Source organism: Ascaphus truei, chromosome 2, assembly GCF_040206685.1.
Source record: "Ascaphus truei isolate aAscTru1 chromosome 2, aAscTru1.hap1, whole genome shotgun sequence".
NCBI lineage: Eukaryota > Metazoa > Chordata > Amphibia > Anura > Ascaphidae > Ascaphus > Ascaphus truei.
Window position 1 is genome coordinate 148,491,310 of NC_134484.1, and position 72,089 is coordinate 148,563,398.

The 72,089-nt window shown below is 42.2% G+C and overlaps 1 protein-coding gene across 2 annotated transcripts; it reads left to right on the top strand.

Annotated features, from left to right (window-relative positions):
• The first annotated feature begins 12,145 nt into the window (after nt 1-12,145).
• MC2R (melanocortin 2 receptor) lies at nt 12,146-44,526 on the top strand. Of its 2 annotated transcripts, XM_075589044.1 has the most exons (4): nt 12,146-12,246; nt 33,263-33,332; nt 41,558-41,629; nt 42,985-44,526. In XM_075589044.1, exon 4 carries the CDS (start codon nt 43,051-43,053, stop codon nt 44,035-44,037), a length of 987 nt encoding a protein of 328 aa, XP_075445159.1. In that variant the 5' UTR covers nt 12,146-12,246; nt 33,263-33,332; nt 41,558-41,629; nt 42,985-43,050; the 3' UTR covers nt 44,038-44,526. The 2 variants fall into 2 exon arrangements, with proteins under 2 accessions (XP_075445159.1, XP_075445160.1); XM_075589045.1 differs by lacking the exon at nt 33,263-33,332 and having other exon boundaries at nt 12,157-12,246.
• The last annotated feature ends 27,563 nt before the right edge of the window (nt 44,527-72,089 follow it).

Consider the following 72,089-nt stretch of genomic DNA (forward strand, 5'->3'; position numbering starts at 1 on the left):
CCCCAAAAAATAAACAATATTTGTAAATAAATACACCCCCTCCCCCCTGCCTCCTAACACATACACTAAAGTAATGGTCAAAATTACTATTATCCACATATGGATAATAATGCATTTGTCCATTTAAAATACATTAATCACACTAAATACAGTAAATACATATTGCAGCTACCTTTTCCAGGCACCCACGATAAAGGCCGTCTTCATCCTCATCCTGCCCATGTCCCTGCTACAAAACATACACAAGAATAAAATGAGCCAACGTAATGTCCCCTAACCCCTTAATCACCTTAGTGGTCATTAACCTCTATAGTCATTAAGGGGTTAGCCCACCCTCACCCATCACTCTTGGGAGACCTAAACACCCTACCCCACTACCCACCCCGTGAGGCCTAACCACCCTCACCCACTACCACCGGGAGGCCTACCCACCCTGGCTTGGGGACAATACCCCCTTCCCCCACCCCCGCTACCCACAATAAACATGACTATTATTATATTTTATAAACTATACATAACCCACCCACCCCCTGTGCCCCCCCATAAATACACGATTTATTATTTTACATACAGGGTTAATACACCAGGCCCACGGGAGTCCCCGGTGGTCCTGGCGGGTGTCCGCAGGCTCCACAGTGTATCAGAGGGGGGAGCCCACAGGGTCTGGAGCCTACGGGTGGTCCCCGCCAGGTGCCGTGGGCATCCAGGTGGTCTCCGCGTGTCACCTCGGGCCCCAAATGGGGTCTCCACAGGTTTGCCCGGGTCAGCCCCACAGGTGTATGAGGGTCCTCGGGTGGTTCTCACAGGTGTTTGGGGGCCCTCGGGTAGTCCCTACGGGTCTGCAAGGCCCCCACAGCTGTGGGGCCCCCGGTTCTTCCCCGCAGATGTCCCCCGTGGGTCCGCAGCCTGGTACCCGTGGGTGTCCGGGGAGTCCTCAGGTGGTCTCCAGAGGTCCCCGCAGACCTAAGGAACCAACCCTGTATGTAAAAAAAATAAACCTGTCCTATACATTTAAAGCAATAAATACCGCCTCTCCCCTCCCCTCCACCACCACCACCAAATACACATACAGTAATGGGCAAAATAACTATTATCCAGATATGGATAATAGATTATTTGTCCATTATTAAACACATTAACTAGCATAATAAAATTAATAGAGTTCTACTTACCTCATCAATATGAATCCCCTCTGCCTGCAAGTTCCCTCTGTCCTCCGTTGCCAACAGAATACATTGCAAATACATTCTGGTGTCACTTAACCCCTTAATCACCTTATCGGTTAATAACCACAAATGTAATTAAGGGGTTAAGCCACCCTGCCCCGATACCCACCCTTCACCCATTCATTTGTACAGTGGCTTCTTCATGCAAAAAATAAATTAATTAAAAAAAAAAAACAATAATAAAAAAAATAATAATAAATAAATAAAAAATAAAAAAAATGTAAGTTAATACTGTAAGTGTACATTTACCTATGTCTTTAATAAAGTGTTTATGGTTTTAACTTTCCACCTGTATTATCTTTGGTGGGACGACACGCGGGACCAAGGGTCCACGTGTGGGACTGACGACAGCTTTCTGTATACAGAAGAACACAGTAAAGATACCATTTGCCAGGAGAGGACTCAAACATGGTCGTGTGAGTAATAGTTCCTTTTTAGATTTCCATTCCCATTATCCCCTATCCCTGAGTGAGGTCCACTCACTGCGGGGTTGTCATTTGTCATATACTGTGTGTTATCTGAAGTTGTGTTTTTTCCACTGTTAAATTATTGTATTACTCATCATATTTTCTATATATTTCTTATGCACTCACCATCCTTTCCATTTCTACCATCATCTGAGGATCAAGGGATGATTCTCTTCAGGTTGAGCAGCAAGAGTCATTAAGGGCCAGTATAACCACTATTATTATTTGTCTTTATTGTCTATCAGAGCCCGTGATCTATGTAAGAAGGACATCTCATACAGTATGTTTTTAAATTATATTCATTTATATTCTAGTCCTGTGGTCTTGTGAGGGAGTGTTGTAGTACCCTCCTCTCTCTAACAATACACATACCACACAGGAATCTGGAGTACAAAATCACAGGAAGGTTCACCTGTTCCTCCAATGTTGTGTACCTCATCATGTGCATGTGCACTGTTTTAAAGTAAAAACCCTTTTTTGGCTTCATTCATTGTAACACCTTGGGAAGAAGAGATCAATGTATCTCGAAAGCTCGCAACACATAGAAGCATTTCGTTAGCTACAGAACGGTATCGTCTAATATATATATATATATATATATATATATATATATATATATATATATGTATAAAACTAAACACAAAAGAATACCGCAATAAAACCACTGAATACACGGTACGGAAGAAAACCAGAAATAAAACAAATAAATAATGTTACTGGCAGTCCTATAGGGAAAATTAATATAAAAAACCCCACAAAGAACAAGGTCCCAGAGCAAGCACTCAGAATATACCAAAATAGAAACAAATTTATTGAAGACGATAAAGTCAAAAAGACAGTTTAAAAACACAGGACCCCTAAAGAACCTCAGGCTATATGTTGTGGCTGAAAACACCAGCTGCTTAAATAAGTGCAAAGCTGCAAAAGAGAGGAACAAGGATATGACCCCTCATAAACAGTACAAAGGAAAATTCCTCTAAAGTTCTGACTGGCCTGTCTGAAAAACTGAATGTAATAGCATGTGTAGAACACAAATAGAACAGAAGCTGCCACAAATTGAAGTAACACAGATGAGTATGTAGCACTTGTACCCCCGGGGTACAACAACTACGCGTGCTGCTGTCACCTGTGAGGCTAACAGGAGGCCCAAGCCTCCGCCACTGGGAGCCTGGGGTATACTTATACACGGCGCAGCGCCTCCACTGATGAGGGATCCCAATGTGGTGGCAGTGTTCCCTTACCAGAACCAACATACACAGTAAATACACACAGTTGGATTAGAACAGTATTTACACTGGCGACACACTTTATTCGAGCTCGGCTAGTCCCACGAATTCGGGTATACCCGGGTGTATTGAGGTTTGTGACTGTTTTCTGCCCGAGTGCATTGAGTTATTTTCCGGCAGGGATTGAAGCATTTTATTCCCGCTGGCTGCAATACTGCACAGTACATATATATATACTGCATTACAATTCATGAATTTATGCCATCTGGTAGACACGCGAAGCATTGCAGCCTATTAAATCCTAATCATTATCATTTAACAGATCAGCCGCCCATCAGCCAGGCATGAACCCAGGCTGGGAAGGCAAATGCAACGGGGCTTGCCAGAGGTGAGGAGCGGCGCATTCCAGGTATCTGCCAGGTACATACCGGGTATTTGCTCTAATAAAGTGTGTCGGTGCAGTACTAGGCATATAACTATAACTTCTACATAGATCTCATTACATCATTCTTCATGTATATCATTGCATCACCCTGCATGTATAGCATTACATCACCCTTCATGTCAATAATTACATTGTCTCTTTGTCCATACCGTAGCAATGTGCCTGGGCACTTAACCCCTGAGTGTCCACAAACAATAAGGCGAGTGTGAGGGATAGCGCTTGCCTGTGTTGGGGCCCGGAGTCCCATAGTCCTGACCAGGATAATCCGCAACACTCAGCAACTCTGCAATGTGGTCCAGATGCGCGACACGCTGCTCCTTGCAGGAATGATTCCCCCCTCTGACTCCTTTGGGGAGGGACCCCCAGCCGGATGATCCTTTGAGAACAGTCTCTACTAGTGAGTCCAGATCTCCTTTCAGCTATCAAACTGCACTGGCGTTCAGGCAACGTCCTGCAGCATATCTCTCTCTCTCTCTCTATAGCTATAGTGGAAAGATCCCTATCTTTAGGCCTTTCCCTATCGTGCACATAGAACACTTCTACAGTGGCTCAAGGAACTAACTGGGCCCTGGGGGAATTACCTCTGGCCTAGTCCCTAGAGCACTGTTCTGTGACCCAAACTACACATTCAGGGTCCAGGTCTTGACTCCTCGTTTCCTGTCCCAAAAGGCGGTAGTCTTTCCTCCCTTCAGAAACAATCCAGCCATCCCATTGGCTATCGTGCATCACCTGACAGCTTCTCCCTAAGCATCATGGGAGATGTAGTCTCTTTGCTGTCTGATTAACATTGAGACCGCGTACGCATAGGACACTGCGCATGCGCGAATCTAATGGCCACCACGGGGTGCCCTTCACATGCCTTAACCAGCAAGGACCCCTAATTTGCATTCCCCACTTCTGTGCATGCGCGACTATGCGTGCGTGCGCGCGCACGCATAACATGGCAGCGCCCTGCTTCGGGAGCCACCAGTGACTCCGTCGCCCTGCCAGCAACATCCCCACATGTGAGGGCAAGGAGGGGGAAGAAACGGGATAGCAGGGGGACCGGAGGAGACCTGGCTACAAGTATACAAAAGATGTCAACAATCTATTTTGGTGTGTATAGCACTGAGCACTACATAAGTGAACACCTATCCCAAATGGACAGGGGGGTAGAGAAAAACAAGGAACATGTGTGACAAAATGGGGATCACAAAATAGCTTCATAAACATGCAGTACCCGTCAGACCATCCCCTGCCTAGATTGATAGATCAGTATAAGGGGATGGTGAGCCCAAACACAAGAGTCCGGCCCGGATGAAAATATCCAAATAATAGCACTAAAGCTAATAGTAAGGGGAAGCTGTAGGGGTGATAAAGTGACCCTCTAAGGAAAGTGCAGAATGTGTCATGATATTGAGAAGGAGAGATAATACACAGCACAAGTCCTACACAGCAGCATAAAAAAGCAACAATGCAACGAAGAGGCCAGCAGGACACACGGTGATCAGATGCATCCACAGGTAAGTTGTCCTATGTATGTAAGGAATCGGGGGCCACGTCCCTTGTGACGTGACCCCACTTTACCCACTACCAGCACTGCAGCAGCTGCTGCCGCCCGTCGCTACCCATGCCGCCGCCCAGTGCATACCTTGAACTCCGCCGCCGCAATCTTGGATTCTGGCACTGCTGTAACAGACAATCAGCTGTGCTCTACTACTTCCTGGTCTCTCAGCCACTCATAAGCAGCTCCTCAACACACCTCCGCCATGCCCCTCGTCCGGATTAGTCACTGTCGCTTTAAATATCCTGCTTTGCCTTCACTTCCTTGCTCTGCATAGCTCCTTGCTACCTGTGTTGCCTGGAACCTGTGTCGTGCTCTCTTTGTGTTTATTCCCTACAGCTACTGACCCGGCTAGTCTGAATACCCCCTCTGGCTCCTGAACTCGGCTTTCCTACAGACTACTCTAACCTCTAAGACCCTCGGACTCTGCTACGGATTTTGACTACGGAACTTTCTATATCCTCGGACTTGGGAAGTAATTGACCATTCTTTATCTACATCCAGGCCTGGCTACACTACTATGCCACATCACGGACATGCCCCCTCTGCTGTCGGTGCGTATACTCTACATCCCACCTCAGTACAGGGGACTGGTCTGGTCTGCGGGCTGCACAGTGTGACATTATGCAGAGCCCAAATACAGACCTGGCTGAGGTGGGGGATCTACTTACGTCCCTTGCACAATGCATCCAAACTTTTAGAGAGCAGATTACCTGTTTGATTCAACAACTATCCACTCTCTTACTACAGCCCACTCCGCCACCAGCCGCAGCCACACCTTTAAGAATCCCTATGCCTAAAGCATATGCGGGTGACCCTCTGGCCTGTCGAGGGTTTTTGAATCAGTGTGAAATTCAGTTTGAAATATCTCCAAGCCTCTTTCCAAACGGACGCACCAAGGTAGCCTGTGTTTACTCTCTCTTAACATGGGATGCCTTGGCCTGGGCTTCTCCCATCTGGGAGCTGCGACCGGAGACCACGTCGGATTAACAGCTTTTCCGCCAAGAATTCCAGCAGGTATTTGATATTCCTGTTCGCAAAGATACTGCTGCCTCTTCTTTAGTTCATTTGTCTCAAGGTCGTAGGTCTGTAGCCAAATATGCACTGGAATTCCGGACCGTCGCAGAAGAGACTCGTTGGAACGAAGAGGCACTTTCTGCTATATTTTGGCAAGGTTTGTCCGAATCTGTAAAAGATGAACTTGCAGTCCAGCCCCGACTCCAAGCATTGGAGGATTTGATTGCACAGTGCATACGCGTGGATCTGCGTCTCCAGCCGCGACGTCACGAAAGCCAACGTCCCAAATTCGTGCCTACTGACTCCTTATCCTAGGCCTCCTCCGGCTTTTCGGCCTGTTCCTGACGCTGTGGAACACATGCAGATCAGCAGTCAGCGGATCCGTACTCCCGACAGGACGACCCAGATGGTTGGCACCAGAATGAGGGCCTATGCTATTATTGTGGATCACCAGATCATGTGGTACGTTTTTGTCCTTTGAGGCCCAAGGAACAAACGGGACCAACCATGCAAGAGGGACTTACCCTCGGATCAATTTCTTCTTGCTCCCACTCTAAAGAGGAACTCCCTAAGAGGATTATGCTCCCAGTTTCGCTCGAAGGCCCACATTTTCGTGTAACTACTGCTGCTTTTCTCGATTCAGGCTCCAGTGGTAATTTTGTGGACCAAGAGTTCGCCACCCGTAACAAGCTTTCTCTTATCTCCAAGAAAGCACCAATTGGACTTCAGGCTCTTTATGGACGTCCTTTGCAACCTGCTTTTATCACATTAGAGACTCTTCCTCTCACTTTATCTGCCGGTTCTCACACCGAGATTATCTCCTTTGACGTAATACACTCTCCTGATGTTTCAGTTATCCTAGGGTTACCGTGGTTACAGCATCACAACCCACGCATAGATTGGAGGAACTGCAAACCGATTCAATGGGAGCCAGAGTCAGACGCCTCATCCTTGCCGTTCATAGCTCCTGCCACAGTTATCGCGGGAATGGAAACGCCTTCTGACAGCAACTCCACTCTTCCTGAAGTATATGCTGATTTTATCAATGTTTTCAGTAAGTATCAGTCAGATGTCCTGCCTCCTCATAGACCCTATGATTGTCCCATTGATCTGGTCCCTGGTGCCATCCTACTCCTTGTCTCTTCCAGAGACTGAAGCCATGGCAACTTACATCAAAGAGAATCTTGAGAAGGGATTCATTCGCAACTCTTCGTCTCCTGCCGGTGCCGGTTTCTTTTTTGTGAAGAAAAAGGATGGATCCCTGAGACCATGCATTGACTACCGGGGCCTCAATCTCATTACTGTCAAAACCTGGTATCCCCTGTCTCTGAATTCGGAACTGTTTGATAGGCTTCAAGGGGCCCAAAAAAATTCCAAGCTAGACCTCCGAGGAGCCTATAACCTCATATGTATTCGAGAAGGCGATTAATGGAAGACCGCATTCAATACAAGAAGCGGACATTTGGTTTATGCAATGCACCTGCTGTTTTTCAGGATTTTATGAATGATGTCTTCCGCGATATCCTCAATTCCTTCATAATTATTTACCTTGACGACATTCTAATTTTTTCTGGGAATCTTCAAGATCATGTCCAGCATACTAGACTTGTCTTCTCTCGTCTCCGTGTCAATAATCTCTACGCAAAGCTCGAGAAATGTCTTTTTCATGTCTTTTTCATCAATCTTCTACCACCTTCATAGGCTATATCATTTCAGATAAAGGATTTTTGATGGACCCAGAAAAACTTAAGGCAGTTTTAGATTGGCCCCTGCCCAATTCTCTTAAGGCCATTCAGCGTTTTCTGGGATTTTCCAATTACTATAGGAAATTGATCCGGAATTTTTCTACCAATCTCCAATCACTGCGCTTACTAAGAAGGGAGTCGACCCATCTGTGTCGCCTCCGGAGGCCGTCTCCGCCTTTGAAACCTTGAAGCAAGCTATTGTTTCGGCACCCATCCTTCGTCATCCTGATACTAGTCTTCTGTTTACGTTAAACGTGGACGCCTCTGATTGTGGTGCGGGTGCCATTCTCTCCCAGAGACTCTCCCCTCAAGATAAATTGCACCCATGTGGATTTTTTTCGAAAAAATTCTCCCCTGCTGAAAAGAACTATGATGTCGGCAATAGAGAACTCCTGGCTCTCAAGATGGCTTTACAGGAGTGGCAACACCTCTGGAAGGCTCCCGCGAACCAATTGCTATTTTGACAGATCATAAGAATCTTCTCTATATAGAAAGTGCACGTCGTCTAGGATCTCGTCAAGCCCAGTGGGCACTTTTTTTCCCCAAAATTTAATTATACTCTATTGTACATCCCCGGCACGAAGAACATAAAAGCTGATGCCTTGTCCAGACAATTTTCCCCTGAGGAAAAATCCAAAGAAATCCCAGAAACAATTCTACCTTCGAAATACATAGTCTCCGCCAACTCTTTTGATATTCTTGAAAAGATCGTAGAAGCCCAGTCACAGATTCTGAGTGGTCTAGAGGAGAGAGTTTCGTCAGAAGATCTTGGAATGGGGTCACTCCGTCCGGTCAGCCGGCCATCCCGGCTTCAAGAGAACTTTGGATCTCATTAAGTGCACCTTTTGGTGGCCTAATATGGCAAAACTCATTCACGAATTTACAAGCGCTTGTCCAGTTTGTGCACAGAACAAGACTCTTCGTCAAAAGCCTTCCAGGTTACTCATGCCTCTTACAGTACCTGAGCATCCATGGTCACTTATTTCAATGGATTTTATTGTAGATCTTCCGCCCTCCAGAAGTATGACTACCATTTTGGTCATAGTAGACCGATTTTCGAAACAGGCCCATTTTCTTCCCCTCAAGGGTCTTCCCTCCTCTCCCACCCTGGCAGATATTTTTACCAAAGAAGTGTTTCATATCCACGGGATCCCTACGTCCATAGTTTGACCGAGGATCGCAATTTATATCAAGATTTTGGCGTGCTTTCTGCAAGAGGCTTGGTATGGCCTTATCTTTCTCTTCAGGCTATCATCCCCAAACTGATGGGCAAACTGAGACTTAATCAGAGCCTTGAACAGTATCTACGATGCTTTATTTCTGATACCCAAAATAATTGGGTTGATCTGTTACCATGGGCGGAATTTGCTTCCAATTCTTTCCGTAATGAATCTACGCAAGAATTTCCGTTTTTCGTGAATTACGGCTTTCATCCAAGTTGGCTTCCAATCTCCAACACTCCCTCAGGAGTGCCAGCAGTCGATGAACAGGTAACCATGCTACAGAACTCATGGATCAAGATCCAATCCGCACTCCTTAGGGCAGCTCAGAGGTTCAAATCTCAAGCAGATCGTCGTCGTCAACAGGCTCCCAATTACAAGCCAGGGGACCGAGTCTGGCTATCAGCAAAGAATATAAGACTGAAGACTCCTACCCCGAAATTGGCGCCTAGGTTTTTGGGGCCTTTCTTGATTTAGGAACAAATCAATCCTGTCACGGTTCGCTTACAGTTGCCTTCATCCATGAACATTCCCAATGCGTTCCATGTATCCCTGCTCAAGCCTTTCGTTCAGAGCAATCGCTTCCCTGCAAAAGCCCGTAAACCCAACCCTGTTACAGTCCAAAGACACTCTGAATTCGAGGTACAATCCATTGTGGATTCCTGTATATCCAGGGGAAAAGTACAGTTCCTTGTACATTGGAAGGGCTATGGTCCAGAACAGCATTTCTGGATATCAAGGGAAGACATTCATGCTCCAGCTCTACTCAATCGCTTCCACAAGAAATTTCCATAGAAGCCTTGGATGGATCGTCCTGAGGTCTATCCTGAAGGGGGGGGGAGTACTGTAAGGAATCGGGGGCCACGTCCCTTGCGGCGTGACCCCTCCTTACCCACTACCAGTACTGCAGCGGCTGCTGCCCCTGTTCCCCGTCGCTACCCATGCCGCCGCCCAGTGCATACCTTGAACTCTGCCGCCGCCATCTTGGATTCTGGCACTGGTGTTAAAGACTCTCAGCTGTGCTCTACTACTTCCTGGTCTCTCAGCCACTCACGAGCAGCTCCTCGACACGCCTCCTCCATACCCCTCATCCAGATTGGTCACTGTCACTGTAAATATCCTGCTTTGCCTTCACTTCCTTGCTCTGCATAGCTCCTTGCTACCTGTGTTGCCTGGAACCTGTGTCGTGCTCTCTTTGTGTTTATTCCTTACAGCTACTGTCCCGGCTAGTCTGAATACCCCCTCTGGCTCCTGAACTCGGCTTTCCTACAGACTACTCTAACCTCTAAGATCCTCGAACTCTGCTACGGATTTTGACTACGGAACTTTCTATATCCTCGGACTCGGCAAGTACTCGACCATTCTTTATCTACATCCAGGCCTGGCTACACTACTACTCCACATCCCAGACACGCCCCCTCTGCTGTCAGTGCATATACTCTACATCCCACCTCAGTACAGGGGACTAGTCTGGTCTGCGGGCTGCACAGCGTGACAATGTAGAGGCGATGAAAGGATCTTGACAGAACCTATGATACTTGTGTAACACCCCTGTCCCCTCCCTGAGGGAATCTGCAGGTACTCTGGTGTAAAGGTTGCTAACCTGTTTTGGCGACAGGAGGCTGAACCTCCGCTTATAGGGAGCTTGGGGTTCAGAGTGCAGCGCCTCCACCTGTGAGGCTCCCACCATAGACGAGATAGTCCCTCACAGGAACTTGTCCAGTGAACAAACACCACACAATAGCATAACAGTATAAACTTTTACCAACAGGGTATTGTACCATGCATTTGCATATTACAACACAGTAACAATAGCGATAAAACGCCTTTCTCCTATCCCCAGGAGGAAACCACACCTCTTCTTGTCCTGATGGCACACTATCCCTTGGGCAGCTAAGAGACCAAGATGTCCGCCAATGCAATACCAAATGTGTGTATGAGGGCAGCGCTACCCTCCCTTGTGTATCGGTGGAGCATGTGGGTACCTTCCTGGTTTGTACTGGTTTGTACAATGGGGTATGCCTCTCAGGAGAAAAGCCGCATCCCTGATCTCCCAATACAATGTTCCTTCTCTCCTTACTTCCGGCAGCCACATTGTTGTTCCTCCAGGCCTGGGGATTCTCCCCTGCAATCTGTCCTGCTCTGCTGACAATCAGGCTAATAGGCAAAGTCCCTGACCTATGGCCAGCCCTACAACACTCCTCTACGATGATTAGGGACTAACTGTGGCCTATGGGGTTTCTCTGTCCTAGCCCCAGGCAGCCTTACTGGCTCCCAGGACAGTACCTTCTGCTGTGAGGGCTCAGTCAGCTCTGACCTTGCCCCTAACAGTTCTAGAGGATATCCTGCCTGCAGCAGAGTATATCCTGTCTCCAGTTCCTCCCAGTCCTAACATGGCTGCCGCACCTCCGCATATCAATCTGAGGAGCTGTATAAGCACCCCCCAGAGGTGTGGACGACTACTCTACTACACTTGTTCTAATCTTTATTTGATAAAGTGTTTACAGGCATACCCCGCATTAACGTACGCAATGGGACCGGAGCATGTATGTAAAGTGAAAATGTACTTAAAGTGAAGCACCACCTTTTCCCCACTTATTGATGCATGTACTGTACTGCAATCGTCATATACGTGCATAACTGATGTAAATAACACATTTGTAACAAGATCTATAGTCTCCCCGCTTGCCCACAGCTTCGGTGCAGGTAGGGAGCCGGTATTGCTGTTCAGGACGTGCTGACAGGCGCATGCGCGAGCTGCCGTTTGCCTATTGAGCGATATGTACTTACTCGCGAGTGTACTTAAAGTGAGTGTCCTTAAACAGGGGTATGCCTGTATTTGTATTTACTGTACATAAATTGCTATGTAATACTGCTTCGCACATTGAAACATTACTGTAACTGCTTTTTAAGCAAATAGAGCAGACATTTCCATCTTAATCTGTTTATCCTTGTTAATGTACTATATCTATAAATGTTTACACAAGCTTGCAGTATATTTAGTGTCATATCATACGAGATTTTATTTATGCCAAGCATTGTATGGTCCATGATTGAGTTCTGCTTCACTTACTGTTACTTTAAAAGGATGTCACTTTTTCTTAAGCATTTTCAGAATGCATGTTTATTTTGCTGAAATGAGATCAGATACTGCCCAAAGTTCCTTGTCAAACATTTATCTAAAGTGACATTTAGTCAAGGTTTTAATAACAAGATATGAGACTTTCTCCTTGATTAAATGTTCTTTCAGTTCTCTTACGCAATGACTACAGTGAGTTGAGTCCTTTCTTTTGACCAGAGATTTTGCTCTCAAAAGAGTAACATTATTACAATACATTACGTTTTCTAAGATTTAAGGTAAGAATGACTTCTTATTAACATGCCTAACATAAAAATAGCGTATTTATCTTCTGCCTTTCAAAATGATAACTAAGATATTTATTTTTACTATATTTATGTCCTTTGAGTTCTTTGCAAATGATAATCCTTAAAAGTTTCTAGTAATAATTATGATTTAAAAAAAGCTACAGTACATGTTTTCTGTCTTTTATGGGTCCAGCATAAAAGTTGTTTGTGAAGTTTATTTGCTACTGTATGAGCTGTATTGTGTGATAAAACAGGCATCATAACCTGTGTTTATGTATTCTTTTTTAGTTACAGATTACTAATGCAATGGAATATGATTTTATCATGTCACTAAACATACATATTTAAATATATATATTAAATCGTAATAGATATTGTTATAACTATTGCGTTGAATATTGCTTTAATCATGAACAGAGCATTTTCCTTATTACTTGTACATTGTTGTGTATAGTTACAAAAAACACATGTAATTTCCTAGAGATTATTTTTACTAAGTAAATTAAGTAATTTTTATCAATACTAAGAAAATCATAAGAAATCATGTCCTGTAAATATTACAATATCTCACAAATATTTTTTTGCACACATTCCCTTATCCATATTAAAAAAAAAAACATTTCAGAGAGGGTTGCAAGTTGATCATGTACAGTATATTACACTTACAAATAAAACAGATTATATTTACCATGTATTTTAAGAGACCAATATTTAATTATACATGTTAGCAGCTTCAATTGGTTCATTAGAACTACTTATTGTCTTTTATCAACATATTTTAGTATGAATTGGTAGATTTAATTCTCTCATTTATATATATTCAATGGAGTGCCTGTGAGCCCCAACTTTAACATACATATGTACTGTAGCAAGCTTTATTTTACCTACTGATTATGCAGAATATTGCATTATAACACCCATTAAATAAGTTATGGTGGGTAAAAAAGTGACACAAAATCCCTGCCCCGTTCAGGATACAGCAAGTTAAAATCACACTTTTGAGCATACTGTATTCACATCTGAAACAGGTCTGCAATGTTGCTTTTCCCCACTATCGCTTAGCATACAATACTTCCACTGAAGCTAAGGATTCAATCACTTTTTTACCCACCATACTGTAACTTGTTTAATGTGTTGTTGAAACCTACTGTATCCCAGCTTCAAATTACAAAGCCAGTACAACTATCCTTACAATGATGAGACCCAAAAGATCGAAACAACTGTCTGTGAGTAGGTTTACAGGCTATGCACTTCTTTAACCCAGCCTGTGCTGAAAAGCTAAGTAATATAACACACATAAACTTACAGGTATCCATGTTAAAATGAATTTGAAGCAAAGTGCACCACTGCGTGTTCCTTTGCATGTCATTTTCCAGAATCCTTCGTTGAAATGGAAACATTGTATACTAAGAGATAATGGCGTAAAGCTGGATTTCAGACCTGACTGAGACAAGTGATATTTTTATTTGCTGTATGCATTATAACACAGAATAATTCAGAATTTCCAACCATAATGTGCAAGCGGCAGTTATGACACTTTCTACACCTGTACATAGGAACTTTACACAAAAATACTCTCTGGGTCTTGTTGATCCAATTTTGTTTTTCTAAACTTTTCTTTTTAAATAATTCTCAAATTGGCTTCTTTTTTCACACTGAGCAATAAATGGAAACACAATAGACAAAGAATCCCACTAAAAAGACCTCAAATATAACATGAAAAAAATAAACAATTAACTGTACAGTGGCGACAAAGTTTAATCTAACTCGGCCAGCACCGCGTTTTAAAAAAAACGCGTGCGCCGCGCGGCTGTCTCCGGCCGAAACCTGGCCGGGTTTCGGCCGTTTTTTCCTGCGCCTCGGGCGCTTTCAATAGTAAGCGCCATAGCGCTTATCTATTGAAGCGCGGGAAACTCCGGTTTTAAACCGGAGAATGGTCCCGCGGCTAGGCCGCTGCGATCCCGGCCAGCTCGCGTCTTTTGTAAGACTAAGCTCTGCCGGGACAGTATGTCAAATCATACAAAATAATTTGATTCAAACACATCTAATAAAACACACTTAATAATAAAATACATGGATTCAATCTTAAATAATATACTCTAAGGACTGAAAAGTAAAGTGCTCACAAAAGCTACTGACTAGGGACACTCACTAAAGTGAAGATTGCATGAGGGTCCCCCATGGAATCACGACCAGGCAGTCATAAAGACAAATAATAGAACTAGATGAGCTCATCAGACCAAATGTATACTACAAAAACCCCACAAGCATGAGCATAACCCCCAGAGATAGTACTATAAACAGAAAAAACTGAATGTAAATGTTTCCCCGTAGCACAGCCAGTACTGTTATATCTTTAAGGTATGCCTGGTTCATGATATCAGTTATTGTACGGAATTGATTGCGGTATCTTTTTTGTGTGTTGGTGTAGTATTATATATGTATATATATAAAAAAAAATCACCCACCATAACTTTAAAAAATAATAATTATGAGAGAGAGAGAGAGAGAGAGAGAGAGAGACAGCGAGAGAGAGAGACAGCGAGAGAGCAAGAGAGAGAGAGAGAGCGAGAGAGAGAGAGAGAGAGCGAGAGAGTGAGAGAGAGAGAGCGAAAGAGAGAGAGAGAGAGAGAGAGAGAGAGAGAGAGCGAGAGAGAGAGAGAGAGAGAGAGAGAGAGAGAGAGAGAGAGAGAGAATCCACTCCAGCAGGAAATAAACATAGCACAAACATGTTTGTGCTATGTTTATTTTTCAATACAAGTTTTCCTACTTACCTTTGAGTGCTGTCTTGTGTCTGCTCCTGCTGGAGTGAATTACTTTTCTCTTACTATTGGTATAGGACATGCACCGCATACTGTTTTTGGTATTGGGAGTGCCGGCTGCCCCATTTTGTTTTATATATATATATATATATATATATATATATATATATATACACACACACATTTTAGGTTATGGTGGTTGAAAAAGGCAACAAGAAACCTCCACCGTATTGCATATAGCAAATATATTTTATTATAGACAGACAGACAGAGATAGATATCTGTACCATGTTAGTCGAGCGTATTAATCAAAATGAATAGACGATACCGTTCTGTGGCTAACAAAATGTTTTTATTTATGCGAGCTTTCGAGATACACTAATCTCTTCTTCCGGCAGTGTTACAATGGATAAAGCAAGAGAGGTTTTTACTTAAAAACAGTGTATATGAATGCACACACAGCGTTATATGAATGCACACACAGCTGTTTCTTACACATACAAATGTACAATGTAATTGTATCCCTATATAAAAAGAGGGACAGACACTAATAGTAATGCAACACCCTCTTACATTTCTACACCCACCAACACCATTGGTATACACTCCCACTCCATACACAACTTTTGAAAAGTACTGTATACACTGTGGGTGCTTTAAAAATGTATATTTACACACATAGACAAACACACACACATACTCACACATACTCTTACATCACTAACATTCAGGGACCATTTAAATACCTTAAGTCATAAATTGCATACTGCACAGGGGGAGGGATAGGCTTCAGTCACAGATACATTCCAAGATTCCAAGGGGGAAGAATGGTGAAAAGGTTGGAGTAGATTTTAAACTAGGATGCAGGGGGGAGGGGAAAGAAATAGATAAAGAACTAAATAGAATAGATGAGGAAACAAGGGGTTATGGAGGTAGAATGGGAGCAAGTGTGAGCTTGACAAGCAGCGAGAAACTAATAGTAAATACAGATAGTACTAGAAAACTTCTAAAGACTAAACCACAACGGTGCAGAAAGGAAGGAGAAGATAAGATAATCGTACAGGCTGAAAAAAAAACAACTTAAATGCATGCTTGCTAATGCAAGAAGCCTGACAGATAAAATGGGGAAGCTTGAATTAATAGCTACAAGGGAGCCGTATGATATCATAGGCATTACTGAAACATGGTGGGATGAAACGCATGACTGGGCAGTTCATTTAGAGGGTTATTCCTTTTTTAGCAAGGATCGAGCAAATAGAAGAGGAGGTGGAGTATGCTTATATGTTAAACCGGATCTAAAACCTATTATAAGGGAAGATGTTTATGAAGGGAATTATGAAAATGTAGAGACCTTGTGGATAGAAATTAGCAATATGCTATAAACCAATCAGTGAGATTGAGGAAGCTAAAATACTTTTGCAAATGGAGAAGGCATCAAAACTAGGTCATGACTGCATAATGGGTGATTTTAATTATCCAGACATACTGTAGTCTGGGGCAATGAGATTAGCATTACAGCAAAAGGAAACAGGTTTTTGTGGGTACTTAAAGACAATTATATGACCCAAATTATTGAGGAACCAACCAGGAGAGGTACAGTACTTGATTTGGTAATATTAAGCAATGTAGAAGTAATAGCAAATATTCAAGTCCTGCAACATTTGGTTAACAGTGATCATAACATGGTCTCATTTGAAATAAATGATCAAAAACAGATTACTTGGGTTCAACAAAGACCTTAAACTTTAGAAAGGCAGATTTTAATAAACTGAGGACTGATCTACAAGGAATATATATTTAACTGTGCTGCTAATTGACCAAGTTGTATCAGGCTGATTTATTGAGGAGGGAGGGGGGGGGGGTCATGTGATTGCTTTAGATGTATAAATGTAACATCACCCCCTGCACTGGCGGAGATTGCATTGGCATTTTAGAGTGTGGCATTTAAAGTGAGCCTTTTAAGTGGGAATATATAGTTAGACTATAGTTTGACTAGAGGTGACTAGGGACTGGACCTACTGCAAACTCTTCTACTCAAGGCAACAAACAGTAAGCTACTCTGACTACTCTATGATCTCATGCTTGTTAGCCTGCACAATTTAACACCCCCCCATTACACCTTATTTTACTGAAGCCTCTCCCAACACTGACTGCACACAACTACCTACCACACCCACTCAGCCCACTTCAAACCCTGAATAGGCCCTAGCATTGCAATGCAGCAAAACATTTGACAAGGAAAAGGCACACCCCTGCAGTTTAGTCTGCACACACTTGGCTCACAACAGCTCCATGCTGCATTACCTACCTCTGGCATAATGAACCTGGTATATACCTCAACTTTGTTCTTTCTCGTGGCCTCATGGAAATGTTACTCCCTCTATCCACTACAAACTCCTCCCTCTTGTCCCACACCCAATATCACCATACACCCTGAACTACTCAAAAGCCTTGCACTATCTACTGAATGTTGGTGGAGAACTCTAAAAACCAGCACACCAACTACCGCTCACTCTAATGGCAAACACCACAAATATACAACTTTCAAACAACTACTTAAATTTCTACTCATACTATTACTCTCTTTAGCAGGTGATATTGAACCTAACCCAGGCTTACCATTTCAACTCTGTCCCATACCCCTGAGACTACCCCCTTCAAATTCCAAAAGGTCTATCTGTAGCCCATATAAATATCCGGAGCCTGCTGCCCAAACTGGATGAACTAAGAGCATGGTGACTTATGCATAAACCAAAAGGCATCATTCTCACAGAAACATGGTTAACCCCTACAACTCCTGATGCAAATATCGCCATTCAGGGATACTCAATTTCTAGGAGAGATAGATCAAAGAGAGGAGGAGCAGTGTTATTTTATATTGCAGACACCTTTCAATTTTCACTGTTAAATTGCCTCCCAAGCCCACCCTCTTTGAAATCCTAGTTGGCAGAAACGTTCTCCTCTTTTCTAAGCCCATCTTGTTTGCTGGCATCTACTGCCCCCTAAAGCCCCTCTACAATCCCTGACTGATATCATCCAGTTTCTTGGCTCCATTTCCTCTCTGAATAAGAAGAGTGATCTGCTAGTTCTTAGGGGATGTCAACTTCAATTGGCTTGACCCTAAAAACCACGAAATCCAGATACAAATCAAGTCGCTTAACCAGGTGATCCAGTGGAGAGGAAAAAACGGAGCACAGCCTTGCACAGGGTTTGAATAAAGGTGTAGGGACTACAGCGTGTGACTAAATAAAAGGTCTTTAATGAAGTAAGGACAACATGAAGTAGACAGGATGACAAACTCTTACGCGTTTCATGCTAATGAGCGTTTTGTCACAGAGTATACAGTCCTATACTGAGTATCCATCTTAGTAGTTTTTTCCCCCAACCGGAAGTGACGTATCGGCTCAAAGCCCTAACATGAGTGGGTGAGCAATATAGTAGGCAAATGCCTCTCTATTCAAATCTGTGGCTAAATACGGGTGGGGGGAAAAGACAAACTACACAGACAATACTGTATGTAAAGACGGACACTAAGGACAGCCTATACATAAAGAAAATAACAATTAAAGAGTAAGTTTAAAAACCACCTTCTAGAGAGGTATAAAAAATTTAAATAGGCTTGCTAGAGTAGATCATTATGATGAGATGCAAGACATATGTTAATATCTAATCAAAGAAAGTATATGGACATAAACAAATCATACCATAATGATATGCAAATCAGTGACAAATGCAAATAGGAGAAAGACATAAATGCAAAAATTGGTCTTCACATAAAGAGATATAATATTCTGGTGCACAACAATACATGTAATAGGGTTGTCTGTCAACATACCTCTATAGTATACATGTTCTAATACAATTAAATTTACACCGAGAAATCTATATTAAAAAATAAATATTCTGAGGCTTCCAGTATATCCGACACTACGGACAATGAAAGCCATCAACAAACAGTATCCTTCTCTAGAGATGAAGATTATGACAGACATCAGCGGGATAAAAAAAAGACAGACACACAGTCCACACTTTCATTGCCACGGCGATATGAGTCAGCTATCTCTTATGAGTCAAAGGGTTAAAAAAAACACTTAAAACAACTAGGCGTTCGCTCAAAAGAAAAAACTCAGAAAAAAAGAAAGATGAACTTGTAAAAATCGATACTGATAACGTCATTAACATCTCAGGGGTGGAGCTAAGTCTGTTAGAAATAAATTTGTTAAATAAGGGCCTTAATTTCGCTCCCAACGATAGTTTCCAACTTTTCTCCACAGTAATTGATTTACTGTACAAAGATTTGTTAGAAAACTTTCTCTTAAGAAATTCTTCATGTCTAGATGTACTGAGCCACTTGATGATTCTCCGGTGACAGGCTCGGACTCTTCCAGTCCGGGTCTTTCACCGGACTACATCAGTGAGCATACATTAGACTTAAGAGATTTCACTGCTATGCAGGACCTTAATGATCTTTTTGCTGAACATGGGGACACTCATGGGGATAACTTTGTACTTAATTATCCCTCTCTATTTCTCACTTACAGTAAATCACCTGGGTTTAGAAACAAATCCATTTTTTGTCCAACCTACATTAAGGGGCCTCATTTGGAAACTTTTGAGAAATTGGTGGATCGTGACCTCCAGCATTTGGCTGGAGATCACATATCCTCCAATATAGGACGTGACAACCTTTCAATAGATCAACGTAAGATCCTGTATGATCTAAAAAATAATGAAAGCATAATAATAAAAAGTGCAGACAAAGGCGGCGCAGTCGTTGTTATGCATATAAACGACTATTACAATGAGGCCATGAGACAACTCAATGTTCTTACAGCTTACTGTAGATTGGAGAGAGATCCTACAAATACTTATTTGTTGGAACTCCTCGCTTTGGTGGATCTGGGCACGGAATTGCGGGTATTATCAGATCAAGAGTCACAATATTTGTTTAACCCTCATCCCACTGTGCCTATTTTTCACCATCTCCCAAAGATCCATAAGTCTCTGGTCTGTCCTCCTGGCAGACCAATTATTTTGAGTATTGGATCTTTGGGAGATGGTGTATCTAGGTACGTGGATTTTGATTTACAGCCGTTGGTTAGAGCTCTCTCTTCCTACTTACGAGATTCTTCACACTTATTGTCAATTACAGACAGTCCTCGGTTATCCGACACAATGCGTTACTCAAAATGGCGTTGTAAAGCGAAACACGTTTTCCCATAGGAACACTGTTTAAATGAAAGGTTCCGTTCCTGAAGGCATTTTTAAAACTAAAATACACCAAATATTTTATGCAGGCAATAAGATATGCAGCACACACATAAATTATATAGTGTATATACTGTATTATATATATAATAAAACATAATAAATAATATATTATATAGTATAATATAATATTATATAGTATAATATTATATATATACGCTCTTACGACGCTTTGCAAAGTTGTTTATGTGAATGTGTACATTATATACACACATACACAACATTGCAAAGCGTCGTAAGAGCGTTGGATAAGCCATTTTGGCGTTGTAAAAATGAATATAGGTATGCATTGCATAGCGTTGGATAAGCCATTCGTTGTAAAGCGAAGCGTTGTAAAACGAGGACTGCCTGTATTAAAGATATTTCTTGGTCTCACAGGTACAGTAGAGTCACTTTAGATGTTACTTCGTTATATACAATTATTAGTCACCAGTTAGGCATCAAGGCCGTCACTCACTTTCTTAATCTATTTAATTTGCACACTCCACAAATCACTTTTATATTAGATGCCATTCGTTTTTTATTACAACACAACTATTTCTTATTTGACACACATTATTACTTACAAAAATAAGGCACAGCTATGGGCACATCTTTTGTACCCTCCTATGCTAACCTCTTCATGGGCCACATTTCTAGCCACATTTTCGATGACACCAATCCTTTCCGTAAACACATTATCTTTTATCGTCGCTACTGTATATTGACGACTTATTACTAATTTGGGAGGGAGACTCTGAGATGTTATGACATTTCTTTGACTACTTGAATCATAATATTTACCATTTGAAATTTACATCCTTATATCATACTAATCATATTAGTTATTTGGATCTACATTTATACATTGACATTAATTGTACTATACAAACAGACATTTTCCGCAAACCACACTCCCGCAATTCCCTGCTAAGAGCCAACAGCAGCCACCCGAGGTCGCTACTGCGCGGTATTCCGACAGGTCAATACCTCAGATTGTGACGAATATGCTCTACAGATGAGACCTTTCATAGGCAGACTGAGGTTTGCATGCACAGTTTAGAGACAGAGGTTACTGTAATCGAGATATACATACAGCTCATATGCGGGCCTTTGAGGCCAATCGATTAGACTTTTAAAAAAAAGTCAATAACAAAAATGTGTTTATTTCCTTGTCATCATTGTTCTTCTCATTCCTCCTTCCTTTCCCTTTCTCCCCCCCACCTTTCCTTCCCCCCCCCCTTCCCTTGTGAGATTATAATACATGTATACTATAGAGGTACTGTATGATGACAGACAACCCTATTACATGTATTGTGTACCAGAATATTATATCTCTTTATGTGAAGAACAATTTTTGCATTTATGTCTTTCTCCTATTTGCATTTGTCCCTGATTTGCATATCATTATGGTGTCATTTGTTTATACTTTCTTTGATTAGATATTAACATATGTCTTGCATCTCATCATAATTATCTACTCTAGCAAGCCTATTTCATTGTTGTTATACCTCTGTGGAAGGTTGTTTTTAAACTTACTCACTTACTTTTATTATTATTTTCTTTATGGTATAGGCTGTCCTTAGTGTCCGTCTTTACATATTGTCTGCGTAGTTTGTCCTTTCCCCCCAACCGTAGTTAGCCACAGATTTGCATAGAGAGGCATTTGCCTACTACTGCACCGACACACTTTATTCGAGCAAATACCCGGTATGTACCTGGCAGATACCTGGAATGCGCCGCTCCTCACCTCTGACAAGCCCCGTTGCATTTGCCTTTCCAGCCTGGGTTCATGCCTGGCTGACGGGCGGCTGATCTGTTAAATGATAATGATTAGGATTTAATAGGCTGCAATGCTTCGCGTGTCTACCAGATGGCATAAATTCATGAATTGTAATGCAGTATATATATATGTACTGTGCAGTATTGCAGCCAGCGGGAATAAAATGCTTCAATCCCTGCCGGAAAATACCTCAATGCACTCGGGCAGAAAACAGTCACAAACCTCAATACACCCGGGTATACCCGAATTCGTGGGACTAGCCGAGCTCGAATAAAGTGTGTCGCCAGTGTATATTGCTCACCCAATCATGTTAGGGCTTTGAGTCGATACGTCACTTCCGGTTGGAGAAAAAAACTACAAAGATGAATACTCAGTATAGGACTGTATACTCTCTGACAAAGTGCTCATTAGCGTGAAACGCGTAACAGTTTGTCATCCTGTCTACTTCATGTTGTCCTTACTTCATTAAAGACCTTTTATTTAGCCACACACTGTAGCCCCTACACCTTTATTCAAACCATGTGCTCCGTTTTTTCCTCTACACTGGATCACCTGTTTCCCTCAATCACGTGAGGCACGCCAAGGAAGGAAGACCAGCAAAGCAAATGTAAGCACTTTACTCCCCATTATTGATGCCTTTATGGGAGAATAGTAGCAGTGACATCACAGAGACTTTCATGCTCTAGGGAGGGGGACCACTAGGAGGAGTACCCGGAAGGGTCTGCCATCATTCAGCCATTTGTAATACCTACCAGGACATCACATATCCCTCCCCTACTATGAGCATTGCCTTTGTGTTTTACATATTGTCACATTTACTCCACTACGCATTTGATTAGTCCTTCTACAAGCAAGTTTACACACAGATCATTGTGAATACCACTTCAGTGGTTCACTGAACTACTCTGTTTACCATAATCTGGTAGCGCCGACTAAAGGAACTTTGTTCTATTTCTATATACAAGTCGCTTAACCTCTCGCAACTCATTTCCCAACCCACACGGACAAACCATAAATCATGCAACCATTCCTTGCTAGACTGGATTCTCTCCTCAAATCCCAGCAGAATCCAATCCTCTGACATCCTTCCTGACATTTTCAGTGACCATGCAATAGTGTGCTGTGTAAGGAAAATTTAACCGCCCCAATCAGGCCCTAAAGTTCTCCTCACTAGAACTATTAGAAACTTTAACCCACAACAGTTTCTGGATGACATTACCGATTGCCCTTGGCACAGAATCGATTTAATTCCCGGCCCTGATTCTGCGCTCGACTATTTCCAATCCGAGTGTTACACTTGCGCTGCCCACGAGCAAGACAGGACCCCGGTACTGAGGTGGGGAAGTATAGAACCACGCACCCACAGCAGCAGAACCGTGCCTGGCAGGCGGATTGTCAATATAGCCAGGTCTGGGTTGGAGAGAGCGGGTTAGTCCAGATACTTGCCTAGGTCTTGGGATGGAGAGGTCAGAATTGTCAAAGTCCATTAAGCCGTGGTCTGGAGTTGGAGAGGTCAGAATGATAGAAGTCCATATAGCCGTGGTCTGGGTTGGAGAGGTACGCAGAGTCGAGGGTAAGCTGGGGTCAAAGTCCAGAGGGATTCAGAAGTCAAGCCGGTGTGGTACATGTGGAATACAAACTACAATAGAAACAAGACAGGTGCAAGGCACAACAAATGCAGGAGCTCAAGGCTACAACCAGTTAGGCTCAGCAAAGCTTGGAAGTGAGAGCAGGGTATTTAACAGGAACAGGAACCAATAGCTAGGGAGGCAGAGCTGAGGCACGGCCTCTGTGGAGGCTAGGATAGGCTGCAGGAGGTAAGTGAGCATTAGACAAGCTTGCCACGCAGCTGGGGAGCGGCGCACGGCGTCACGTGAGCGTGTCACGTGAGAGAGAAGAGTGGCACATCTGAGGTGGTGGAGCTAAGCTCTGCGGCAGCATAGAAGAGCTGCGTGTGCACGAGCGCTCTGTAAAAAGAGCAGGGGGTGCGCACGCGCTAGTGCCAGAGCAGAGGTCTGTGAAGCAGCAGGAAAGGAGGGAACACATTGCAAAGGACATGTTTCCTGATTCCTTACAGTACCCCCCCTTGAGGATCATCCTCAGGATGATTCCCATAAGGCTTGTGGGGGGAACCTGGTGTGGAACTGCCTCAACAAGCTGGGCGCATGAATCTGATGAAGAGGTACCCATGAGTGTTCCTCCAGTCCAAAGCCTTTACAGTTTACGAGGAATTGAACAACTCCTCTGGAGTATCTGGAATCGATTATGGATTGAGTTTCAAATTCTTCTTTACCCTGTACGATGACAGGTAGAGGTTTGGGTGAGATGTCAGGAAACTGAGAACTTTGAAAAACAGGTTTTAACAAAGAAACATGGAAGACTTCCAGGATTCTCATAGATTGAGGCAGTTTTAAATACTCTTGTACTGAGCATGCCTACAGTATACAGTACAGTATGCCTGGACAGTAGTGTACATTCTAGAAACACTGTATTTTGTTACAGTAGCAAAGGAGCCAATGGAACAATGTAAAACAAATCAACATGTTCTTTTATTGGTGTAGTAAGTACAAAAACATTTATTTACAAATACTGTACAATGTAGAAACATTTTAAGTGCACAGCAATTCAAAACATCAACAGGTGTATGGTTTACTGCTAGTGGAAACATTTCTGTACAGAAAGAAAAAACATTTACAGTCAGTCAGTATGGTTTACAGTCACATGTTATAAAAACAAATTCTTTATTCATAAAATATACAAAACGCAACATCTCCTTTATTAAAGAACGGCAAGTCAAAACATACAGAATACAGTGGGATGGTGTGCAAAACAGTCAGTCAAGCCTGCACCAGTACAGTCCTCAAGGGCAGCAAACAGGATAGGTTTTCAGGACAACATTGAAAACCTGGTCTGTTTGCGGCCCTCAGGGACTGGAATTGTACATGTCCTGTGTGTGTGTGTGTGTGTACAGCAAGTTAAAACATTTCTGTATAAATTCAAGTTAAAACTTACAAACATTTTTTTATTAATACAAGTTAAAACACACAACATCTCCTTTATTTAAATACAGAAGGTTAAAACATGTACAGTACCGTACATGACAGTTCAGCACAACAGTATGGTCTTACCTGTGATTAAAAAAAACTTTATTCATAAAATACAGTATACAAAATGCAACATCTCCTTTATTAAAGAAACATATACAGTACAGTGGGATGATGTGCAAAACAGTCAGTCAGGCCTGCACCACTACAGTCCTCGAGGGCAGCAAATAGGCCCGGTTTTCAGGACAACCTTGAAAACCGGGTCTGTTTGCGGCCCTCAGGGACTGGAATTGTGCAGGTCCTGTGTGTGTGTGTACAGCAAGTTAAAAAATTTCTGTATAAATACAAGTTAAAACACACAACAACATCTCTTTTTTTTAAGTACAGCAGGTCAAAACATGTACAGTACAGTTCAGCACAACAGTATGGTCTTACAGTACCCGTGATTAAACCAGAAAGTCCTCCAGATTGTCCTTCCATGGCCGATTCCTTGCATGGTGCAAAACGCCATTAATGCAGTCTCGAACACCTTTCATTACAGGATCTGTAATTGTATAAAAGCGCCGCAATTCCTCCTGAATGGTCTTTCTTAAATTGGCAGGAAGCACCTTTTTTACGCGATTTCCTTCGTAGTTCACTCTGAAGGCCCAGTTGCAGTACAACGAGTAGGGCACATGGTGCTTAAAAAGTAACAAGGCCTACTTGTGGGGTGCACTAGCACTCATCACCCTATACTTCTCCCTGAGCGCCGGTGGCATATCGCACAGGCTGATGTCGGGCACCGTATCGATGCGAGCGAATGTAGGTCTTCTGCGAGTGGGTGTGCTTGAGGCGACGGGCGAGGGTAGGTTGTCTGGGAGGAAGCTTTCCTCCTGTCTTGGTTACTGTGTTGTCTCCTGGCGTTGTCTTGACTGGGTTGTCATGTCCTCCTCAACGGCATACAGGTACACTACATCTTCTGGTTGAGGGGGTGTGCTTGGTGATGGAAGGGTGTCGATGCTCCCATTCATCACATCCATGCCACCCTCCTGCTCCGGCGTCGGGTAAACAGGGGCATGAACACCGAGCAAATGATGTATACCCGCTATGTCAGCCTCTATCTTCTCCATCTGTCGATCCATCCATTGATGCATATGTTGCATCCGTTGATCCATATCTAGCATCCGTTGATCCATATGTAGCATCCGTTTCTCCACATTTAGCATGGTCTCCAGAAGCAGATAGGTAGGTCTGCCAGCACAATAGAGTTCCCGGGGATATCCACACTTATCCCATTCAGCATCCGGTCTAACGAGCTGCTTCTTGTGCATGGCGTGTGGACATCTGAGTGGATGGGTGCAACGGAGGATGAGATGGGGGTTCCAAGGAGAGAAGCGGCGGCGTCGACGAAGAAGGTGGAGGAGCTATCATGCACACGGAAAAAACAGAGAACGCAAAAGGGCACCAAGGGTAACTAACGTGTAAGTATATCTATACAACTTTAAAAAAAAATTATATCAAATAATGTACTGTAGATCTACAGTACTGTATCTAATATTTTTGTTATTTCTGTAGATTTATATTACAACAGTATATATATTTTATATATTTAGATTTATATTACAACAGTGTATATATTTTGTATATTTATATTACAACAGTATACTGTAGATATTTTGTATATTTATATTTATATTACAACAGTATATATATTTTGTATATTTGTATTTATATTACAACAGTATATATCTTTTGTATATTTATATCACAACAGTATACTGTATATATTTTGTATATTTAGATTTATATTACAACAATATATATATTTTGAACACTGTATTTATATTTATATTACAACAGTATATATATTTTGTATATTTATATTACAACAGTATACTGTATATATTTTTTATATTGCTGCATATTGATACTGTAGAACTGTGCTTGTGGCCTACTGCACTGTAACTCACCGGATTGTTTTTCTTTACATTGTAGGGAGACAACTCTTCTGGTGGACAAAATAAGTGAGAAGAATGATGAGAAGAGTGCATTAAGGGTCAAATACACTCTGCAGGAAAATCACAATCTCACTGTATCTGAGACCAGCATAAAGAAGATGAGACGAAGCATTGGATGGAAATATGGACGTGTGAGGTTAGTACTGGACAGCACAGGAGGTAAAGGTGTTGTTTAGGAAACTGTACTGTACCGCTAAAATTATTTATTCCTTGTCATTACTGAGCGTACCCCATGATACGGGACGTAAACAAAATAAAAAGAGTGGTCCAGGCCCAGGCCCAGGTCCAGGCATGGATCGACAGTGGAGAAACTTTCCATGATTGCATCTTCACTGACGAGTCTACTGTGTCGCTGGAGAGATTTGCAGCCTTTGCATTCCACAAAAAAGGTTGCATAGCTATGAAGCCGCGGCCAAAACACCCCGTGAAGCTGCATGTGTGGGGTGCAATCTCTAGGCGTGGACAAGGATGCATTGTCATCTTTGAAGGTAAAATATATCAAATATAATGTAGCCTTATGCACTGTACTGTACTAGTGTAGCCTTTCTCTATGCACTGTACTGTACTATTGTGCAGTTTTTTGAGCACTTTTCTTTTCTTGTTATAGGAATCATGAATAAAGCTTTCTTCCAAGATAAAATTGTCCCTGAGATAGTGCAATACATCACACGCGAGTTCCCGGATGGTCACCGTTACTACCAGGACAACGATCCGAAGCACACCACGTCAACAGCGCATATCCTTGTGCGCGGTATCAACTGAGTGAAGACGACAGCGGAGTAAGTGCGGTAACCGTGTCTCATTTTTTTACCACTGTTTTGACTGTGTACTGTATCTCTTAAACTAATTGTCCTTTTTTTCCAATGACAGATCGCCAGACTTCAATCCGATCGAAATGGTCTGGCATCAGCTGAAGGACCATATCCGGAAAGTGGTGAAACCCTCCAAAAAGGACGAGTTGGCGAAAGGCATAATGAGTTTTTGGAACGATGTGCTCACCGTGGAACGCTGCAATAAATATATAGACCATATTGCGACTGTGTTGCCCATTGTGATCGCGCGTAATGGGCAGGCATCAGGAAAGTAGTACTCTACTGTAGTATTGTAAGTACAGTATGATACAGATAAGTATGGCACAGATTTTTTCTTTCCTAATAGTCAGAGTATACAGTAGTTACAGTTTTTTCTTTACAGAGAGAGCAGCACCAGCCATCTGGTTACATAGTATTTAACAGTAGTCAGAGTACACAGTAGTTCCAGTACAGACTAGTTTGACAGTACTACAGTAACTGCCTACTAACTGCTCAATTTTTTTCTTTCCAGAGAAAGCAGCACCAGCCATCTACAGTAGTACTACACATCACACAATGCCATAATACAGTACGCACATAACTGCACTAATTTTTTGTTTTCTTGTCGTTTCAGGAAAAAAGGGTGGCCTGGGGGGAGGTGGGGTGTTGTGTCCAGTCTAATCTGTTTGTACAGTCAAATGTACAGTATATAAACAACAGTAATGATGTACACAAAACCTCTCCTCTCTCAATGAACTACTGTACTGCACACAGAATGAGGAACAAGATAAAGACGGAAAATATATTACTATATTATACATTACAGTATATATTATTAAATAATATTCTTATAAATGTGCATTATTCATGTTTATCCATGTTTTACAAATGTTTTCTAAATGTTTATCCAATTTCAATCTGCCAGAAGAACTTAATAAAGACTGCATTATGTATTATTCATGATTATTTCTATTTTTTGGTTCCTGATAAAATAAAATAAATATTTTTTTACATTCCTTCTAATCATAATCATTGACAACACCCACCCCCCCCACACCTAAAATACACCAAGAATGAATGACAAAACAGTACACCAAGAATGAATGACAAAACAACATGAATCAGTTAATGGGTTTTTTAACTCTCAATTCTCACAATGCTGTGCAAATCAGATTTACATTTCAAATTCGAGAAGGGATTTTCCAAAGCGTTACCGTAAACAAAGCCTCAAAGGGTTGGGGGGGGGGTTGGGTGAGTCATGTGCAGTAATCAGCTAGCTCCCATCTAAAGAGGATTACACGCAGGCGCAGTGAGGTGATTGACGCTCGGCTAGGGATGGATTAAAAACACAATGACTAGCTTCAGAAAATTAATGACTCTGTGGGGGGGGGAAGTTGGGTAAGTACAGTACATAAAAGCAGGCAAATGCACAGATTGAATATCGTAATATCAAGATTGTTTTTGCAGGCTTGTGGATAAAATAACAGTTAAAAATTATAATTAAAAAAATTTTTTTGGTGCACTCAAGCAAGCAGTGGTGGGTGAAGTTACAGGCTCATGATCAGTAATCAACTACCTCCCAATCCGAAAGAGGATTACACACAGGCGCATAGAGAGGTGATGCTCTGTGCAAATCAAATTTGAGAAGGGATTTTCCAAAGCGTTACCGTAAACAAAGCCTCAAAGCTCCCATCTCAAAGAAGATTACACGCAGGCGCAGTAAGGCTTTGTAGGTCGGCTATGGATGGATTAACAACACAATGTCAAGATTCAGAAAATGAACGACTCTGTGGAGGGGGGGTTGGGTGACTCATGCGCAGTAAGCAGCTAGCTCCCATCTCAAAAAGGATTACACGCAGGCACAGTGAGGCTTTTTAGGTCGGCTATGGACGGATTAAGAACACAATGTCAAGATTCAGAAAATTAACGACTCTGTGGAGAGGCGGAGTTGGGTGAGTCATGCGCAGTAAGCAGCTAGCTCCCATCTCAAAAAGGATTACACGCAGGCGCAGTGAGGCTTTGTAGCTCGGCTATGGACGGATTAAGAACACAATGACTAACTTCAGAAAATTAACGACTCTGTGGAGGGGGGTTGGGTGACTCATGCGCAGTAAGCAGCAAGCTCCCATCTCAAAGAGGATTAGAGTACACGCAGGTGCAGTGAGGCGATTGAAGCTCGGCTAGGGACGGATTGAAAACACAATGACTAACTTCAGAAAATTAATGACTCTGTGAAGGTGTCTGTCGATAAGAGTTTGTGTGTGCGTGGGGGAGGGATGAAGGATTAGTTGTGCAGCAGTTCAAAGAAATTACATAGAGTAGAGTACAGAATTTCAAAACGCAGTTCATCATAATACTGTAATTTGATCCCTACACCCCCAAATACAGTACATAAAAAGCACACAAATCAACCATGTGCAGGCAAACGCACAGATTGAATATCATAATATCAAGATTGTTTTTGCAGGCTTGTGGATAAAATAACAGTTAAAAAATGATAACTAAAATTTTTTTTGGGGGGGCACTCAAGCAAGCAGTGGTGGGTGAAGTTACAGGCGCATGAGCAGTAATCAACAAGCTCCCATTCGAAAGAGGATTACACAGACGCATAGAGAGGTGATGCTCTGTGCAAATCAAATTCGAGAAGGGATTTTCCAAAGCGTTACCGTAAATGACGCCTCAAAGCTCCCATCTCAAAGAGGATTACACGCAGGCGCAGTGAGGCTTTGTAGGTCGGCTATGGACGGATTAACAACACAATGGCAAGATTCAGAAAATGAACGACTCTTTGGAGAGGGGGGGGGTTGGGTGAGTCATGCGCAGTAAGCAGCTAGCTCCCATCTCAAAAAGGATTACATGCAGGCGCAGTGAGGCTTTGTAGCTTGGCTATAGACGGATTAAGAACACAATGGCAAGATTCAGAAAATTAACGACTCTGTGGAGAGGTGGGGTTGGGTGAGTCATGCGCAGTAAGCAGCTAGCTCCCATCTCAAAAAGGATTACACGCAGGCACAGTGAGGCTTTGTAGGTTGGCTATGGACGGATTAAGAACACAATGTCAAGATTCAGAAAATTAACGACTCCGTGGAATTTCAATCCTTGAGCTAGCCGTGTGTGTTCATGGGGGAGGGGGCTACAGGGTACAGCTGCATGAAGTTCAAAGATAAAGACATACTTTAATTTCAAAAGTCAGTTCATCATAATAATACACCCCCAAATACAGTACGTAAAAAGCAGACAAATCAACCATGTGCAGTCAAACGCACAGGGTCGCAGTCAAAAGCTACAGCACAGATTGAATATCGTAATACAGTAAGATGGTTTTTGCAGGCTTGTGGAGAAAATAAATACTGTATACTTTGAAATTTACAATTACTGTGTGCGCACGCACGCACAGACTGTGTACTGACATAGGTTGAACCGCGAAGGTATTAGACTTCCAAGACAACAGCTCGCAAACGCCTCCCTGAGTTTTTACGCGGAGTTGCAGTATTGTAGACAGCGAGCTAACCGGGATAATCTGAGAGCCGCGGATCTAGCCGACTTAGACTCAGGTCGGCCGCCACTGTATATTGCTCTAATGACTGGTTTGTTCTTTTGGTTTGTACGTTGGTTTTCGGATGGTAGCCAGAAGGAAAAAGAGGAGTGATATCCAACCTTTGAGCGAAGGCACGCCAGCATTTTGAGATGAACTGTGACCCCCGATCGGGCACTAAATAGAGTGGATGTCCATGAATACGAAATATTTCTTTGATATAAATATCTGCTAAGGTGGCAGAATTAGGAAGACCCTTGAGGGGAATGAAATGGGCCTGTTTGGAAAACCTATCAACAATAACGAGAATAGTATTCATCCCACTAGAAACAGGAAGCGCGACAATAAATTCCATTGAGAGGTGGGTCCACGGATGGTCCGGAATGGGTAAGGGTCAAAACAGACCAGACGGCTTATTGCGGACGGACTTATTTCGAGCACAGGTGGAACATGAGTTGATGAATTCCTTGACATCCTTAAACATATTGGGCCACCAAAAGGTGCGTCTGATAAGATTGAAAGTTCTTTTTTTTACCAGGGTGACCGGCAGACTTAGAGGAGTGACCCCACAAGGATTTTCTGCTGAAATTGAGATGCAGCATACAAACAACTCTCCGGCACTTCCATACCTCTGGATGCGCGTCTGTATCTCCAGGATCTTGTCCAGTACATCAAAAGAGCTGATATGACATATTTGGCGGGTATGATGGTCTCAGGAATGTCTTCGGATTTGACTTCGCTGATGAATTGACGGGATAAGGCGCCTTTAGAGTCTTAGTTCCAGGAATATAGGAAATTATATTGTAGAATCTGGAAAATAACAATGCCCAGCGAGCCTGAAGGGAACCGAGACGACGGGCACCATCGATATATAATAGATTTTTATGGTCCGTGAGGATCAAAATCGGATCTTCAGTACCCTCCAGGAGGTGTCTCCACTCTTGCAGAGCAAGCTTTATGGCCAAGAGTTCCCTTTATATTCTGTTTTGCATGTCTGGAGCTGGGCAAAGACAATGTGCAGGAGCACCCCCCCCCTCATTGGTACAGGAAACTCTCCCAGCAATACTGTCAAGTATATACAGTGCTCAAATTCATGCATGCCATGTCCCTTCCCCCCAAACCCCCCAAAACCTAAGGTACTGTAAACCTCTAGTCCTATTGTAAAATGCTGTAGCCCAGCGATATGCAAAGTGGGTGGGGCGAGATTACCGGCGGGGGGCACGGGGTTTACAGAGGCCCTGCGCGCTTCCCGAAGGCACGTAAATGAAGTGATGGGGAGCTGCAGCACCTCTGTAAACAATACTTACCTTGATTCAGCCGGCATCTGGAGACGCATTGCCATGGCAACGCGGCGTCAAATGGCACCCTGACACCGGGAATCAAGGTAAGGAGGGAAGGGAGCACGTGGAGGGGACATCTGGCAGGGGGGCACAGGGAAAAAAGTTTGTGTCCCCCTGCTGTCATGCATGCTTTGTCTCCTCAACCCCCCCAAAAGCAGAAGATACAAGGCACTGTAGTCATAATGTACTGTTCCCATGTAATGCCATTTTGCCATAACCGCCCCCCCCCAAAAAAAACTAAGGTACTTTAAAACCTCTAGTCCTACTTTAAAGTGCTGTTGCCCATGCCATGCATGCTTTGTCTCCTCCAACCCCCCTCAAAAACTAGAAGATACTGTTTAACAATGGACTGTACTGGCATCATTGTTTAATACTGTAGTTTTTACATTTGTACAGTAGTCATAATGTAATATAGTCATAATGTACAGTTCCCCATGTCATGCCCTTTCTCTCCAAACCCCCCAAAAATTTGGATTGTAAATATATAATATTGTCTCTTTCTTTACAGACCAAGATGTCCAAGAAGCACCAGCCATTGTGAAGAAGAAAAATACAAGATTGTAAATTTTGAAGAAGAGGTGACTTTGTATTCTTGTATTATTCTTTTTTTCCTTTATTATCCTGTAGAAATAAAAAAAAATATTCTTTCAATATTCTTTTTGGTGTGTTTACTGTATGTTTTTACAGTTTAGACACACAATAGTAATATACATAAAGTACTAAAGGCATTTAAATATACTGTACACTCTATAAATATCTCGTTGACATACTGTACAGTACTGTATACAGTATAAACATCTTGCAAATAAGGTGCATTTACTGTTTAGATATAATTACAGTAGCATTATACAGTACATACTGTAATATAAAGTTGTAAAAGCAATTAAATATATATAAATATGTGACATACAGTACCGTATATATACATTTTGAAATTAAGTTGCTTTTAGTGCTTAAATAAACTTACAGTAGTACTATAAATAAAGTACTGATGTCATTTAAATATAATGTATCTAAATATATCTTTGACATACACTATTAAAATCTTTAAAATACGTTGCATTTACTGTTTACATACACTTACAGTGCAGTGAGAAAATGCACTGTATCTTACTGTATAGTAATGTCATTCTGAACAAGGTTATATAATGATACGCATGCGCAGAAATGTGATGCCACGCATACTGTATGTGTTTCAAAAAGGTTCCAATTTAACATAAACTTTATTATCCTGTTCAAATGAGACATTTAATTCATTAAAAATACTTTTTGTTGTGTGTTCATATTTTAAATCTTCTACAGTTCAGGAATTTTTGTATGGCTAAGAGCTAAGGAGCCTCAGAAAGAACTTATTTCCAATGAACTGTATATGAACTCATATTTTTAATCTTTCAATTACAATTACACACACACTTGAAGTACTGTATGGGAAAAAAAGACAACAACTCGCTATCACCCACTTGAGTTTCTCGACAGTATTACAGACAATGCTAAAATGCAATTTTCTGCACTCGGTAATACACTTCTTAATGTGGGAAAATGTCAAGACATCATGCACCATGACCGAGTATGCTAAGGAATACAACCCGCTAAATGTTCCGTGGTGCAAATCCCTGTCTGAGTTTTTGTAATAATATAACTCTTTTCAACGATAACCTACATGTTTGGTTGCTAATGACATTAGATACATTAAAAAATATTTGGGTGGAAGGTAACTACTAAGGTTTGATTTAAAACAATTTTGTTGCTCAAAATGCATTTTTATTTTGATACAGTACATACTGTAGCAACTTAATCCTGTGCTTAGACTACTACCAGACTTTATAGGATTTAGGTCAAGTTTAACATGACGAGTGATCTCCTTTTCTTTGGTGCACAGAAACATTATTGTTTATCATGTACCATTAACATGGTATTTTTTTTTTATAAATAAATGAACTTCTGTACACCTAGTGTAGTCTATTTCTGTACACAAATAAAAGATAATTTTTTATGATGCTACTGGCACAGATGGAATAATTTCTAGTTAGTGCGTGGTCGCACACAAGTGCAATTTAAAACAACATTTTCAACAGAGCCATTTGGATGCTTTGATCAGCTACAGTAAATTCCTTCTGATTGATGAATAACAACAGATTTTTAATGCAAATATAACGTCTACGGAGTTATCAACATATTGTATTAGTACTCCCTTGATTATCAGCCATATTCATTGAAGTGCTATATAAAACCTTTCATTATGCATATGGAGAAAAAATAATAATTTGCTGAAGAATATTCATGTAACCACCCCTAGTACACACTTGTATATTTATTGAGAGTCTAGTTTAGTGGCTCAATAGCTTTTTAAGTCAAATCTCTGTTTTTTTATGTGGGGAAAATATTCTATATTATTTTGTATAATTCATGCATGAGGGTAGATTTTTCTCGTTTACACACAATTTACGATAGTTCTGTCACTTTATGGTGATTTAAATCCATGTGTATTAGCAGAGGTGTCTCTGATAATGGGTTACATTTTTGCTCAAAATATGGAAGGTATAATAAAGTATAATTAATAGTATGCTATTCTCATGTTTAGCATGTTTGCTGAAGAGTAGGACATGCTTTAAGAGCACATTGGACTACTCTTAACTGTAACTCCTCTAGTCACACATTTACTTCTTTTAATGTCTGTTAGTTCATCTACAAATGGGTACAATTTGCAATCATTTTAACAACAGATTACCCTCCTCATGTTCTGAAATTTTAATCTCAGAGTTCTTTGCTCTATTATATTTGAATAATGTAAATGTAGACTGACTTATTGTTCTTGTGATTGCAAGTGTAGCTTCGTGTTCTGAATGTTATGTCTCTTTTAATGCAAATAAACCTAATACTCAAAGCAGTAGACTGTGATAAAAATCTTTGAAAGGTTTCGTAAATTAAAAAAAAAAAACAACACAGAAATCCATTATGCATGTGTAACAGGGACTTATCACTGTTTGAGAGAAACTGCATCTAAATCCTGCAGCCTGCTGGTTAATTGCACACAGGCAATCAACCTGACTCCACCTGGCTGATTAGGACTCTTGAGAAAAGCCTGATGTGAAAAACAGGAGAGAGATTTCCTTAGTTCACAATTGGGCTGACACAGGAAAGCAGAGAAGCCTGCACACAGACACTGACAAAGGTGTGCTGAGATGAAGACACCCAAATACCCAGAGACCTATATTTCCTGGACACAGAGGACCCAGGAACCTGCCAGAGACTGACATGGAGAGACACCTGATTACAGTACCTCCTGAGACTTTGGGATGATAGGCTGGTAATGGGAATATCCCTCCAGTCCTGCAGATAGGGTCTGGGGAAGTAAGTTAGAAATACAAGGAAGGGGGGGGAGGGGAGGAAAAGACACTCTCGCTACTGTCTGTGAATAATTGGGGTGCTGGGGCTAATAACACGTGAACAGAAGGTACCTATCAAGAATATAAGTGTAGAGAAAGATGGCCCCTATTGTAACACTCACAATAAAAGCAATGATGAGTATATTGAAAATTAACTTTATTGGTATTGTATAATAAAATATAGGTGGACTAACCATCATAAATTGTATGACTTTGCTGTGTAAGCATCTCAGCACTATGCCATGGTAGTGTTTCGGGCTATTATGTGAGGATAAAACGATAATAATAATCCTCCTCACGTCCGATTGGACTAAATAATTATAGCTCCATTTTTCCTAAAAGCGAAGATCGCCATTGAATAGGACTATGATATACCTAATGTGCTCAGTTTCTCTGAGTTAAACTACTCCCAATGTCATAAAGCAGGGGTCCCTGTTGTGTTAATTCTACCAGGGTCTACCGGTCTGGAAGACGCGCAGTAAGAGAGAGGCTGAATCAGTCACTCTAACTGCGCGCATCTAACAGGCGATCACAGGGTTTTAGTTAATTTTAAACACTACAGTATTGTAGCACGGGGTCTCTGGAGCTGAACCACATTGATGTCAGGTCTGGACCCCCTACTTACCAAGTTACAGGCCCCGTTATGGGATGTGGGATCAGTATGTAGATCATTATTTACAAACCCATGTTACAACTTTGAGGTCGCATATTAGGGACAGTTTGCTCGTCATTGACGCTCTCTAAGATCAAGTGGAAAACACCCGATCTTTGGGCCACTTGTGACGTGCAGTCACTATACACATGAATAGATCATAACAAGGGTCTGGAAGCAGTTAAACACTTTTTGGATGATGATCAATGTACAGTGTATGTCTAACACACAGAGCACATATATTCTTTCTCTAATTGAATTTATATTAACCCACAATTATTTTTGAAGTGAAACTTCTTTAGTGGCACCTCATTCATAATTTGACAAAAATGCATTGTGGAGAAAGAAAATTAAACGGATGTGACGTCATGAAGTAAGTGCTGGCAGTTGAGGCCGGGCTGTGTTCTGGCTCAGCCCGACCCCAGCACTGACATGCTCCCACCCGCTCCCACCCACCCTGCTGACCTAAAAATCACATGTATCGCCACCGGCGCGGCTCCTAATGTTTGCTGGCCCCCCCACACGCCTGCTGACATGCGGCGGCGACGTGCTCCCCCCCCATGCCCGCTGACATGTGGCGGCGGTGCCAGCCACCGGCGCCGCTCCCTCCACCCGCTCAACAACACTGACCACTGCCGCTCCCCCCACCCGCCCGCTGACATGCAGTGGCGACGCGCTCCCCCTACCCGCTCGCTGACATGCGGTGGCGCTAGCCACCAGCGCCGCTACCCCCACCTGCTCAACATCCATGATGCCGGTACTGCTGCCACTGCACTGCTGCCACTAAACATGACCCCGCCAATCAAATTTACTCATGCTCTAAGCAGTAATAATATTATTGTTATTTTTTATGTTGCTGACAACACACAAATAAGTTTCACTTACTATGCACGTGCACAGCACACACAGCTTTTTTTTTTTAATTTCAATCACAGTATTATCTTCATATCTGTGGAATGGCCATGGAAACCAAGTTCACCCCTAGTTATGCCCATCTATTTATGGGATACTGGGAGGTAAGCCAGGTCTCGACCTGTAACCCCTTAGGGGTGGGCCAGGTGTACTATAGCCGTTTCATAGATGATATTCTTATTATTTGGGATTCAGATTTGGGGGATATAAATGATTTAATTCAGCACTTTTCCACAAATGCATTTGGTCTGGTTTTACACTCACTGTAGATTCCACTAGTATTGTGTATCTGGATCTTCTCCTCAAGGTGGATTCTGAAAGCGAGATCATATTAAGGAGGTAGCTACCAATAGTTACCTCCATGCTAATAGCAAACATCATCCGAGTTGGCTGAGAAATATTCCTTTCAGCCAATTCAGTCTTTTGAGACGTAATTGCTCAATCGACTTGGATTTCACTACTCAGTCAGGACTCAAAGGAAAACTTTTCCAAAAAGGGCTTCGGTGAATCTCTCAATGAAGATTCCTTATGTAGAGCAGAATGTATGGAGAGACTCGATTTACTTGAGTCTTCCAAAGACAAATATCAGAGGGATATTGTTAAAAATCAAGCAAAGTGTCCTTGATAATAGCAGGAGACATGAACATGGTATGCTACCCAGAACAGGACAAGTCTACTACCCCGGTATTTCCCACTCAATTCAAGTACAAAAAACGGCCAAGAAATTTAAGGAGTTAATGAACGACTTCTCTCTGGTAGATATATGGGGGGGTACAGCACCAAGGTCAGCGGGATTATACATTTCTCTCAGCGCCACATCAGACCTACTCAAGGATTGATTATTTTATGGGTACCAAAAATATTCTGCAGGCATCCTCCCAGTCGAACATAGGCCCAATAATTTGGCTCTCTCTCTCCCCTTTGTCAAAAATTATCCATATAAATGGAAACTGAATGACTCTATATTGAATTTTCCAGATATAGAGTACAATCAAACAAAAACTATCCAATTTCTATAAAATAAACAAGGGCACTGTTTCAGCTAGCTCCTGCAATGTTGTGGGAAGCCCACAAAGCAACAATTAAAGACAATCTTATATCCATAGCCTCATACAGGAAAAAAAAAACAAGCTGAAACAATATAAAGAACTCACAGACAAGATAGTCAAATTAGAACAACAACATAAAAATAACCCCTCAAAGAAACTTTATAAATTACTTGATAAAACAAGAACAGAGCTTATAACAGCTCCAACTGGAAGAGGTAGAGAGAGCACTAAAATGGACAAACCAATGATAGTATGACAAGGGTAATAAGGCCGACAGGTTCTTAGCAAACAAACTCAGAGGTATAAGAGTTAAATCTCAAATCTGTGCGATTGGATCCAAATCAAGGCAAGTCACCTATAACGAAAAAGAAATAGCACAAGAATTTACACATTTTTACTCAAAATTGTATAACCTAGATTCACCAAAAGGGGTCCCTACAAGCACCGAGGCAATCTCACAATACCTAAAACAATGTAATTTGTTTGTGTTATCTGAGGAGGAATCACAATCACTAAATAAGAACATTTCCAAAGAAGAACTATCAGAGGCGATTAAATCTCTGAAGGTAGTCAAAACACCAGGTACGGATGGCTTTACCAACCTCCATGTCTATGGCCAACCTAGCCATCATTCATAAGGAGGGTAGAGACCCACTTTAATGTGGTAACAATAGACTAATATCCTTACTTAATACAGATCTGGCGAACAGGTTGAACCCAATTCTACCACGTCTAATACACATCGATCAAGTAGGTTTTGTTTCTGGTAGCCAGGCCTCAGACAATAGCCAAAAGATCATAAATATCATTGACCACGTGCACCTCAGCGGAACAAAGGCTATACTATTAAGCCTAGACTCTAAAATAAAATGGTCATTTCTAGATCAAATTATTCTAAAATTTGGATTTGGGGGCCCATTTCTTGAGGGCATTCAAGCTTTTACCAGAAGCCCTTAGCGTATGTCAAACTTCCAGGGGGAAGCTCGGATCCAATTATGATAAAAAATGGAACCAGGCAGGGCTGCCCCTTGTCTCCGCTTCTCTTCGCATTATCAATCGAACCCCTAGCGACTAAAATTAGGGAGGACAACAATATACAAGGAATCCCCATTGATGGAATAAATGATAAGATTTCCCTATTTGCGGACGATGTAATATTATCTCTAGCCAGCCCACTAACGTCCCTTCCCAATCTCCAACTTCTTTTTAATCAATTTAGCAAAGTCTCGGGCTCCAAAATTAACAACGATTAATCTAAAGCCCATTTAACTCTCCCAGCTTCAGAAATGAAACAATTACAATTGAATGTTAACTATAAATGGAGCTCCACCCATATTAAGTACCTAGGAATTAAGATTGCAAACTCAAACAAATCCCTCTACCAGTTTAATTTCCCTCCCCTTTTTGACAAAATTAAAAAAGATTTGCAAGCATGGAATAAACTCCAGATATCCTGGATAGGGAGAATTATATCCACTAAAATGAACATTTCCCCAAGACAACTATATTATTTCCAAACCTTCCTGATAAGTATTCTCCCGCCCGAGCTGAAAAATATACAAAGCCGGATATTTCAATTTATATTGAATGATAAAAGACCGTGAGTGGCAAGGTCTGCAATGCTAGCCTCAGGAGTAAGAGGGGGCTTGGAAGTTCCAGATATTATTAAATATTATCATGCAGCCAATTAAAACAAGTAGTTGTATGGAATAATGACCCAACAACTTGGTGCTGGTTAGCAATTGAAGCTTACTAAGTGAGACCCCTATCTCTCACAGCTGCTCTTTGGTCCTCAGGGATCAGGTAGACGCTAGCAGGGAGGTTTGTTTTGAGATCGATGAGGTGCACATGGAATATATGGTCCAAAAATAAGGGGAAACATGCACTAACATCCACCCTATCTCTCCTTACCCCTATTTTTAATAACCCAGAGTTCCCTCCTGGTTGTTCCCAAAAACAATTGACCAAATTTCAAAATCTAAATATCAAAATAGCAGCGGATCTGGTGGAGAAGGGGAAGATTGTGTCTTTCCATGAACTTCAAACCAAATATCAAATGCAGGATCTCCATCTTTTCAAATTTCTCCAAATTAGACATTTCCTCACTTCGATTTCTCATAAAGCAAGCTTCCCAAATCTATCAAAATGTGAAACATACTGTAAAAAAGGTACCTACCAGAGAGGCCTTACATCAGGGATATACATGAGAATAGAGTCGTCAGTAAATACTCCAGATCATAACTACATGCTAAAATGGGCTGAAGAACTCAATGTTGAGATAGATAGGGACGACTGGGAGGATATCTGGAAATTGGCAGCTAAAACTTCAATTTGCACAATAACAAAGGAAAATATATGCAAAATCTTATTTCAATGTTATCTAACTCCTAGTAAGCTGAGCCAGATCATCCCTGGAAAACCCAATATATGTTGGAGAGGGTGCGGTCTAGGTGGAGACATGGCTCACATTTGGTGGACATGTCCACTGATCCAGAATTTCTGGACTATGGTCCAAAATATAATACTAGAAGTCTTAGAATTAAAAATCCCTCTAGACCGTTGACTTTTCTGTTGGCTAAGCAGTAGAAAACCTGTGGGCACCCATGAAGCGGCTGGTCTCCTTTATCCTAACTGCCGCAAGATGTTCTCATCCTATATTATAACTATTTTACAAACTCTCCTACTTTTTAAGATGTGCTGTCTGACCTGTAATTATAAATATATTGTCATGTATTTGTTCTGTAAATAATATATTTGTTTTTAGACCTTTACTTACGTTTACTTTGTATGTTTCTGTTTTGCAGCAGTAATAACAGCCCACACGGTTGCTTCTGCTGCTAAGTCTTGAGGCGGAAGAGAGGGAGTTTAATCCCCAGGTACTAAGAAGATGGCATGGCTGGGGCTGAGAAACAGGAGAGCTTTTGAGTAGTGTCAGGATAGTCTTTTGGAAGGGCATGGCTCTTCCAATAACCGCTGTGAATATGCGATTGCAATTAAGTTTATTAATATTATGCATCTTTGTATTGTGTCTGTAAAGAGGGCAGATGCCCAGCAACACCACTGAATCTTGCATAGATATGTATGCAGTGTATCAATATGTTGGTCTGCACATATTGATAAAGGTCATTGGGTGGACCAACACATTGATCCACTGATTAAATGTTTTAAAGACTTGTAAACACATGTTTAATTTTAAAATGAAATTCTTGTGTTTTATTAAAATGTCAATATACAAACACAATTTCATATTATATACGGTTTTATTTAGTACAGTATATTAAATGGCTCTCTAAGAAAACGAAACACGTCTACATATACTGTACATACAGTATTGAGGTATACATACAGTACATGTATACAGCATACAGTGTGTGTGTGTGTGTGTGTGTGTGTGTGTGTGTGTGTGTGTGTGTGTGTGTGTGTGTGTGTGTGTGTGTGTGTGTGTGTGTGTGTGTGTGTGTGTGTGTGTGTCAAGCTTCATAGCATGATACTGTAATAATAAATGTAATAAAACAAAAAAGAAGAGAACTCTCTTGGACATGCACCCACAAGAGAACAGACTTAAAAGGGCATGTTACAGATAAATCTCTATTGTTGTGACGTCACCGGTTGGAGTATACAGCGGGTTAGGTAACCAGTACACAGGTAGTCCCCAGTCGGAGATTGCTGGATACTGAAAGATAGTCCTTATACTGCAAATGTCCCAGATAATGTGGGAACACTCCAGAACACCACTGCAAGGGTGCCAGATAGCAGGCTGTATCTAGCGGCTCCTCACTGCACGCAATAAGCACAAAAAGGGTGGGATGCCTGGCTTCACACCGCGGGGCAAATGACCAGAGATCGCTGGGTAGCAGCGCGGGATAGCGTGTATTTGCTTCCTCGTGGACCCACAGACACACTCGGATGACGTCAGCATGTCCAACGTAACGTCCTGACGCATTTCGTCACGTGATGTGACTTTATCAGGATATGTATACTGTAGTATAATTTCTACACTGTTTATATTGTAGTGTGAGGAATTGTCGGTAGTCTTACCCATGCTTGGCTTATTCCTACAGTATGTTTGAGGCATATTTATATAACAAATTGTTGTCAGTGCAACATTAAATTATAGCCATGTACTCTGCTTATATTTAAATACTAGGAAACCTATTCCTTGTCAAATAAATTTATAATGGGAAGCAACTCATAGTGCTATACATTTTAATATGTTTCTGTTTTTTTGCAGAAAAATATTGTCTTGTCAAAGGAAAACGTAAGTACAAAACTGTTTCAAGCTCACAAACTTGAAAAAATGAAGATAGACAGAACATCTGAAATCCTGAGACAACTGGGGCAGAGTATCGGTCCTTCATTTAAGAATACTACAGTTCTTTCTGCAAATAGAACAAACTGTTCAAGTGTTAATGTTCCAGAAGAAGTGTTCTTCACTATTTCAGCTGTCGGTGTTTTGGAAAACCTTCTGGTACTCTTGGCCGTAATCAAAAATAAAAACCTTCATTTGCCTATGTATTTTTTTATTTGTAGCTTGGCTGTTTCAGATATGTTGGGCAGCCTATACAAAATTCTGGAGACCATCATGATCATTTTGTCCAACATAGGATATCTGGAGCGTAAAGGGCCATTTGAGAAAAAGATGGATGATGTCATGGACTGGATTTTTGCATTATCTTTACTTGGGTCAATATTTAGTCTGTCTGCTATTGCAGCTGATAGATATATTACCATCTTCCATGCCCTACAATACCATACCATTATGACTCTAAGAAGAGCTACAGTTATTTTGGCTGGAATTTGGACTTTTTGTGGTGGAAGTGGAATAGCTATCATTATCTTTTTTCATGACACAGCCACAATTTTATGTTTCACTGTTATGTTCCTTTTGTTATTGGTTTTTATTGTGTGCCTTTACATCCACATGTTTCTTCTTGCTCGATCACATGCCAAAAAAATAGCCTCACTTTCTAGACAGTGGAATTCAGTACAGCAGCGAGCAAACATGAAGGGAGCTATTACTCTGACAATTTTACTTGGGGTATTTATTTGCTGTTGGTCCCCATTTTTCCTTCATCTTCTCTTATATGTATTTTGCCCACATAATCCTTATTGTGCATGTTACATGTCAATCCTTAATGTTAATGGAACACTTATTTTGTGCAACTCTGTCATTGACCCATTAATTTATGCATTCCGAAGTCCTGAATTGCGCAGCACATTCAAGAAAATGCTGTGTTGTTGGATGTCAAGGTTAAAAAGTAATATACTAACAACTATGATTTAGCAAAAGGTATTTTAAAACAGAATATCAATTATTAGCTTCAATATTTTCTTTAAACGCTGTCTTATTTCACAAGATTATGCTGCAAATACTTGTACCTTTAAAATATTTGTCTTATAAATATTAAATAATATAGGTTAGAGAAATAAAGCATACTTGTACAGTATATGTTGGGATCTGATGTTGTATGCTTTTTTAATGTAAAAATGCAGTACAGTACATGTGCCTTAGACATGAATAAAAATAATCCTGCTCATTATTGATCAGTTACTTTTGTTATGTTTCAGAAACTTGAGCAAGCTTAACTCTCTGTGCTTAAGTTGTTTGAAGCATCAAATGTATTGGAATGGCGTTTAACAAAATTCACACCATAGTAATAATGCTGTTCTTTTAAACAACCCAGGCAGTATATGTATTTTGCATCAGGAGACTCTGCATTGTGCATTTCTATTACTGTATATATTGGATAATATTTTTTCCTCCTATACATGCATATTTTCCAGATGTTAAATAAATACCATTTTGAATAAAGGAAGGAAAAATCTAAAATGGTGTTACTTTTATTCTATGTGTTGCATACAATTTATATAAATATGCTACCCCAGTAGGAAAAATATTATTTCTAAAAAATTCTTTACAATCATAAAGAAGTATAATATAAATCTAATGTAGCAGCTTTTCCCCCACCCTAAGTTAAATCATGTTATATTGTTAAACAAGCTTCAGTGCTCTGGAATAAGGGAACATGATTTGAATTGGTCTCCCTCCGACCTATCAGTTAGATCCCAATATGTGTCTATCTCGGGCTCTAACTCAGACGCCATGGATGTCACCAGTGGGGTCCCACAAGGCTCTGTTTTGCGGACCCTACTCTTGTCAGTCTTCATATATTTAGAGCTTTTAAGGCAGCTTCAATGCACAGGTATGAGGATGACAATCCTATATGCACACAGCCCTAGCCTCCCTAACCTTGGACCTTCAATCTAATTTTTCAATCCTTGAATACTCTATTTCCCAAAACAAATAGTTTTTTAATGCTATCAAAACTGTAACTATGGTATTTGGGACGAACGCAAAATCTCCAAAGCTATCAAAAACAGAGCTACATATCAGAACCAACTCTAACATCATAATAGCCCCTGTCACTAGTTTTAAATATCTGGTCATATGGTTTGACTCCCATTTAACATTTGGGTTGCATTTTGATAATCTGACATCCAAAACCTATGCCAAACTATGTGTATTTTATAGGAACAAATCCTCCATACGCCAGCTGGTTAGAAAGCGCATTGCACAGCACATGCCAATTATAGACTATTGAAACATAGTATATGGTAGAGCACCCAAAACTCACCTTCGCAAACAACACACCCCCTACAACTCAATATGCCGCTTTGTCCTACAATGTAACTACAACACACAATCACTGCAAAATGCTCAACGAACTAGATTGGATATCACATTAGTATAGGCGCAAAGTTATTCAAATGCAGGGACCTCCGCTGTATTAATACGATGGGCCATGAAGTCTGCTGAGGACAAAGTCGCGGCGCAGGACGGGTTTACAATATGTGCAGAATTCATTGAGGCCAGCACGAGAAACTAACAAGCTATATTTGTATATACCATTACTCCCAGCATCATCTGGTCTCGTTATGATAGTTATGAATTTCCAAATAAGATAAGAACAGAAACCAGATATCTGCAAATTTAAAGTGTTTTTGACATAAGGAAAAAGTAATGCTCTCTAAAGCACATCTCCATGCTCTAGTCAACCATTGTGTCATATTTGGTGCAGATTCATTCTTCCAGTTAGAAGCAATGCACAATCTGACGGCTAATAGTAAATGTGTGATTAGAAAACTGGAATTAGATTAAAGGACATACATTTTATCCACATCTACTGCACCTAACAAAACCACTAAAGGATCCAACTGGAGACTAAACCAGTTATTTTCTTTATGATTTCTAAAACTTGTATCCAAAAGGTGTGTATTTTAGAGCAAGACCACCATATATGAAAAAATTAACCTTCCATGGAACTGTTATGGCTATAGGATATATTTGTTTTAATCTGGAAGGTACCAAATACCAACTAAACAGAACTTTAAAGGAATTTTCCCTATGAAGAGTACAAATGAATTCTGAAGATGCTCTAAACCAGATTTCAGACCATTGAGTATCAGAAATTGTATGCCTCACATTTCTTTCCCAAGAGGAAAAGTACTTAGGTTGTATGTTACTATAGATGGGACTAAGTATATTGTAGAACTATGATATACTGTAAGACCTGAAGTAGATGAAGAAAGAGTAATAATATCCTCGAAAAGTGTAGTTTCTTGTATTGTAGCTTTCTTAATCTTTGGTTGTGATATCCAATGTCTAATTTGAAAGTATTGAAATCTACTATTTTTTGCCAAACCAAAATCAGATTTGCATTGCAAAAAAGATTTAATCTGATTCTGGTAATAAAAATTGGACACTTTATGGCACCCTCCAGACTTCCATTGGTCATACAAATCAGTTGCCAATGCCGGAGTAAATTCTGGATTTTGCAATATTGGAGTCAGAGTAGAAGGAAAGAAGATAATTTGAATTTCTTGAATGTTGAGGCCCATATCCTCAGAGTAAAGCCCTGGATACATGGCTCCCATGTTTTGTAAAACTGTATGGTGGATTGTTTTAGTTGGGCTGTTAGTTTTTCCATGGTCATTACCTCATTTATTCTTTTAGTGACAGTTCTTCTGGAAGGGGTGACCAGGCGCCTCATGGGTGCCGAGGTTTTGTATTGGCTTAGTCAACAAAAAAGTCAACGGGTCTAGAGGGATTCTCAGTTTTGTGACTTCAAGTATTATATTTTGGATCATAGTCCACAAATTCTGGATCAGCGGGCATGTCCACCAAATGTGAGCCATATTTCCTCCTAGACCGCACCCTCTCCAACATATAATCGGGTGTTGCAGGGAAAACCTGTCTCAGCCTACTCGGAGTTAGATACCATTGAAATAAGATTTTCTATATATTTACCTTTGTTGTTGTGCAAATTGAAGTTTTAACTGCCTATTCCCAGATATCCTCTGAGTCCCTATCTATCTCAACATTGAGGTCTTCAGCCCATTTTAGCATGTAATTATGGTCCAGAACATTTACTGAATTCTATTCCCACGTGCATTCCTGATATCAGGCCTCTCTGGTAGGTGCCTTTATTGCAATATGTCTCAAATTTTGATAGATGGGGAAGCATGCGTTATGAGAAATTGTTGTGAGGAAATGTCTGATTTGAAGGAATTTGAAGAGATGGAGGTCTTGCATTTGGTACTGGTTTTGAAGTTCCTGGAAGACATGATCTTCCACTGTTCGACCAGGTCAGCAGCTATTTTGATATTCAAATTTTGAAATTGGTTGAATTGTCTTTTGGAGCATCCAGAAGGAAATTCCGGATTATTGAAAATAGGAGCAAGTTGAGATGGGGAGGGCGCTAATGCATATTTCCCCTTGTTTTTGGTCCATATATTTAACGTGCACCTCATCGATCACAGGTCAATCCTCCCTGCTAGAGTTTCCTTGATCCCTTCGGACCACAGAGACGCTGTGAGAAATAAGGGTCTCGCATATTAGGATTCAATTGCTTTCCAGCAGCAGGTTGTTGGGTCACTATTCCAGACCACAACTTGTTTTAGTTAGGCCGCTTGATAATATTTAATAATATCTGGAACTCCCATGCCTCCTCTTGCTCTTGAGGCTAGCATTACCTACCTCGCCACTCTAGGTCTTCTATCTTTCCAGATAAATTGAAATATCCAGCTTTGTATATCTTTCAGCTCTGGCAGGGGAATATTTATCGGGAGGGTTTGAAAATAATATAATAGTCTTGGAAGAATATTCATTTTGGTGGAGATAATTCTCCCTATTCAGGATATCTGGAATTTATTCCATGCTTGCAAATCTTTTTTCTTTTTGTCAAAAAGGGGAGGGAATATACGCTGTAAAGGGATTCGTATGAGTTTGCAATCTTAATTCCTAGGTACTTGATATGGGTGGAGCTCTATTTATAGTTAAAATTTGATTGTAGCTGTTTAATTTATGAAGCTGGGAGGGTAAAATTTAGGGCTTCAGATTTATCATTGTTAATTTTGTAGCCCGAAACTTTGCCAAATTGATCTAAAAGATGTTGGAGATTGAGAATGGACGTCAGTGGGCAGGCTAGAGTTAATATAATATCTTCCGCAAACAGGGAGATCTTGTAATTTATACCATCAATGGGGATTCCTTGTATATTGTTCTCCTCCCTAATTTTAGCCGCTAGTGGTTCAATTGATAATGCGAACAGAAGCGGAGACAAGGGGCAGCCTTGCCTGGTTCCATTTTTGATCACAATTGGATCTGAGTTTCCCCCTGGAAGTTTGACATACGCTGTGGGCTTCTGATAAATGGCTTGAACTCCCTCCAGAAATGGACCCACAAATCCAAATTGTAGCATAGTTTGATCTAGAAATTACCATTTTATTCTATCAAATGCGTTTTTAGCATCTAGGCTTAATAGTATTGGTCTATAGTTACCACATTGGAGTGGGTCTCTACCCTCCTTATGAATGATGGCTAGGTTGACCATAAACATGGAGGTTGGGATTGGTTAACCTTCCAGAAAAGAGTTAAATGTATCAAGGATATACGGGGACAGGATTGCGTGAATTTTTTTATAATAGAAGTTAGTAAAGCCATTCAGACCTGATGTTTTTGCCACCTTCAGAGATTTAATCGCCTCTGATAGTTCTTGTTGGGACTTTTTTTTATTTAGTGCTTGTGATTCCTCCTCAGATAACATGGGCAAGTTACATTGTTTAAGGTATTGTGAGATTGCCTCAGTGATTGTAGGACCACCTTTCGGCGAATCTAGGTTATACAATTTAGAGTAAAAATGTGTAAATTCTTGTGCTATTTTTTTTTCGTTATAGGTGACTTGCCCTGATTTGGATCAAATATCGGAGATTTGAGATTTAACTCTTATACCTCTGAGTTTATTTGCCAACAACCTGTCGGCCTTATTACCCTTGTCATAGTACCATTGGTTTGTCCATTTTAGTACTCTCTCTATCTCATCCACTTGGAACTGTTTAAGCTCTGTTATTGTTTTATCAAGTAATTTATAAAGTTTTTTTGAGGGGTTATTTTTATGTTGTTGTTCTAGTTTGACTATCTTATCTGTGAGTTCGTTATATTGTTTCAGATTGTTTTTTTCCTATATGAGGCTATGGATATAAGATGTCCTCTAATTGATGCTTTGTGGGCTTCCCACAACATTGCGGGAGCTGAAACAGTGTCCTTGTTTATTTTAAAGAATTCGGATAATTTGTATTTAATTGTACTCTCTATATCTGGAAAATTCAATAGAGAGTAATTTAGTTTCCATTTATATGCACTGTTTTTGATAAAGGGGAGAGAGAGACAAATCAATGGGGGCATGGTCAGACCATGTTATAGGGCCTATGTTCGACTGGGAGGATGCCCGCAGAATATTTTTGGTACCCAGAAAATAATCAATCCTAGTGTAGGTCTGATGTGGCGCTGAGAAAAATGTATAGTCCCGCTGACCCTGATGCTGTGCTCTCCATATATCTACTAGAGAGAAGTCTTTCATTAACTCCTTAAATTTCTTGTCCGTTTTTTTTATTTGACTTGAGTGGGAGCTACCTTGGGTCGAAGACTTGTCCTGTTCTGGGGAGCATACCATGTTCATGTCTCCTGCTATTATCAAGGAAGAAAGGGACTGTTGATATAGAGATTCCAATACTTCCGTTAGCAAGGTTATTTGGTTCTCGTTGGGGGCATACACATTGATGAGAGAGACTGGAGTCCCTGAAAGTGATCCCTGAACAATCAGGTATCAACCCTCTGGGTCCGAAACCACCTTATTGAAAGTGACTGGGACATTATTTCTAATTAAAATAGCAACGCCTCTCTTTTTGCTGGAGAATGATGCATAGTATGACTGGGGGAATATATTTTAAATGTATTGGGTGGAGAAAGAGTATTGAAATGTGTTTCCTGGATAAACAATATATCTCCTTTTGTTTTCTTAAATTCTTGAAGTGCAAGTCTCCTCTTCCTAATTGTGTTCAGATCCTTGACATTGAGAGATACTAGTTTTATGGAGGTTGCATTTGACATGGTTTTGTTTTGGTTAAGAGAAAATAGAGACTGTCCACTTTCCCAGGGTGGGGGTCTTGGCATATTTCAATTTTTTTAGTAGGAAGTAGATTAGGTGCCTTTTGGTTTTGTCCGATCGAGCTGGGAGAGGCGGAGTGGCGGGATAGAGGGGGCAGAGGGAAGGGGAGGAAGAGGGAGGAACGGTTGGGAAGAAAGAGAAAGAGAGGAAGAGAGAATGGGCTTGTTAAGAGCCCTAATATGGAAACCTAAATCACCGTGGTGATAAGGTATATGGGCCAAATGCCCTTGGGAGACATCCCCAGTCACAGAGCAAGGTGGCCGCCAGAAGATAGGGCAGAGAACCCTCCTTGAACTTATATAAAAAACACAGATTTTTGCAGAAACATGATAACATTTCAACTTTTTAATAAACAGTATTAACTTTGGAGTTTTGTTGGAACTGGGAACTTGAGTTAAGTTGAGTTAGGGGGGGTGGGAGTGGGGGGGGGGGAGGGAGGAAGGAGGAGGGGAGGAGGGAAAGGGGGTATAGGTTTAGAAGCAGATTCTCAGAGCTGCCCGATCCCTAGGCCTTTTGGGTCTCTGGGGATCAAATATGTATCAGAGACCTTTGAATCTGCCAATTCAGTGTGTTTATTCTTAGCTATACTAGGGAGGGGTGAGGGGGGGGAGGAATGGGAAGGGATAGGAGTTGGAGGGGCGTGGATGTATCAGAGTCGTCAGGGAGGGTCGGAGTCTCATTTTTTTCCTTGTCAACCATTTCAACTTTCAACCTTACATCTTTATATTGGGTTCACCTTATAAATCTTTTTGGAAATATAAACATGCAACCAGGACCTGCAGATCTGCCATTTCAGATACTGTGTTGATAACCTCATAAAGGGAGGGGGAGGAGGGGTGGGGAGGGGTGGGGAGGGGAAGGAGGGGAAGAGGGGGGGAAGCGTGAATCTGTCAGAGGCATTTGAGAGGGTCTGATACTCATTATTTTCTTTGTCAACCATTTCAGCATTCAAATTTACACCTTGGTATTGGGTCCACACTTTAAACCTTTTTGGAAAATGTAAATGTAACAGTCAACTCTGTCTGTCTCTTCCCCCTGTAATTATACGTCCTTCGCAGTCTAGGCTCTGACAGGTTACCATGTGGGCTTTTGAACCCCCCTCATACTACTCTCTGAGTGACTGAAGTGTGGTGGTGACTTATGGTCTGTGTATAGCCTATCAGGAATAGGTACAGACCTCAAGCCCTCCCCTTCTGGTTCCTCAGAGAGGCAGTGCCAAATTTAGGCAATCTGTTCTCCTCCTTCCATAGGAGAGGGAGTGGGAGTTTCTCCTCCTGGCATGGAGTGAGAAAGGCCAGCCAGCCCTCATGGCTGACTGGGCCTGTAAGATCTGATGCTCCAGACTCATGAGCAAGCACATCCAGAGGCCTGGATCCTCTGAACCCTTGCATCCGCTGTATGAGAAAGAACTGCAGTGACTGCAATAAACCATCCCTTTTACATACTCCTGCCTGGATATCAGTCTTTGGGCAGGGAGGATGTATGGAGTGTGTTTTAATGGAGACTGTCTCCAAAAGACTCTGGAGCCAATATAACTGGAGGCGCTGACACCATGAAGAACTACCAAAAGCCTGTCCTGGTCTCCTTGCCGATGCAGACATCGCAGATCTCCTGACCCTCACAGGTATGCCGCACCACAACAGCTATTAGCCGCAACACGTATCTCCTAGAGGGTGGGGTACATGTGCTACAATTTGAGGTGCTAGTGAGATCATGACAGGCTTTCAGACTTTGTAGCAATGCAGCAGTGTTTAAAAGGGACTTTGTTGAAGCAGCAGTAACAACAGCAAGGGACAATGGTGCAGAGAGGGGCCAGGGCTCCTGATGCTACTCCAGGGACCCTTTGGAACCCATTATTCTATTCAGAAGGACTTTCTTCCTGAGGCAACCCTGGGGAGAGAGGAACCTTCAAAGAAGTTCTCACCTGTTGAAAGGCGGGGCCTAGGGGATTGTATGAAACATGATCCTAGGCACCCATTCACTAACTAGCACGACGTACTGTGCTGTGGGAGAGGCACACCAAGATTAGCTATCTCTGGGAGTGTGACCCCCATGCAGATGTTATTATAGGGGTGACCTCCCTAGGGCCTGATACCGGGGAGTGTGCTGCCCTATATAAATCCTCCTTTGAAAGGATGGAATTCAGGGACAGGATAATGCACGAAGACCTAGGAACCCCCTCGCACCTAAATGGCACAACGTACTGTGTCGTGGGGGAGTCGCACCAGGTGGAGGTGCACTGTCACCTACCCGGAGGCATTGTCGGCCTCAAATCATGGTGTCTATACTGTGGCACCTACTATCTAAGGCCTGCAAGCACTGGGCCCGAAGAGCCGCCTGTGCTGCATTCTAGTGCCTCCACACCAACCGGTGCGACTCCAACTAAAATCCCTGTTGCGGACGACACAGGCTCATGTGCCCTTATCGCGCCCGGATGCCCAAGAGGTCCAGTGCCAGTGCCCACTGCCTGCCAGGACTTCTACACCGCGGGATCTACCACCGCAGTGTCTGCTGTGGGCCCGTGCTCCGAAGTACCGATGCTCCTAGGACTGGGATCCATGTTTATCTAGGTTCCTGAGGGTGAGTGGACTACCCCAGGGGTGTCGGGTGTGAGTCTCCAGGTGACCGCGGAGCAAGGGAGCTCTATAAGTATGGTCGCCCAGGTGACTGACTCGCCCAGATCGCGTCCTGGTGGAGGTGTCCCCATCCGTGTCTGCTCCTGATGACATCGGCCGGGTTGAACCTGACGAGAAGAACCCATCCACCACCTACCGTGTCCAGCGAAACTCCAGTCCCGGTGCGTCCATCAGAGATGCGCAATTCCGAATGATGTCAGCTATGTTCCGAACCTGCCTGCGGAGGAATCCGGGGACGTCGTCTACCTGCAGTCTGGTGAGGTTCCTGCTCCTTCAGCTTTGCAGGGTCCCATTGCGGACTACTTGGAGGAAGCGCAGGGTGCGGCCTTGTCCGGTGCGCCGTGGGTGACGAACCTCCAGTTCAACCGGATGTGAAGTCATTGCCGCCGCCGAATTTGAGCCTGCCTAGTGGTTTCGCGAGACTGTCGATGGCAGATGATGTCACCAAGATGGCGTCCACGGAGTATACGCAGCCGGCTGCACCACCGCCAGAGTCAGCAGCGGTGAGTGTGAGTCCGCTCTCACCAGTGCTTCCTGCTACGTGGCTTCAGGTATGGGAAGGGGCCATCGTGCCTCAGAGTCCCTATTGGTGTCACCTCCAGGCCAGTGGAGACCCCAGGACACCTGTGGGGACCATCGGAAGGACTTCCGGACCTCCTTGCGGCACCTGGACACCCCCGGTGACTATCTGCGGCCCCCCGTACACTTGTAAGGCCCCCAGAAAACCACGGGTACCAACCGAGGAACCCCGGAACCCCGTGGGTCCCCAGACACCTGTGGGGACCACCCAAGGACCCCTGTTGGCCTCTGGTATCCATCCTGTGCAGAAAAAAATAAAAAATAAATTTATGTGGGGGTGTGTGTGTTGTGTATTGGTGGGTAGAACATATTGTAATGTTTAGTGGGGGCAGACGGGGTGAGTGAAGGCCAAGTACCCCCTTCACTCATCTCCTCTGCCCTCAATAACTTGCTATTGTACCTTTACCCCTTCATTGCCTTAGCGGCTGTCGCTAAGGTAATGAAGCTTCTTTAGTGTAATTTTTACTAATATTGTGTGGGAGCAGGGGGTCTCCTGAGCTGAACTGATTTGATTTCTGCCTCAGGGACCCCCTGCTTCCTGCGTTAAAGGCCCTGGTATGGGGCATCAGGTGCCATTATTGCTGGCATTTTTAAATCGGTCGCGCCACGTGACCACGTGACAAAACATGTCAGATGATAGAGCATTTTTTTATCAGCCTTTAAAAAATGGCGTTCATTCTTTGTGAATACCATTTTTGGCCTCATGTCTTAGTGCGTGATAAATAAATGCATAGTCAGGCGCAAATGCACTGATTTTATCACTGCTTTGTAAATCGCCACCTAAGAGTTCTTAAATGGGATGCTAAATAATATTTATGCATATCTGGACAACCTAATCCTCCCTCCCCATTTTTCCGAAATAAAACGTGTTTAGCTACCCAAGGAGGTTTATGATCCCATATAAACTTCATTATTTTAGATTGAACCGAATCTAGGATGCTTTTAGGAATATTCACAGGTAAAGCTTGAAAAAGATATAACAGCATTGGTAAAATATTCATCTTTGTATTTATAATCCTGCCAATCCAAGAAATCTCATAAGAATGCCACTGTAGAAAATCCTTATATACTGTAAATCCTTAAGAAGATTTGGAAAGTTATGTTTATATAGAATATTTTAAGAGTTGGTAATGTTAATACCCAAATATTTGATATACATTTTTACCCATTTGAAAGAAAAGAGATTAGTAAGAAAATTAATTTGATCACTTGGAAGAGTGAGATTGAGAATTTCTGATTTATCAAAATTAATCTTTAATCCATAAACAAGATCAAATGTATTAAGCATTGCTATTAATTCATTCAAAGACTGTTCTGGATTTGAAACCACAAGTGAGATGTCACCTGCAAACATATAAACTGTATAATGAGCTGGACCCATTTGAATACCTGTAATTAGATTATCCTCCGTAATCTTTTGCGCTAGTTGTTCCATAACCATAGCAAAAATAAGAGGTGAAAGAGGACAACCCTATCTTGTCCATCAATAAATTAAAAATCTATCTATTAAAGACCATTAACTAAAGCCTGAGCATGAGGAGTTTTATAATTAGCTAATATGAATTTGATACTGTTAGAACCTAATCCAAATTGTATAATACTTGTTCCATATAGGACTAATCTACTCTGTCAAATGCTTTTTCTGCATCCAAAGCTAAACTACTGAAGGAATCTTATGTTTTTTAGCATACTGAATCATATCTAGATTCGTACGGATGTTATCAAAAGTTTGACGTCCTAAAATAAATCTAGATTGATCATTATTAATAAGAGTGGGAAGGTTAGTAAATAATTTAATATCTAAATTAAGTAAAGCAATAGACCTACTGTATAAGAGAAACATAATTCCAGATCCTTATCTGACTTAAGAAGTAAAGAGATTGAAGCATCCATCATAGATGGAGTAACTTGTTCAGAAACTAGAAATTAAAAAGATTAGTTAGATTAGGTGTAAGAAGAATAGAGACACTTTTATAAAAAGATTCTGTATATCCACCTGGGCCTGGAACTTTATGCATCTTTAAAGTTTTAATGGCCTTAACCACTTCTTCCTCTGATATTGGACATTCCAGTATTTCTCTATCCTCCTCTGAAATTTGAGGTAGTGAAATAGACTCCAGAAAATGAAGATATACAGTAAGACAAATTCACTTTTTCACTAGTATAAAGTTTTTGACAAAATGCAATAAAAGTATCCCTTTTCAATTTATCCTCATGATTTCTACCCTCTACAATTAGATATAGATTGAATAAAGTTTCTCTGTTGACGTTCTTTAAGTTTATGTGCTAGTAATCTTGCTGGTTTATTACCTTTATTGCAAAAAAAAAAACCTGTTTGGTATACATAATATCCCTTTCTATTTTGTCTGACAAAAGCATGTTGAGTTTGCATCTAGTCTCATTTACACATTCCAATGTATGAGAGGAGCCTGATCTTTTATGCTCCGTTTCACAATCCCATAATTTGTTTCTAGTACTATCTATTTCAACTTTTATGTTTTTTTTCATTCTTGAAGATAAACAAATTAATTTACCTTTAATTACTGCCTTAAAGGCGTCCCACACATTAGAAGGAGAAGTATCTTCCGGTCTATTTAAATCAAAGTATACAATTATATCCATTCTAATTTCCTCTTTAATATTTATGTTTTTAAGTAAATTAAAACCCAATTTCCAGTAAAATGTCTGAAACTGGAACAATTTTGAACAAAGCCGATATGGGAGCATAGTCTGATACTGAGATGCAATCTATATTTGTATGTGTTAACAAATCCAAGGCTTGACTGGATATAAATATATGATCAATCCTAGAGTAGGCATCATGAGAAGAATAAAATGTATAATCTCTACCTGTAGGATTTAACATACGCCATGAATAAATCATACCCAGTTGTTTTAATTCACTCTCTGATTGTCCAACTTCTGAGTTATCTTTTGTGGCATTCGATGGAGATCTATTAATGCATCAAAAGCTAAATTAAAGTCACCACAAAAGATAGTGATCTCTTCCATAAATTGTGCCATAATTGGAGATAGGTCATGAAAATTTTTATACTGATTTGTTTTGGGAGCGTAAATATTAATTATCATAATCATTTACCAAAACACATGTCCATTAATCCTTAAATATCTACATTCCTTATCCTTTTTCTTCTTTTTTAAGTTGAATGGGAAAACAAATGGGAAATGGGAAAACAAACATTTTTGCATAATGGCTACTCCTCTTCTTTGTTTTGACGCAGATGAGAAATATTGAGTGGGATATTTCTTATTATTAAGAAAATATTCTTCTTTAGAGGTAAAATGAGTTTCCTGTAAGCATACCATATCTGATTTAAATCCAAAAATAACATCATAAATCTTCCTCCTTTTTCTGGGACTATTGAGGTCTTTAACATTAAAGGATGTTATCTTAGACATAAATTAAAATACATTACTTTTTAAAACAGTCTGAGAAAGATAAAAGGTGTCTCTACCGGTAACAATTCACAAAGTTCTCACATTTAAACATAGATATTATGATATGAGCACACACAAAAAAAAATTCAACAACAACAAACCCCAATAACAATAATAAAAAATGGCTACATAAACCCCCAGTAGCAGCTATCTATATCTTCAAAAGAAAAGATAAGAGAAAATGGATCAACCTCTGACCCACGCCTGAAGAAGCAAGTAGAGAATCTCTCGCTTAAAACATATACATACTTACCTATATACATGTATGTATGTCTTTATTTATATAGCCAGAGGATGAGACACGCACTCACTATCAATGGTAATAGAGGTGAGGTACTTAGCTGCCGGTGCACTGGTCCTGGGGAGCTCCTGTAATCCCAAATGCCTTCACCTTGAGAAAGGCAGTATTTGACTGCCGAAACGTTGGACTTTATGGCATATTAAACCTTCTTTTGAGTAAGACCGTGTGCCTGTTTCTTCTTCTTTTTATTTATATAGCGCCATTAGTGTACATAGCGCTTCACATTAGTTATACAAGTGACAATCATATAAAATAACAAATAATACAAATAACAGATCATGGGAATAAGTGCTTCAGACATAAAAGTAACATTTCGGAAGAGGAGTCCCTGCTCCAGGGAGAACGTACAGAGACAGTAGGAGGGCATTCAGGTAAGTGAGTCTGCAGGGGGCCAAGCTTTATGTATCGTGTATAGTATTAGCCACGGTGTTACTCATAGGCTTCTTTAATGAAGTGTGTCTTAAGGTGGGTCTTAAAGGTGGATAGAGTGGGTGCTAGTCGGGTATTGAGGGGAAGGGCATTCCAGAGGGGCAGAAAGTGAGAAAGGTTTAAGGCGGGAGAGGGCTTTAGATACAAAGGGGGTAGAGATAAGACATCCTTGAGCAGAACGCAAGAGTCGGGATGGTGCAGAGCGAAAAATTAGGGCTGAGATGTAAGTAGGAGCAGAAGAGTGAAAAGCTTTAAAAGTGAGGAGGAGAATTGAGTGTGAGATACGTGATTTGATAGGATGCCAAGAAAGTGATTTCAGCAGGGGAGATGCTGAGAGAGATATGCAATCATTTCCTAAGCCATTGCATGTACAAGACATTACTATCATTCAGATATTACATGTCAGGTACATGTTACCCCTTTGGACAATGTGTCTCAGGAAATCAGCAACTCCAAGCGTCCGCTGCCATTCATTGCAACCAGTGTTAGGAGTTCCCTGCAAGATTGTGCCATTTTGTATTCACCTTTGGACCCAGGATCCACATTGGACCCAGGATCCACAGAGACGCCTCATGAAGATCCCTCTTCGGCGATTCATGACAGAACCACAGCGGACGCTTGGAGTTGCTGATTTCCTAAGACACATAATCCAAAGGGGTAACATGTACCTGACATGTAATGCCTGAATTATAATCATATCTTGTAAATGCAATACTAATAAGTAACTGCTCGCAATTTAGCAGTTTAAATTTGTTTGATACACTATGAGTCGTGCGCTGTCTTTTTTCTCCTATTAAAATAAAGATGTTTAGTATCATGGGAGACCAGTACTTTTAACACCTTTTACTTTCTGGGATCAATTTACTAGGCATGAATAGGTAGTGGAATAAAATGTGGTTTATTTTGGCAAAACTAGAGACATAAAATGAAACACAAAATACAATAAATACACGCTTAACTGGGGATCTGGGGGGAGTCTTTAGCCTCCCTAGGTGAAGGGCGCCTGCTCCACGTCCAGCAACACCACAGTACATTCTCCGGGAGAAATACCTGGCTATCCCCGCTGGCAAAATCTTTGTTGGTTGTTAGAACTTGGTCGCGACTGTAGAACTTGTCCTCGGCTAGGCTTCTCTGGCAACTACGTGCCAAGTCCTTTGCTATTCCGAGCAAAGCCCTTTTGAAAAGCCCGCCAGCGCTTCACTAGACCTAGTCCCAAAGTTGTCTGGTTATCTGATCGGGCAGTCCCCTTACATAGACCACGCTGTCCTATGTTCAACATGGTAGAGGGTCTGGCGACCAATCAGAGAACGGATCCTTAATTTGATAGCCAATCACAAGTTGGAGGCTCGTCCTGCTGAATGCTTCAGAAGAGGGGGTGTCCAGAGGCTCAGATAGTCAGTGAGTGGGAACTTTATTTATTTTATTTATAAAATATTTTACCAGGAAGTAATACATTGAGAGTTACCTCTCGTTTTCAAGTATGTCCTGGGCACAGAGTAAAACAAATAATACATGGTTACAAATACAGTTACATAAATGAACAGGGTATACATTATATACTGTACAAGACATTGCGTGCATAGTTAAAGAAAATATATATTATGGGCGTATGAAACTGTTACAGACCAGATTAAAGTGTGAGACAGCCTTAGATTTGAAAGAACTTAAACTGGTGGTGGATGTGAGAGTCTCTGGTAGGTTGTTCCAGTTTTGGGGTGCATGGTAGGAGAAGGAGGAACGTCCGGATACTTTGTTGAGCCTTGGGACATGAACAGTCTTTTGGAGTCTGATCTCAGATGATAAGTGCTGCAAGTGGTAGGGGTGAGGAGCTTGAACTTTGAGCTTTGAACTGGCCAATGGGAACTATGCCTACAAGCAACGTCCCTGGCCAGCCACATACCTCCTGTTTAGTAGGCTCCACCAGGTCTGAGAGAACAAAGAGACTCCCCCACAGGGAGTCTTTGTCTCTGTACCTGGTACTCTGCCCTTCCCAGCTCACCAAATGGCCCAACACCTCTCTACTTCCATCCTCCTCTTTGATCCAACATCTCTATGCAGGCAGCTTTTCAACTCGAATGAACACACATTTTAAAAGTACATTTTCTTTCTATAACTTGGGCTCGGGAACTTGGGCTGTAAAACTTGGCCCCAGCCAAGTTTTAAAATGAATTTTTGAGAACTTGCTGTCGGGGAAAACACCAATTCATATGAAAACATACGTGCATTAGGGTGTATACATGTACCCGCAAATCAGATGTGATTTGCAGGTAATATTATGGGAAAACCAGTAATGTTGCCCTAAAACATTTTACACGCGTTTTAATACTTTTTGCCCCCAGTATCCCCTATTAGAGTCCCGTTCCCAAAGTCCTAGTTCTGAATCTAAGATAAGTAAGAGGTAGAAAACACACACCTTGATTATTCTAGCGCTGAGACGCGTTAAACAATACACTGAACATAAGCATTGGTAAAAAATCTTATTAGTGCAAGTCAGTTTGTGATACTGTATGTTGCGTATTAGCATGACCTACAGATACAGCATTATGGTCGGTCGTGCTTCCCTCATGAAATCCGCTGAGGTCAAATTTTGTTTTTCATCTGTGCGCGCATAGTGCCAATAAGGAGACAAAACCGCCATAAAAACCGTGGGTCCCCGGCGGCCTATCAGCACTATAAGCCACCGAGGACCCACAGTTTTTCAGTCTCCTTACTTGCACTAGGTGTGCACACTTGGAAAAAAAAATAAGTGTCCTCAGCGGATTTCATGAGGGCAGCGGGATCGACCATAATGCTGTATCTGTAGGTCACGCTAATACGCAATGCATCACAAACTGACAGTTATGCTGTGCTCACCACAAACAAGATGAGACCCCGGTACTGAGAAGGGAATAGGTAAACACCAGCCACAGAAACGGGGGTCAAGTCCGGAGTGTAGAGTAGTCTTGGTAGCCGGGTCGGGGGTGGAGAATTCAGGGTTGTCATTATTGTCATCAGCGTACGAGAGGTCCGGAGCGTAGAAGGAGCTATAGCCAAGGTTGGGTTTGGAGGGAGCCGGATGGTCAAGGTACAAAGCCGTGGTCAGGGTAGGAGAGTAGCGGAGGGTCGAGGATAGCCGAGGTCAGTAGTCCAGAGAAGCAGAAGTCCAAAGTCAAGTCGGGTCGGTACACAGGTAATCACAAGCGAGGCAAGGCAGGAGATCTCTAAACACAGGAGACGTACTGTAAGCACAGGGAACAAGAATCTATGCTCAGCCAAAGTGCCAGTGGCACAGCAGAGCATATATAGGCAGAGGGAGCCAATCCCCATGGGGGTTGGAGCAGGGTGCGGCCTCCGCAGAGATAGCGATAGGCTGGAAGTAGCAAGGCAGGTGAGGGTGATGGAACTTGAAAAGTTCTGTTGACACGGTGCTTGGGAGTGTTGCGCGTGCATCACACGCGTGTCTCGCGCGCTGATGATGCGCAAAGTGATTCAGAGTCCAATCCCATGACGTGGGGTGCGCGCATGCGCACCGCATGAGTACAGGGCGCCGCTTCAGCGGGGAAGCCCTGTGCGAGGAGGTGCGCGTGAGAGCCGGCAACGGGTTAGGGAGCCGGCAACGGGTGACGGAGTGGAGCGCGAGTGACCACGCGTATTTAGGACCTGCGCCACTCACGGGTCCTCACAGTAACCCCCTCCTTCAAGAGAGACCTCTGAGGATGATTCCTACAGGTTTTAACGGGGTATTTCTGGTGGAACTTCCTGATAAACTCAGGTGCTTGGACTTGATGGTGTGGTATCCAAGAACATTCCTCTGGGTCGTATCCTTTCCAATGGATAACATACTGAGTAGTTCTCCTTGATATCCTAGAATCAATTATTGCCTGGATCTTGTACTCCTGCTGTCCCTGCACGAGTTGAGGAGGTGGTGGTGCGGGAGAGGTATCTGGAAAATGTAAACTGCGGTAGGCAGGTTTCAGCAGGGAAATGTGAAATACGGATGGTATTGTCATAGAGGAGGGAAGTTGTAGGCGGTATGCCACCGGGTTGATCTTCTACAAGACTTGGAATGGACTCAAAAATCTTGGGGCTAGCTTGAGTGTGGGGACATTTAAGTTATGTTCTTACAGGAAAGCCATACCTTGTCTCCTGGATTCAGCTCTGGGATCTCACGGCGGTGGCAGTCTGCTTGGATCTTCTGTCTGGAAGCAGCCTTCCTCAAATTCTCCTGAATCTTGGTCCATGAAGTTTGCAAGGTTTGGATCCGGTTGTCTGCTGCAGGAACCCCATAAGAAGAAGGAGTGATGGGTAGTCATGCAGATGAAAACCGTAGTTCGTGAAGAAGGGGGAGACTTGTGTAGATTCACTCCGTAAGGAATTATGGGCGAATTCTGCACAGGGAAGGAGGTCCGTGCAATCGTCTTGCGTCTCAGTGATGAAGCAGCATAGGTACTGCTTCAAGACTGGTTGGTCCTCTCTGTCTGCCGTTAGTCTGGGGGTGGTACCCAGATGAGAAGTGCAGGGATATTCGTAGCTTTTTAGAGAAAGTCCGCAAGAATTTGGAGATAAACCCTGGAACCCCTGTCTGAGACGATGGTCGCGGGGATTCCGTGAATGCAGAAGATCTCCTTACAAAACATATCTGCCAATGTGGGTGAATTTCGTAGGCCCTTGAGTGGGACGAAATGTGCCTGTTTGGAGAAGCGGTCGATGATTACGAGGATAGTGTTCATGTCCCTGGAGATAGGCAGTAACACAATGAAATCCATCGACAAGTGGTTCAGGGGCGATCCGGGATAGGAAGGAGGTGCAAGAGTCCCAGAGGTTTACTGCGCGGGACCTTGCTTCGGGCACATGTGGTGCACGCCTTGACGAACTCCTTAACGTCTGCTTGAATGTTGGGCCACCAGAACGTCCGTGTGATAAGATCTGAAGTTCTCTTGGAATCAGGATGACCGGCAGTCTTGGAAGAGTGACCACAATCCAGAATCCTCCTGTGAAAAGGTGGTGCGACAAAGAGACAACCGCCGGAACCTCCAGACCCCCAGGAATGTTGGTCTGATCACGAAGAATGTAGTCTAGTACGTTGAAAGTGTTGGCGGATATGATGAGTTTAGAGGGAAGGATGGTTTCAGATCTACCTTCGGTTTTGTCCTCGACTAGAAATTTATGGGAAAGGGCGTTTGCTTTAAGGTTCTTAGAACCAGGTATAAAAGACATGATATAATTAAAACGGGCACCCAGACGTTGAGCGCTTTCCAGGTACATGAGCTTTATGATCCGTCAAAATGGTAATTGGGCTTTCTGTGCCCTCTAACAGGTGCCTCCATTCTTCCAAGGTGAGTTTGATGGCTAGTAGTTCTCTGTTGCCCACATCATAGTTCTGTTGTGCAGAAGACATTTTTTTGGAAAAGAACGCACAAGGGTGCAGTTTGGCTGAAGGAGACTTTTTTGAGATAGGATGGCGCCAGCTCCAATGTCCGAAGCATCAACCTCTAGTTTGAAAGGAAGTTTACGGTTGGGGTGAATCAGAACATGGGCTGAACTAAAGGCTTTCTTCAAGACGTCGAAGGCCAGGATCGATGTAGGGGTCAAGACACGACGTCGGCTCCTTTCTTGGTGAGAGCCATGATGGGAAACAGAATGGATGAAAATGTGTGAATAAATCTTCTATAATAATTGGCAAAGCCTAGAAAACTCTAAATGCCCTTGAGAGAGGTGGGAATAGGCCAATCCTTGACAGCTTTCAGTTTGGAGGGGTCCATGGAGAAACCGGAATCAGAGATAATGTATCCTAAGAATGTAGTAGAAGTGTAGAAGTGGAAGTGTTATTTCTCTAGTTTGGCATAGAGGTGGTTCTGGCAGAGGAGTTGTGGTTTTACCTGCTTGACCTGTTAAATGTGTTCAGGAAGAGATTTGGAAAAAATCAGGATGTCGTCAAGGTTAACAATAAGGAAGTTATTGAGAAGGTCTCTGAATATTTCATTTACAAAGTCCTGAAAGACCGCAGAGCATTGTACAAGTCAAATGGCATAACTAGGTATTCATAATGGCCGTCCCTTGTGTTGAAGGCCGTCTTCCACTCATCGCCATGACGAATCCTCACCAGATTACATGCTCTACGTAGGTCCAATTTGGTGAAGATGGTAGATCCTTGAAGACGGTCGAAAAATTTAGATATTAAGGGTAAGGGGTATCGTTGTTTTATGGTAATCTTATTTAGCCCCCGATAGTCGATGCACGTACAAAGGGTACAGTAACAGGGGAGTAATCCCTGTTCAAGTAATGTGCCTTTAATCTAGCAGTGTGGTGGTTAACTGCTGGTAGTCAATTAATAAACACCACCTGCCTGATCTAGATTTCTTACAAAAGCCTGTCTGTTGAGACAGGAAGGGACTCCTTAAGATCACTTGTGAGTTGAACTTTGGAGACAGAGCAGGGTTCTTGAGTCTCCCAGGAGAGACTGACCAAGAGAACACAGATCTCTAGAGCTGACCATGTCTTGAGCTCTGCCAAGAAGACACAGCATAGCTGATTTCAAGACACCAGGAAAACTTCTAAACCTGAAGCTGAACCAGGAACTGAGAAGATTTTCCCTCCAAGAAACAGTTAAGACTTTAATTCTTAAGAGACTGCTTATATCTGCTTATTTCATGCTATATGTTTGGGGCTGGGAGAAATGCTTACTAAGGGAGATGTGAATTAATTGCATAGGATTTCACTAGAAATACTCCCAAGTGAATATAAGCTTTGTTCCCCCCCCCCCCCCCCCGTGTTTGGATGATTTCCTGATGAAAAGGAAAAGGCACAATAAAGCCTTATTATAATTTCACCTTATAAAAGTCTCCAATTGTGTACCTCTGTGAACGTCCATCTACATATGGTGTCCGAAGTGAGATGAGAGGTGTCTTTGTAGTTAAAAAGGACTGGAGCTTTTTATGTGAAATTTTTTTTGTTATGCTTTTTTCCTACAAACAGTCTGAGCAACTTAGAAAAAAAAAAAAAAAAAACCTCATGCAGCAGAAATCAGAGTTAATGGGACACACCACTGAAACTTACACTGCATTGAAACTTACAAAACCACAGATGGACTCTTTGCCCCAATCCCAAGAGGAGAGAGACTGCTGAAACAGCTAATCATTATTTGCCTATCACAAAGTGTAATATGGTCATTGAAATAGGGGGTTTGCCTTCCAGCCATAGTCAGGGTTCAAGAAGTGAGTCAGCCCTTAAAAGGGATAGGTGTTTGTTGTTTTCAAAAGTTTCGCTGAAGCAGTGAATACAGATGGTGACCCATGAGTGATACTGATTGTGCAAATAAAGGTTGCCACACCGCATAGGGCTACCAGCTGTGAATGGAGTATATGCAGAAAAATGTGAAAATTGATACAAGACTGTGCTGAAGCAGGGGAATTTTTAGCAAACAAATGCTGAGTGTAAAATTGCCATATAGGGGAAAAAGGGATTTCTGAACTGTGTAAAAGGTTTTTCAAAGCCAATTGCTGAATGTTGAGTCACCCTGCCGGGAATGAAAGAAATAGTCCACTGCAAAGAATGTTTTTTTTTCCTTTTTTCTGCAAGTAAAAAAGTCTGCCTATATATATCTTGGGAGTAAAACAGACACCCAAAGTGTGAAGTGTGAATGCCATAATACCCAAAGATGAGACTGAAAATTACTGAGCTCAGGCAGAAAACCAAATTCTGTTGCTGAAGCGGAGAGATTGCACCTAGCAAGTAAAGGGTGTAAAGCAAACAGTAGTTTTTACCTAGCAACTACACATTCAGCATACCTAATGAGAGATTAGACCTAGCAAGTAAATGGTGTAAAGCAAATAGACTTTTTTTTACCTAGCAACTGCACATCTTGTATACCTGATGGGAGAAAATGCATGCACAGTACTGCTGATATTGAAAAAAAAAATTACACAAGAAAGAAAAGTCTACAGAGATGCTTGTGAGAGCTACGACCTCTACAAGCAAAATATGCCCATCTGTAGGACTACCACAATTGGGGGTTCTAGCAAATACAGTGGCAACAGCTGCAATAGCGCCTCCTGAGGTCAGGAAGAAAATTACACCTGATAGCCTAAAAATGGAGGACAAGATGCAGCATTCCTGTAATGAACCCTACCCCACGGAAGAGTGGCCCTTCCAGTCCAATAAAGAGGAAGACATCTCTTATGGGGAACCCAAACCGAGTCACACCCACAAAACACCCCAAGAATGGTGGGGGTGCCTGAACTCGGCACGAACAGAAAAGACCGCTCCCTTTGATGACGAATATGATCAGCAGGAGACAGAGCGGGAGCAGTGGATCACCGAATATTTCCCTCAGCTATTACAGTTGCAAGAAAAGCCGGGTGGATCCAGTGACGCTGCTAAAATTTCAAATGAAGATGGAGACCCCAATATCCCTGAAGGGACGGTGTCATCCAAATCAAAAAGGCGGAAAAAGAAAAAGAAAAGCGGTTCTTCACTTACCATGGAAGGAACAGACACGTCCGCACATCCTGTGGAGGAAAAGGGGGACCGAGTTGCCCTGCAGCCTAGAGAAAATGGAGAATTCATCCCGCGGGTAACCGAATATCCAGAGGGCCCAAGGCAGAAGTCGTGTACCCCAAAGAAGTGTCTGTCCGGTGCCAACAGTGAGGAACCCTCAATCAACCATCCCAGGGAAGTGGAGCCGGAACCAGTGAGTGACGATCCCTTGACCAACCCTGAAGATGCCCTGAAAAATGCCAGGCATGACTGTGATATGCTCCGTGAACAATTGAAACAAAAGGAAGATGGTTACACATAGCTACAGAAAAATAACGTGAAGCTACAGTACAGGAATATGTGCTCGCAATGTACTCTGCAGCCAGGACAGAATTGGATGATCTCAAGACTGAGCTAGATACTGCAAATGCTACTATTTCCACCATGAATGAAAAGCAGAGCCAATCTGATAAAATGGTGGCTACGCTAAAGCGGAAGTATGAGGAGGCACTGAAGCAAATGACATTCTTCCAGAAAGAGGTTCACACTCTTCGCATAAAGCTGAATACCTCACAACAGGAGGTCAACAGTGTCCGGATAGAGGTGGACGTATCTCAGAAAAAGGTTCAGACACTCCGCAGAGCACTGGATGCCTCACATCATGAGACCGACAGCTGCCGTACAGACCTGGAAGTTTCCAGAAAGGAACTACACAGTCTCACTGAGGAGCTGGACATTTCAAGGGACGCAGAGCACCGACTGCAGAACCAACTGCAAGGTCTGCGTACATACCTCCAGCATGCTGAGGAGAAGCAGCAAACGCTGCAGGAAGAAAAGCTGCAGGCTGCTAAAGAGGTACAAGCACTGCAGGAACGTCTGAATACACAGTACGTCCCCACAGAGCAGTATGAGGAGCTAAAAGCCACGCTGCATGTTACCAGAGCATCATTGGAGGCGGAGCTTCTATACCAGGTGACTCTGTATGAGAGGGAGCGTGGAGAGACAGAGAGACTGTTCCATTCCCTTGAGTCAGTACGCAAAGGAGAAAACAGACGCAGCGGCAACCTTGACGACAAAAATTACAGAGGTCCAGAATATGAAAGAGACACTGATACAGACTCAGAGAAAGCAAAGTGCGCAGATAAATTCCCTGAGAAGAGTCTTGCAAGATGCACTCAAAAACCAGGGATATCTCGCGGATGAGATTACAGTCCTACAAGGACAAGTATTGACCCTGACTAAGCGTCAGTATCCCACACCCTCAAAAACCCTTGAAGACAAGGGTACAGTGAGAGCTGGGAATACCGCTCATTGAAAGACAAGGTTGAAAAATTTGAACCACCTAAACAAGCACTAGCAAAACCTTCAGCCACCCAGCAGGCAACAAAAGAAGGTACACGTGCTGAATTAAAACCAAAAGAATCCTTAGCTGATGAAGCTGAAAAGATGGGACATTCTCTGGAAGTGGGTGTGGAATTGCAACTTAATCTAAAAGGGGCTGAACTAGCAACCCCATTGAGTGGGAAAAGGGCAGAGAGACAGCTTCAAGAGCGGAAAACTCAAAGTGCTGTTTTTAAACGCTCTGCAACTGCTGCCATACAGTATGCCTACAATAAGACGAGCACCCGACGCGAGGAAAATCTCATGACCGCGCACATAGAAAAAAGACTATACTTGGAAAAAGTCCTCCTCGAGCGACTGAGGGGTGCTGATCTCAAGCACCTTCAGGAGGAGACACGAATAAACTGGAGAAAGGGCTCCAATCCCAGCAGGACTGAGGGTTCTCTTCCTCCATCCACTCTCATTCAAGTCACAGAGATATCTAGAATGAGAGTGAAAGCATGGGCTTTGGCCGTGGCAAGCCCGAGCTTCCCACAAACAGGGGAGGTATGTAACAGGGGAGTAAGCTCTGTTCAAGTAATGTGCCTTTAATCTAGCAGTGTGGTGGTTAACTGCTGGTAGTCAATTAATAAACACCACCTGCCTGATCTAGATTGCTTACAAAAGCCTGTCTGTTGAGACAGGAAGGGACTCCTTAAGATCACTTGTGAGCTGAACTTTGGAGACAGAGCAGGGTTCTTGAGTCTCCCAGGAGAGACTGACCAAGAGAACACAGATCTCTAGAGCTGACCATGTCTTGAGCTCTGCCAAGAAGACACAGCATAGCTGATTTCAAGACACCAGGAAAACTTCTAAACCTGAAGCTGAACCAGGAACTGAGAAGATTTTCCCTCCAAGAAACAGATAAGACTTTAATTCTTAAGAGACTGCTTATATCTGTTTATTTCATGCTATATGTTTGGGGCTGGGAGAAATGCTTACTAAGGGAGATGTGAATTAATTGCATAGGATTTCGCTAGAAATACTCCCAAGTGAATATAAGCTTTGTTCCCCCCCCCCCCTGTGTTTGGATGATTTCCTGATGAAAAGGAATAGGCACAATAAAGCCTTATTATAATTTCACCTTATAAAAGTCTCCAATTATGTACCTCTGTGAACATCCGTCTACAGGTACCATCCTTCTTTTTGACAAAAAAGAATCCTGCCCCCACCTGTGAAGAGGATTTTCTAATGAAGCCCTTCTGAAGATTCTCCTGAATGTAGTTGGACATGGCGTTAGTCTCTGGGAGAGAGAGAGGATAAGAGCATCCCCTGCAAAGGATACCACCCAGCAAGAGTTCTATAAGGCAGTCGAAGGGCCGATGAGGAAGTGTCTCTGATCTAGCTTTATCGAAGACATCCCTGAATTCCATATAGCTGTCCGGTAAAGTGCTTTGTATCTCTTCAGTCGTTTTCATGCTGCAGATCTTCTGAGGCGGTATAGCGCAAGTCGTAGAACACTTAGTATTCCATGATATAGGCCTTTGTTTAGCCCAATCGATGTGCAAATTGTGACGTTGTAGCCAAGGGAGGCCCAGAATAAGCTCAGCAGACGGGGTGGATTACGTCCAGGGAAATATCCTCCCTGTGGGTTTGCTTGCTCACAAGAGAAAGTTCAACTGTTTGTAGGATGATAATGGCCGGTTGCAGCAGACGTCCATCATTGGCCTCTAATCCCACCAGGGTTTTCTTTCTTTTCAAAGGAATGTTATAATTAATGGCAAAGTCTTGATCTATGAAGTTACCTCCAGAACCGGAGTTGATGAAGGCCGAAGTAGCAACCGAAAAACCCGGGCCCTGAAGAGACACTGGGATCAGGATCCTGTTGGGTAAAGATTCTTTGGCAGTAGAGGAGTTGGGTAGTGTTCAAATGGAGGCTCCTCTAGACCTCAGTGGGAGTCAGCGTTTCCCGACTTGAGGGGGCAGCGAAGAGCCAGATGACCTGGGTTACCGCAATAGAGGCAAAGACCGGATGCACGCGACGCTGTTTCTCTGAGACAGGCAGCTTGTTGTCTCCTAATTGCGTGGGTACCAGAATATCGGCAGCGGGAACTTCTGGGAAAGAGGAATGAACAAGGGATGATCTGATGGGTACCTGACGATGGCGAGAATGCTCTGAGCTCCTTTCCTGGAGGCGTTGGTCCACCCGAATACAGACAGCGATGAGCTCTTCCAGGTCAGCTGGGTGCTCCTGCACGGCAAGTTCATCTTTCAATTGTTCCGAGAGTCCCTGCCAAAAGGCAAAAGAAAGAGCCTTGTCGTTCCACCCGGTCTCAGAAGCGATTGCTCGGAATTCCAAGGCATACTGTACCAGGCCACGGTGCAATTCCCCTTAGTTATGTGAAAGAGGGAGGAAGCGGCAGTAATCTTGCGACCCGGGGTGTCAAAGACACGTCTGAACTCTTTAGTGAATGCCCAATGTCTTGTGTGAGGTCCCTTCTCTGTTCCCAGATGAGGGAGGCCCAGGCCAATGCATCGTCAGTGAGTAGTGAAATAATATAGGCTACTTTGGATCTTGGTGTAAGGAAGATGAAGGCGTCATCTCAAACTGGATAAAGCATTGATTAAGGAAACTGCGACACTCTATGGGATCTCTGGAGTACCGGTTGGGAGTGGGAAGTCGTGGTTCGGAAGCCATGGGGTTAGCCGGAGGAGGATCCAGGGGTGGAGAGAAGGTTAGACTGTTGCACCTATACTGAGATGGTCTGAAGGTCCTTCTGTAGGGAGTCCATATGATGGTCAGACTGCTCTAGGTACTTCTCGAGTTTGGAGAACATAGCGGCATGAGATGCCACCAAATCTCCCACCTCAGCGGGGTCTATGTTTGTGGGGCTGAGCATACTGTTACGCTGTGCTCACCACAAACAAGATGAGACCCCGGTACCGAGATGGGAATAGGTAAACACCAGCCACAGACACGGGGGTCACGTCCGGAGTGTAGAGTAGTCTTGGTAGCCAGGTCAGGGGTGCAGAGGTCATGGTTGTCGTTATACTTGCCGTGGTCAGTGTAGGAGAGGTCCGAAGTGTAGAAGGAGCTATTGCCGAGGTCGGGTTTGGAGACTGCCGGATGATCGAGGTACAAAGCCGTGGTCAGGGTAGGAGAGTATCGGAGGGTTGAGGATAGCCGAGGTCAGTAGTCCAGAGAAGCAGAAGTCTAAAGGCAAGCTGGGTCAGTACACAGGTAATCACAAGCGAGGCAAGGCAGAAGATCTAAGACACTGGATGAGATAAGCATAGCGAACAAGAATCTATGCTCAGCCACAGTGCCAGTGGCACAGCTGAGCATATATAGGCAGAGGGAGCCAATCCCGAGAGGAGGTGGAGTGGAGGTGCGGCCTCTGCGCAGATAGCAATAGGCTGGGAGTAACAAGGCAGGTGAGGGTGATGGAACTTGATAAAGTTTTGTTGACACGGCGCTTCGGAGCGTCGCACGTGTGTGGCATGCAATTGATGCGTGACGTGATCCGGAGTCCAATCCCGCGACGTGGGGTGTGCGCATGCACGCCGTGTAAGTAGAGGGCGCCGCTCCAGCGGGGAAGCCCTGCCCATGTGTGATGAGGTGCGTGTGAGAGCGTGAGGTTGTAGGGAGCTGGCAACAAGTGCCGGAGTGGAGCGCGTGACCGCGTGTGTGTAGGGCCTGTGCGGAGGCGCACGTAAGTCCGCGTGGCTCACGGGTCCACACACTGACTTGCACTAATAAGACTTTTTACCAATGATTATGTACAGCGTATTATATAACGCGTCTCAGCGCTACAATAATCCCTGTTGATACAGGTAACATTATGATGGTCGTTTTGCTAACCGACGTAATTTTTGAATCTCATTACTGTAGCTTTGTGGATACCTATTAAATGAAGAAATATACCGTCCATTCCCGATTTTGGGGATGAGAGTTATTAGCGCAAAAGTGACGGACGTCTGTGGATCTACCCCATGGTTAATTACTGTTCGGTAACAGATCAGTACTTGGTTACTTACTGTTACTTACTGTTCTATACCCCATGGTTTTGTTTTTTGTTTTTAAATATTGTATAATTAATACAAGTCATATTTTAGTCAATACCATTGTTTTTATACTAGTAGTAGTGAGTTCCACAATTTTCTATGTTTTTTTCCTCTTTGCGTTAATTATAGTATTTAACGACAAATGTGCACCATATTTTTGAAAATACATGGAGGCGGAGCAAGGCTATATTTTCAGTTTTGTGTACTTCTATATACTCCCATGTTTACACAATTCTGGCACAATATAGATAACAAGGTTGCCTAGTCTGAATCAGAGCAATAGATTCTACTTTACTACATTTGGCATTGGCAAAAAAAACACACTTTTTGTTGTCATGAAAGTTCCAGGGATTTATGTAATTTTAACAGAATTGCATATTTCTTCTAGTATTTGCAGACATTTACAAAAGATTGACAGAAATATTAAGTAAGTGTGTATTGATATTAAACACGTTGGGAAAAACTCACTTAAATACTGTATACAAACTTCTGACATTTTAATCAGCATTTTTTTATGCTGCTCAAGAAAAATCTTAGTACTGTATGTTATTTTACATTTATATCAGATTTCCTAGCTTTCACTTCA

Excerpts from the sequence above, each read along its gene's own strand:
- MC2R (XM_075589044.1), top strand. The coding sequence starts at position 43,051 with ATGAAGATAGACAGAACATCTGAAATCCTGAGACAACTGGGGCAGAGT.